Here is a 72,089-nt window from a genome sequence, read left to right as displayed (position 1 = left end):
TCCGAGGCGATTCTGTTTGAGATGTTCATAGCGATGACTAGGGCTATTTACTTTTATATTTGCATCGATTATATATACGATTATATCAAGGTTGTAAAATTGTATGTTAGATGCAATTGTTATGTTATCATTGTCGAATGGTGAAGTTCTCAAAGAGAGATTTAGCCTATATGCTCGAATTCTCTATATTCTAATCTAAATCTGTATTCGAAGCAGTTGCTTGAAGTTCTAATTCCATATATGATAATATATCAGAATTCAGAACATGAGTCAATTAATTTTCTAAATAATTCCTAAGATTTAGATGATCCTTTTGTTGGGTTTTGCAACAGCAAAACTATGAATCTTCTTCAAAATCAAACCTGTAACAAATCAGTTTCCAAATCGTCTATGACGACAAACAGATTACGAAGACTGAAATAGCACAAAGCAATAAACGACAACACAACATACGTGGTTTGGTCAAAATCGACCTACGTCCACGGGAGGGATAAGTTTCAATAAATCAAAGAAATGTCAATAGTAGAAACTTACATGCCCTACTCTCAAATGAAAGAAGTGATTACACTAGGAATGATTGGACTACTCCACAATCAAAAGCTTCCCCAATCTTTCTCTCTAGATCAGCCAAAGAACAAGAAGAAGAAGGAAACCAGAAAACCCTAGATCTATAATTCACTCTCTCTCAACTTTGCTCTGTTATGAAAAAAATACCCAAAAAAATATTTATACTCTAACCCGTTTACCCGGAATTTAAAACCCGCCCACAATGGCAAGGAACACATCAACAATTCTTCCTCTTCCGAGCCATGGGAGAATGTTGCTATAAACATTCATCATCGTGACGCTTCTGCCAGAACCATTTCGGCTTTGGCACAACATATCTCATGCTTGCCTCTTGGCAAGCCCTTTGTCATCATATCTGACCCGTTCTCATCTGTATGCACTTTCTCCAAGTATAACTCCTTCTTCTCGAGCACTTCACGGATCCAATGGTACCTTCTTTGGATGTGTTTTGAACGTGAATGGAAACATGGATTCTTGCTCACATGTATAGCACTTTGTGAGTCACTAAACACCACAAACCTGTCTTGTGCAATGCTTATTTCTTTCAACAATTCTTTCATCCATCTCATTTCCTTATAACATTCAGTAATGGCAATATACTCAGTTTTTGTAGTAGACAAAGCAACACATTTTTGTAGACGAGACTGCCATGATACAGCTCCTCCTCCAAAGGTAAACAAATACCCTGAAGTTGATCTCATAGTGTCAATATCACCACTCATATCTGAATCAGAAAACCCTTCAATATATGGCTTTCCAGTACCATAACACAAAGCGTATTTGGAGGTCCCTCGAAGATATCTCATTAGCCACTTAACCGCTTCCTAGTGTGTCTTACCAGGATTTGAAAGGAAACGACTAAGTACTCCAACCGCATGAGCTATATCCGGTCTTGTACAGACCATTGCATACATCAGACTGCCTATTGCTGAAGCATATGGAACACTGCACATTTCTTGTCTTTCCTCTTCATCCTTGGGAGACATTGTCTTGTTTATTTTCAAGTGTGTAGCCAATGGACAAGCAACTGGTTTTGCCTTGTCCATACAGAATCGTTTTAAAATCTTCTCAATATATCTCTCTTGAGACAACCATAGCATTTTCTTCACCCGATCACGAATGACCTGCATTCCAAGAATTTGTCTTGCTTGACCCAAGTCTTTCATCTCAAACGACTTAGCTAAATCCTTTTTCAACTTAGCAATCTTGAGTTTGTCTCTCCCAACAATCAGCATGTCATCAACATATAGGAGAAGTATAATAAAATCATTAGAAGCAAACTTTTGCACAAAAACACAGTGATCTATAGACGTCTTAATGTATCCATGGATGGTCATGAACGACTCAAACTTAAGATACCACTGCCTTGGTGCTTGCTTCAAACCGTACAGACTTTTGACAAGTTTGCACACCTTGTTTTCCTCACCTTTCGTATTATAACCTTCAGGTTGCTCCATATAAACATCTTCATCCAAATCACCATGGAGAAATGCAGTCTTGACATCAAGCTGTTCAACCTCAAGATCCATACAAGCAGCTAGACTTAACACCACCCGGATAGAAGTCATCTTCACTACCGTTGAGAAAATCTCATCATAATCGATTCCATGTCTCTGGCCAAAACCTTTGACAACCAGTCTAGCCTTGTATTTTGTCTTGTTATCATCACCTTCTTGCTTGATCTTGTATACCCATTTATTTTGTAATACTTTTCTGTTCTTTGGTCTTTGAACCAGTTCATATATGCCATTTTTCAGCAATGACTTCATCTCTTCATCCATGGCAGCAATCCATTCTTCCTTATGAGCATCCTCAAGAGACTCCTTATAGCATATAGGCTCCCCACAATCAGTTAGAAGGACATACTCTGTAGGTACTTAGAACTTGATCTTTTCTCCTTAGTAGACCTCCTAAGTACCTCTGTTTGTTGATTCTGTTGATTTTCATCTTCTTGTTGAACTTCAAAATCAGCCTCAATATTATCACCAAGATCAGTTGTTGTATCATTTTAATGGCCTATAGCTTGACCCTGGGGAATATCATCATCACTATCTGAGTCTGAAGCTACATGTAGCCTTGTCTCCTCAACATCATGTGACAGCTCAAGACTAGAAAGGTCACGTATGTATGCATCAAGCTTTTCACCATCTTCAAAATTCTCAATAGTCAGATCTTCAAAAAGTACCACATCTCGGCTTCTCAAAACCTTCTTATCAACTGGGTCATAACACTTGTATCCCCACTTTTCATCACCATACCCCAAAAATATGCATTGTCTGGTTTTGCATCTAGCTTAGACCTCTCATCTTTTGGAACATGCACAAAAGCTCTGCAACCAAAAACACGTAAATAGTCATAATTAACATCTTTACCTGACCAGGTGCTTTCTGCACACTTATTATTCAATGGCTTGGAGGGAGAACGGTTGATCACATACATTGTAGTGCTCATGGCTTCAGCCCAGAAATGCTTAGCCAAAACTGGCATGGGAGAGCATACTCCTCATCCGTTCTAACATTGTTCTGTTCATCCTCTCTGCCACACCATTTTGTTGTGGAGTCTTGGGCACAGTCTGTTCATGTCGAATACCATGCTCTTTGCAATAATCATAAAATGAGCCTATGTACTCTCCCCCATTATCTGACTGCACCCTCATCAGTTTTCTTCCTGTCTCTCTTTCAACCAGCTTGTGAAAGAACTCAAACCTTGCTGCAACCTCATCCTTGGACTTTATAGCATAAGCCCAAACCTTCCTTGATGTATCGTCTATGAAGGTTACAAAATAGGAAGCACCGCCTATAGATTTAATCTTCATAGGACCACAAGCATCTGTATGGACCAGTTCAAGGACATTCTTTTTCAGTTCAATTTTTGACTTACTGAAGGAGACTCTGTTCTGCTTACCCTTCAAGCAATGCTCACAATTTTCAAGATGAGCATCCTTGAGATTTAGCAACTCATTCCTCTTGATCAAAACATTCAGCCCATTTTCACTAATGTGACCTAGTCTCTTGTGCCACAACTCAGAGGATGACTCCATCAAAACAGAATATGCCGCATCATAGACAATTTTCAAATTTATCTTGTATAAGGAACAAAATTTCTTACCTCGTGCAATAACTAATGAACCCTTGCTTAGCTTCCATGTTCCACCACTGAAAACATTATGGTAGCTTCCATCATCGAGCTTACCTGCTGAAATCAAATTCATTCTCAAATCAGGAACATGTCTTACATCTCTCAATGTCAGGAAACAACCCATGTTTGTCTCGATTCTAACATCACCAAGACCAACTATCTTGGACACACCACTGTTACCCATGCGAACCTCACCATAATCACCAACTTTGTAGGACTGGAAGTAACCTTTGTGTGGACTAATATGGAATGAGGCACCTGTGTTAACAATTCATGCTCTTTCATTTGAAGATGTGCTAAGACAGGAGTCTTGACATTTAGAAGCATATGTCAGTTCACCATCTGAAGCATAAGCAAATGTATCTGCACTCTATTCTTTCTTTTCTCTGGGCTTCACTGTACCCTTTGCTTTATCATTTTTAAATTTCCATGTTGACTTACCATTTGGTGCTGAGTTGCTGAGAGTGATAATAAGTGTCTCCCAACTTGCAGGCAAAGATCCAAGGACTAAAAGTGCTTGCACCTCATCATCAAAGTTTATCTTCATACTACTCAGCTGATTCAAAATATTTTGAAATTCATTCAAGTGCTCAGCAATTGATTTATTATCAATGTACTTCAGATTCATCAGCCTTCGTACTAGTGCTGCTTTATTCCCTGCTGACCTCCTAGCATAGAGAGCTTCAAGTTTGCTCCATACACCATACGCCATAGTCTCGTTCTCAACATGGTGCACAACATTTACACCAACCCATGAACGAATAAAGCTGTAGGTCTTTCTATCTGTCTTTTTCCAATCAGCCTCTTTTGTAGTCTCAGGTCTAACACCCTCATTTTCAATTGCTTCATTCAAATCATCTGAAACTAACAGATCACTAATCATTAGTTTCCATTGCCTGTAGTTTGTACCATTCAGACTCACCATATCAGGTCTAGATTTTCCCATTATACTGCTTTAACAACCGACAAAAACCCCAGCAAAGAAACCAGTTGATCTCTTCTATGAATTTCGCCAAATAATCAGCAGAGCACTCTGCTCCAATGTTAAAACAGATAACCAATCAATACTGCTCTGATACCACTGTTGGGTTTTGCAACAGCAAAACTATGGATCTTCTTCAAAATCAAACCTGTAACAAATCAGTTTCCAAATCGTCTATGACGACAAACAGATTACGAAGACTGAAATAGCACAAAGCAATAAACGACAACACAACATACGTGGTTCGGTCAAAATCGACTTACGTCCACGGGAGGGATAAGTTTCACTAAATCAAAGAAATGTCAATAGTAGAAACTTACATGCCCTGCTCTCAAATGAAAGAAGTGATTACACTAGGAATGATTGGACTACTCCACAATCAAAAGTTTCCCCAATCTGTCTCTCTGAATCAGCCAAAGAATAAGAAGAAGAAGGAAACCAGAAAACCCTAGATCTGTAATTCACTCTCTCTCAACTTTGCTCTGTTATGAAAAAAATACCTAAAAAAATATTTATACTCTAACCCGTTTTCATAAAAGAAAACTCTGACCCGTTTACCCGGAATTTAAAACCCGCCCACAATGGCAAGGAACACGTCAACCCCTTTTATTCATATTGAGATAGAGACACTATCATATGATCTAGGACCAATATCATGATCTTGCAACATAAGTATGATTCAAATCAGTCTCAATTTTCCTAAAGTAATTGATGTGACATAAATAATCTGGAGCATTTTAAAGCATAATGGTTGGAATTCTGCATTTGTTTTCTTTGTTCTTCTGTTGGGTTATGTGATGTCAATTGTTCATGACTATTGGAAAACTATATATGGTTACTTTTGCAGATTGTGTATCCCCGTATTGATTGTGCTCAAATTCATGGCAACGAGAAGGAGGTATATTTCTCATCTTTTTCAACTTGACTAACTTATGAACATGTATGCTAGCAGCTTCCTACTCTCTTTTAGTCAATACATGGGGAATGCATTTGCACATCACATGGGTTGTTGTCTTGGTCACAGCAAAAAAGTGGCTTCTTTTCTTTTTATTGAAATGATAAAGCAATTTTGATTGATAATGATCCCAAAGATTTGGTCCAATATATCAAAAACAGTAAACAATAAAGTTAAGTTAGGTCAAACATTTTCATAAGTTATCCTAGTTATCACTCAACTCAGATAAAAAAGATCTCGAACACTTGTGATCACCACAAATCAATGTGATCAACTCACATCATAATAAACATCAGTTTGCCTTTTCCGAGCATAATTTATATTGTTACTAAGTGTATAAGATTTCCTTCGAGCGGGCAATTTTCTGACTTTATTCTCTTTGTCATAGGTTTTTACTATCTTTTAGATATGTTTTACTTATCTATTGAGCTTTTTTTTTTTGTAAGGTATTCAAATTATGGGTGTAAGCAAAATCGAATCGATAAAAATAGGTTATTAATTGTTTCTTGTACTGAGCCTGACTGTCAACGGATTTAAATAAAAAAAAAATTAACTTGACTTGTATTATATATATTTGTTAGGAGTTTTAACACACATATTTATTGGTTTTATGTTTGATTAATTATTATTATTTTTTTTTATTAAACTCATTTAATTTGATAAATAGTTTAACTTGTTTTTTTATTTATTTTGTGAATTAAATAGATGTTTTATTTTAAATTTAATTTTTTAGAAGATAGTTTAGACAATTTATTAGATTTTAATGTAAGAGAATGTTCATGGATTAACTTTCCATGTTTTATATTTCCTTTTCTTTTTTATTTTATTTTTAAAATCAATGATTAAAACCTAACATCCATGAAATTAATTTTATATGGGACTTAATTGAGACATGAAGATTTTTGAAAATCAACACCTACAGTTGGGTTGAATCTAGGGCTGTACAAAAAAACTGGAAAACCGATAATCCAACCGAACCGATAGTTAACCGGTTTCATTTTAACGGTTTATTGGTTAATTGGTTCTAACGGTTCTGGTTAATCGGGCTTTTTCCGGTTAAACGGTTCGGTTTTCGGTTTTCCTATATTTTTAACGGTTTAACCTGTAAACCAGTAATAATTTAATTATATATTTTATAATTTATATTAGTTATTTTATAGATAATTTTTATAAAATAATTTTAAAAAACATTATAATCTATATAAAATTTTACAAAAATAAATTAAAAACAAATTAAAATAATTTCATTAAAATATGTAAAATTGTTTTTATAACGATACGATAACGTGGAATTATAAATTAACAAAATCAAAATAGTTAAGCAAATTAAAACTTGATGTCTTCAAAGTTCGACATTCACTTCAGTATTTAACTTTCTCTTCAACACGTCCAACACGGAAACACCTAAAATCAAAGTTATAAATTATAATTTACCGATTCTACTTCCCGTTCTATCGGTTGAGAAAGGGGATTCAATCATATTCTACTTAGTTGGTCAAAGACTAATCGACCTAATGAATTTGAATTTTCTCAAGAAACATATAAAAACCTAACAGAATAGCTATAAAATATATTATATTGTGTTACGGTCTGCTCATCAAAAACCTCGGTCCTAAAATATTTTATGCACCCGTCTCTCGGCCCAAGTGAGCATATAGGCCAGTTTATGTTTTTTTATGGAATAATTCTGTTTTGTTTCCTTTCTCTCTTATTTCTCTTGAAACCGAATTCTGTTATGTTAGAAGTAGTTGTAACTGAATACTTTTGGGTAAACCAACCTCTTTAAATGGTGATGCCCACCCCACTTTTTGGGGCTATGAATTGAATATTTTGGAACTTGGTGCTCTAAGTTATCTCTCGGCCCTCATCACCTTTTCTTGGACCGCTAGGTGTATTCTAGTGGTATTTTCTTCTCACTCCGGTTTCTTCTCTCTTAACCTCGAATTCTTTTCTCATTCTATGTCCGCTGCGCTTGAGTATTGAATTCCACCATCGGTCCCGATCATCAAGAACCCATTTCTTGAATTAAAGAACTTGAAAGACTCAATTATAGTTTAAAGCTTAACATATTGGTATAAGAGCTGGCCGATTCTCAACATGGTAGAAACTCGTCAGCAATCAGAAATGGATGCGCTCAAGGCCCTTTTTGAAAACTTGTCCCAACAAACAGCTACGATGCAATCTGCCATAGACCGAAGATTTGATGCGGCTGAAGAACGTATGCCAGCCTTTGAGAGCGGGGCATCTGGAAACGTGCAAGAACCCCGCCACAGACCCTATGATGATAATTCTTACCACGGTCTTTCACCATTTAGACCCCAGCACCCTGGCCAGAACCGCGACCAATACTATGCTCCTCCCACTCGACTAACCAAGGTCGATTTTCCTCGGTTTGATAGGTCGGATGTCGAGGGCTGGCTAATATCTACCGAGCAATTTTTCAGGGTGGACAAAACTAAGGATGCCACTAAATTAGAAATCGCACTCATTCACTTTTTTGGCAAAGCAAGAATGTGGTACAGGTCATATCTTCAAAACCGAAATCATATGGAAGCCTTATCTTGGGACGTATTCAAGAGAGACCTTATGACTCAATTCGGGCCCTCTATACATGATACACCAATGAGACAGCTGATGAATTTAAAACAGGTTGGATCGGTTCAAAAATATATAATCTCCGGTACATGTCGATCTCTCAAAAGTTATTACATATGCCAAGGGACTACGTCATAGATTGATACTTGTCCGGTCTAAGGGAAGAGATTGCGAACTGCATCAGGTTGTGATTCCCGGATTCTTTAAACGAAGCCATGGCCATGGCTAAAGTCCAAGAAGCAACATATCGGTCCTTAATGAGCAGTGGTAACTTGTACAGCGCTGAAGCATCGTTGCTGCCCACGCCATCCAACATCAACACAGCCGGGCCGAGCACTAATACCGATTTCAAGAATCCATCATATGGGTCCTCTTAAAATGAAAACCAGGGTCATGTTAAGCAATTAGACCCAGCCTCAATGGATGAAAAGCAAAAGAAGGGCCTATGCTACTCTTGCAATGAAAAATGGCAACCAAACCATAGGTGTAAATCAAAATTATTCATGGTCTCAGCCAATCAAGAAGACCAAGAACCCGATCAAGAACCTGTTTTTGATGATTTACCTTCGTTGCTCGGCCCAAGGAATGAACCAGCCATATCCTTACATGCTTTGATCGGGTTTAAAGCTTTTCAAACGCTCCAGATTCTTGGCAAAATTGGGAACCTGCCGGTGGTGATCTTGATCGATACAGGCAACACCCATAATTTTATCAATAGCAGGATTTTGGAGAAAATAGACCACAAAAGCATAGCAACCCAGGTGCAATCGGTTAGAGTGGTCGATGGGTCTAATGTGTTATGTTCTAGTGTTTGCAAAGACTTGAAGTGGTCGATGGAAGGCAATGAATACCAAACAGAAATGAAGGTAATTTCCATGGACGAATATGATATTGTGTTGGGAATTGAATGACTGATTACTCTAGGCCCATCTTCTTGGGACTTTTAAAAGATGACCCTATCCTATGAGAAGAAGGACAGAACCACGGTCCTAAAGGGGATTCCTCGGTCGCATGCTAGTTTGATGCATGGAAACCAGCTGGAAAAGACCTTAGATGAATATATTGTTGCTGTCAAAATGCAAGTAAAGAGTAAGCCCGAAGGCCAAACTGTTTCACTCGCGGCAATGACCTTGGAAGATATTCCTAACGATCTAATTAGAAGCTATGGCTCCTTCGATGCTGCTGTTATGCTGGTTCGGGAAAAAGACTTGGCCTGGAGTTTTGAGCCAAGTATGGAGTTTAATCGAAGTTGGAAGAAATTATTTTTGCACCAGGCGTTGGGGACATTGCAGCAACAAAGGCCAGCTCTAAACACTGAAAAACTCGACATTGGGTGCACAGAAATTCCTCACGTGGGCGGAGTGGCAAGCGACCCGGCAGCGCAAAAGACCGCGAGGACCCGACCAGCTCCACTACTGAAACGATTCTGCCGAAAGATTTTTAAGAAGACCGGTCCTTTGCGGCGAAGCTTGCTGAATATTCTGAAGCCCGACCGAAGCAATAGTTTTGAAGTTGGAGATGCGTATTAGAGGCTGACCAGTCCACGTTCTTTTCGTCGAGGGCGACGAACCTCGAAGGGGGAGATTATGTTACGGTCTGCTCATCAAAAACCTCGGTCCTAAAATATTTTATGCACCCGTCTCTCGGCCCAAGTGTGCATATGGGCCAGTTTATGTTTTTTTATGGAAAAATTCTGTTTTGCTTCCTTTCTCTCTTATTTCTCTTGAAACCGAATTCTGTTATGTTAGAAGTAGTTGTAACCGAATACTTTTGGATAAACCAGCCTCTTTAAATGGTGATGCCCACCCCAATTTTTGGGGCTATGAATTGAATATTTTGGAACTTGGTGCTCTAAGTTATCTCTCGGCCCTCATCACCTTTTCTTGGACCGCTAGGTGTATTCTAGTGGTATTTTCTTCTCACTCCGGTTTCTTCTCTCTTAACCTCGAATTCTTTCCTCATTCTATGTCCGCTGCGCTTGAGTATTGAATTCCACCATCGGTCCCGATCATCAAGAACCCGTTTCTTGAATTAAAGAACTTGAAAGGCTCGGTTATAGTTTAAAGCTTAACATATTGTTATAATTAAATTATATATTATAACATATTTCTAAATATATCAATAAAAGATATTATTATAATATAATATAATATATTTATATTATATTATAATAATAATATAATATATTATAATAGAGATAAAAAGGATGAAGAATAGTATAATAGAAAAGTGCAAACAATAATTTTTTTTACAAATATTTTATAAATTTATTACTTAATTTAAAAAAATTGAATTATCAGTTTCTGGTTAAACCCGGTTAACCGGCCAGAACCGACCAAAACCGGTAGAACTAGAACCGGTAAAACCGATACCATTAACGGCCGGTTAACTGGTTTGTAAAATAAAAGTCAAAATCGGTATTGATCGGAACCGTTTAACCAGTTAACCGGTTAACCAGCCGATTGAACACCCCTAGTTGAATCTTTGGTGGAAAAATCGATTAATTCGAATTTTATATGGTTATAACTTCTACTATATATATAACAATCATAAGGTTCAACCCCATAGTCGGCGTTGGTTTAAATGATTTTTATGAAAAAAAATTATTCGGTGATGACCGGGTCTTTAGGTAATTGATGCGGAAATTTGGATTGATTCGGCTAATATGGCATGGCTACATAATTGGATTATCATCCCATTTTTTTTTGATAGAATATCTGGTTGAAAAAAAAACGTCGAACTTTTACTGATCATATAGTTGTCCAAAGCGTATTATTCATAATGTTATTATGATTATTTCTTAGATTTATTCTGGAAAATCGGTAGAGTTCGTAGAGGAGTTAATCGTTATTCTCGATAACTTATGAACTCGATAATCTATTGAGTAACATTTTATTTATTTATTTATTTTATTCGTGTTGTCATGCTATTGTTGTTATGCTAAAATGATTATTTTTTTTTATCAATTTTAATATACATGCATATTAAAAAAAAAACTATATATAACAATCATGTGTGTTTCATTTCTAAAGTTCTGCTTCACCTTTGCATCTGATGATCTCCCTTCCCATTGTGACAATGTCCTCGATAGTTAAACAAATCAATGACTTGTTTTCATTAGTAGATATAAATTATTATTTTTATCTTTTATATGATTGAATTCTTAAAGAATAAATTAGAAAAGTATTGTTTTGAGAGGTTAAGATTTATTTAGCCTATTAGATTTACTAGTTTCTTTTAGATTGACTGCCCTAAAGTTGGTTTACCTTAGCCCATGGGCTTTGAGAGTAGGCGAAACCTGGACAAATCAATAAAGTATTATTTTTATCCTTATATTATATGATTGAATTCTTAAAGATAAAAATTAAAAAATATTGTTTTGGGCTCATTGGGTTAGATTTGGCCTATTAGATTTACTTACTTTTTTTAGATGGGCTACCTTAGAGTTGGTCTTCCTTTAGCTCATGGGCTTTGTGGGTTTATCCTATGTCAGACCTGGACAGTGGTCCTAGCCCGAGTCTCCAAACTAATCTATAAGACTGTTTAGTGTTTAAAAAAAATATCAGCATAACTAATTTTATTTTTTTCTGCCTTAATTGTCTTCATAGAAAGGAGACAAATACAGAATTAACCAATAGCAATATTTTCTTTTAAAATCTATATAAATGAACGTTTGTTGCATTCATTTATGAAATTTGGAATAAAAGGGACTAAAGAATTTTTTTTTGTAACATAATAGAAGCAATGGTGAAATATGAAAAAGGATTCAAGACTCAAGATAGCATAATCAAGTATTGTTCAAAGCGAAATTGGTGTAAAATAGCATAATCATTCCAAAGTAAGTTAATATACCAGGAATGCATGGTATATGATCCATCTTTTCTACCATTTTCATCGGTGTAAAAGTCAAAGATTGAGTTTCATCTGTGATGTTGGTTATAGTAAGGGCTCGCTTTTCACACGTACTCACCTTTTTCAGCTCCCTTGCCTTTGCTCTACCTCTATTTACTACGAACTAGGTCTGGTTCCGTTCCAAACCTTCTTTCTCATTCATCCTTTCCTCATCCAGTTAGTTGGATTAGAAGCCTCAGTTGGTACTGGCGATTGATGCCTTCATTTGCTTGCCTCCTTCTAGCTCAGAATGCCTAATGCCTATTATCTAGTCTTAGAAGCGCCTCTAGCTCACCCTTCGGGCCTCGCTTCCAGGAGCATTCTGCTAGACGTCCCGACCTGGGAGCCCCATTCGCCTTTGGTACTTCATTAGATCGGATGTTATCATCCTATCATTTTTCGAGCCTTTACGGGATATGAAACATCACTCATTATTTAGGTTTGAAACAGGTACTACAACAATAAAGACCTCTGGCAACCCTTAAAAAGACTTCTGTCAAACCTTAAAAGCGTCGCCAAAAATATCACTGACACTTATTTTTGCGTCGCCGTAAGCAGGGTCGACGCAAGTTATAACAACACTTATTTAAGCGTCGGTAATACGGATTTAAGCGTCGCCAAAACCAATTTTAATTTTTAATTTTGTTTGTATTTTTATTTTAAATTAAATAATCATTAAAAACATTTTTTTAAATCACTTTTAATTCATTAAAAAAAAATTAAATAATAACAAAAGAAACATAAATTTTCTCAAAACATAATATCATAATCAAATAAATAAATATTAATTACCATAATACATGTTCTTAATAATGTTCTAATGTTCAAAGAAAAAAAAAATTAGTTTCCTGTTTATTTTCAACTTCGAATGTACTCTGGCTATTTATGAAGAGAACATGTTTGTGATGATCACTATTCTTTCCAGAAGGCTGTTCACCAACAAAAACCATTAAATATTAATGCAGTGATATAATAAACAAAGATGAATCATTAATCACCCAACAAATATTTAACAAGCTCAAATAAATCTATCTAAATATTGCACTTTCAGTTGTGATGTTCATAAGCTTCATAGGGTTTGATGCAATAGAATTTGTTCTAATCTGCAACCAACCATAGTCTAAACGTGTTCAAATGAGAAAGAAGAGAAGGGATGCTAATGTTCAATGTTATTCCATAATCGTAACCAAACTCTTACACAGGTATGACCCAATAAGTGTTTCTAAATAGGGCTTTTGTTGAAATTCTATAGGATTAGATTTGTGACATAAAATACATTATGATATGGTTGATGACTTTACCTAAAAGGTGGAGGAGGCCTCAAGTTCGATGTTAATTAAGAACACCCTCATTTAAATGAGGATCATAGATGTGGGTTATCATTTAAATAAGGTAGAGATACTGTTATTTTTCAATCACTTGTGAGTGTTGTTGCTAGTAAACAAGCATAAGATAACAATAGAACAAAACAGGAACTGAGCAAACATAAACTAGAAGCTACTCTAGTAAATGTCAAAAATATAGACTCTTACATTGGATCAAAGAAATTAGTAATGACATGCTTGAATTCCAAAATACATCTAATTCTAAGAGTGAAAGATGATGAGTGTTTACCAGTTCTTTACATCTGATATCTTCGAAGACTGTGTTAATGCATCATACAGATGTTAATAGACTTACTAAAAATCAGGTCACGACACCATAAATACAGTCCATCCAAATGGGATTAATTGATACATGGTTCCTTGATGGAAAATAAAAATTAGCGCCTTCATCTAAAAAAACAGTTGTAGTAATGTTTCTAGTGAAGTTTGAGAAAAGCTATTCACCAAAACATTTGAATCAGGGACGAGAAAATTTTTAAAGAAAATCTATTGCCAGCCAACAGTCATTTTGTGTCAAATGACTTACAAGGCAAAGTTGCATTCTATCAAAACTGTAACTGTCTACAACAACAAAATTATTTTTCCCAATAGAAATCATCATCAGCTGTGTCCCATGAACAATAAAATAAGAACTGAATAGCATTGAACATTCATTATTTCCCTTGAGAAGTATGTTTAATGTGTTAGGTATCTAAATGCTTCAAATAACATACCTAAAAAGATTCCAAAGATACATATATCCAGGGAGTTTGAGGATGGTTGTTCTTTTAATCATTGAGGAAAGGATACACATATTCCACTATTTATTTTCTTCCCAAGTTCCATCAATAACTAAAACTAAACAACATACTTTAAACATACTTCTATCCAAGCATAGTTCTTCCTTTTTGCCTTGTTGAATTTCAGGAGTGATCAAGTCAAAACCATGACTTTTTGTCCTTAGCTAATAAACTATTTAGATGATGAAGAACGACTGCACTGAAATGTAAGCTCAATCATAATATAAATAACTACACTGATTGGATAACTTACTCTTGTTATTAATAATTCTCAAAAACCCCTTCATCTAACACATGTTCTAATGCAGAATAAATTCCACAATCCTTCAACAAGATCAGCTTGTGAAGGCCATCTTCTGCTTTAAATGGATCAGGGAAGAGTGAAGAGATTCTGCAAAAGATGGCATCAGTTCTTATCTTTGATTTTTTAGAGCCATTTCTCAAATTTCCCGATGAGAGTCTGGTAAGGTTTTAAGATAGAAAAGAAATTGGGTTAGTGGTTTCTTATTTTAAAAATTTATAGGTTAATTTTTATTCATAAATTTAATTTAACATTTAATTTGTATTATTTTTTACTTTTTATTTAATTAAAGATGAAATGTTTATAAAATAACTTATAATGAAATTTAATAATTATTTTAAATTTTAATGTTAATAAAATTAATTATTAAATTTTAATATTAATAAAATTATAAGTCAAATTTAATTTAAAAGATTAAAATAATAAAATAAAATATTTATAAAGTTAAAAAAAAAACATAAAAATATTAAAATTTATAATAGTTAAAATATGAAATTCTCAACAAGTATTTTTATATAAAAAAATTAATAAAGATTGGTGTAAGTATATTGTTAGGCAACTTTGATTTTTTTTTTTTTTTTGGATTGTTTTGGTTATTATTCGGTTCCTTGAAGTTATACATTTTGTGTAGTTTAATTAGGTAGCTTTTGAAGAAAAGAATAACAAACAAAATTTAAATGTTTAGATAGATAAAAAGAAAAGTATATTGTCTTTTGTAAAAGTTGAATGTTTAGATAAAAAGAAAAGCACATTGACTTTTGTAAAAGTTTATATATCCACACTGTTCTTAATTAGTTTTACAAAGTATAGGAAAAATCAAATTTTCTTTTAGGAAGAATTATACACTGTTAATTAAATAATTTCAAAATTAAAAATATAGAATAAAATAAGTTCTACAAAAATATATCTCAAAATAAAATTCTAAAAAATTTGCATAAATTATTTCTAACATCAAATATAAGAAATATATATATAAATATAAAAATAAAGAAATAATTTATAAAAGTATTAAAATTGAGCATATTTATCATCCTTTTATCAAGTAATTTTATTATATAATGAAACCTCTTTAATTTTTAAATAATTGCATGATATATTTATTGGAATTTTAGTTTAAAAAATAATTAACAACTATTAACAGTCCAAAATATTATAATTATGACAAATGTTTCGTGTATCATCAATGATAGCACATTTAAAAAGATTATCTAACAAAAATTTATTTTTCAATTTATTATTTTTAGAATTTATTTTATTAATTAAAATATTAAAATACCATTTATTTTAAATTATTATTTTTTATTTTATTTATATATAAAAATACTGTTTTTAATTTTTTTAATAATTATTACCTTCTTCAAATTATCTCTAATCATTATTTCATTCTCCCTTTAAATTAAAAAAAACAATTTCAACAAAAACTAATTCGAATTAAGTTGGTAAAATATGATATTTTTATGTTTACTAACTAAAAACAAATATTTACATTAATTTTTCTTTCATTATTGTCTATTTCCTCTCCCTATCTCACTTTAACTAATATTTTTTTTAGATTTATAAAAATTTAAAGGTAAAAAAAAAAAGAATGATAGTTGATAATTTTAAGAAAATGATAATTATTTTTTATAAAAATACTTAAAATATTTTAGTATTTTAATTATTAAAATAAGTGATTTAATTGTTATAGAGTGATTTATATAATTATTTGGAATAAGATAATAAAATTAGTAAGTAGAATACACTCAACTCTACATACTAGGATAGCTGGATCTGCTCTGTCTTTTCTCTTTATTTATTTTTATTTTCTATAGGCTATTCGCTTTAAGTATTCAATTAATTAATTAATCTTTTATTTATTATTATTATTATTTTATTTTTTTATTTTTATTTTTTTTATCTACACAATCCCATGCCATGCTGCACATCCAAGCTGATGTCTGCTTTCATTTCATTACTTTTTCGACTTTAATAAAATTTACAATGTTATTAAGTTTTCGGACATGTAATTTTTATAAAATTTAGAGGGATAAAAAAAATTATTGATAATTTTGATGAGTTAATAATTATTTTTGATAAAAAGAAATTATTTATATATATAAATAAAATAAAAAATTGAGAAATAATTTAAGAAATTTGATTAGCTGAAAATATAACCAATTTTTTTTTATTTTGTCTATATCCTCACTCTTTATTCTTTTTTTCAGTTAGTGATGTGATGACACTTCATTTCCTTCTTATTCTCTCTCAACTTCATTCCACTGTCACTCCTTTAAAAAATAATAATTTAAAACTGAAAATATTTTAATGTTTTAATTAGTGATTTGATAAATAAATAAATAAAATGAAATAATATTTAATTTTGTTTGTGTTTTTTAAAAATCCCAAACAGAATAAAGTTTTAAATAAAAATATTAATAATTTATCTTAAAAATATAAAATATATTATTTTTGTTTTTATTTTAGTAATTTATTTTTAATAGTTAAAATTTATAATTTAGTGGTAAAGTAGCCTCTTGTCCTCTTGAATGAGTTTATGTTTGTCTTCAGAATCATTAGTTTAAGTCTTCACACTTCCGTCATTTGTAAAGTAATTTATTTTTAATAAATTTTAAATAATATAATTTTTTTAGGCTTATAAAATTTAAATAGAAGTCTCTCAAGCTATCCCTAAGACTTCATTTTTATTTTAAGACTATGAACAATGAAACAAAATAAAGGCAATTAATAGCAAATGAAAAATAAACTAAAACCAAAACTACATAAGTATTATTGATAATATGATTAATAATGTGGTAAGAATGAAGTTATTTGATTCTATTAATATTCAAATAAAATACTTTGATAAAATAAAAATATTTAAAAGTTTATAGATAGTTTCCCTTTAACCCCCATGTCCAAAACTCAATGTAAATCTAAATATTTTCAAATATGCTAGAATGAGATTAAAATAATTACAATTAATTCATTGAGATAATTCAAATATTAAGAGTAATGTCTAAAATATTAAAAGTTAGGTTTGATTAACACCTTAAATTGAAGTTAACCCTTGCTTACCTTAAATTGAAGTTAGCCCTTGCTTAGATTGTGGTTTTTTAAAACCTATAAGAATAAAAAATAATAATTTGTTGATTATTTTAAGTATATGATGATTATTTTTAGTAAAAATATTAAAAAGATATTAATATATATATAAATAAAATAAAAAATTATAATTTAAAATAGAGAGTATTTTAGTATTTTAATTAATAAATGAGTAATTAAATTGTTAAGAAATGATTGATTAAAATTTTTTATTTTTTTTAACTTAAAAGAACATGACTTTGGTGGAGTTCGTGATTATGAGTTTTCATAAGAAGAGTGATTTTATTTTTTATTTTTGAATTAAATTAATTTTTGTAGATGAACAGTGGATATAAATATGATTTTTCTTTATAATATTTAAAACACGTTAAAAATAATCTTTTTGATTACTTATTTTTTATACATCAAATAGATTTTATTTTGCTTTTTTTAAAAAAAAAAAAAAACATTAGCATAATCAAACTATATTTGCTAAAACAATATATCATTGCTCTTTCAAAATATTAATTTAGAATTCAATTTCAACTAATAAAGTAGTGGGCCCACAATCAATTTAATTAAAATTCTATCAAAGATTTTATAAGTAAGCAAGAAAGGAGTAATAATCAACACCAAAACATTACAAGAAAACTGTATTTTAACATTTAAGTTGATTTCAAAAACCTTAATAATATATATATTTTTAAATGTAAATTCTCTTTTCCTTAATAATATGCTTTATTGAAATTTGGAAATAAAAACTCAATAATTTAAGGTTTAAGAGTCTTATCTGCTAGACATGTTTGCTTTGTCTTAAAATAAGCAAAATTTCGGGTTAATTTCCTAAAATAAAATAAAAATAAAAAACTTTTAAATGGTTGAGATTTTGATAAATTTAAAATTATAAATTAAAAGTGTTCTTAAATCATGTATATTTATTCATGCCATAGACAAGTAATTAGATGAAATTGTAATAAACTCATATTTACTCGTAAAGTAATACTTTTTTTAAATAGTCATGTATAGAATTCATTAGTAAGTTAAACTAAAATAGATACATTATTTCTAGTAAATTTATAAAGAGATACTTAAGAAGAAGTTTGCCAAAATTTTATATTTCACTTTTGTTCTCGGTCATTCAACAAAATATTAACAATATTTAACTAATGATAAATATAAAGCATGAAATTTCCTCTTTTCTAGCTTAGCGACAATAAGAGCTGGATATCCCCAGCTTCCTTGAGAACTTATAGGTTCGAGCCCGTCAAACGGCAATTTGTGCGTTTGATTAAGTGTGTTTGTGGGCTATTTATTTAACTCCATTGTGTCCACATTTTTAGAATAGTCACCAACAAAATTAGATTCAAAACGTTTGAGGCAGTTTTTGTTTATTGTAATTATCTTTGTTGTTTGTAATTTTGGTTTGTTGTTTGTTTCTTTGTCAAAATACGAGCTTGTATAGGTTTGATTTTACCTCTCGAACTATTATTTTAATTTTAATTTTTTTTAAATAAATTACACTAAATTATTTATAAAAAAAAACATGAAACTTTTTTGCAATAATATATGTTAACATTATGAGTTGTTTTAGTGAGGTGTAAGTGCATAATTATGGGTATAAGATTATAGTTCAAGTCTTTATTTGACAAAATGTATGGATTCATATCTTTAAATAAGTTTTGAAATAAAAATAATTCTTGTGTCATTTTTAAAAGAATAAATTGTCACTCAAACACATTAAGTTAAAGTTAAATTGTCATTTTTTAAATTATTAAGTTTAAAAAAAATAAAACTTTAATATCAGTAATAATGCATGCTAGAAGTAGAATTTGTTATGTTTGGATCAAATTTAAGATTCAAACTAATGCTTTATGACATCCTAGTTATGTGTCAAAACCCTAGTTAGTTTAGCATGTCTATCCCAACACTTCTAGCACTTTAATTTGGCTGATGAATTAGTAGCGGCCTCAAATCACTAAAAATGTAAGCCTAACTCTTAAGATTAGTTGATCATTATTTTTTATTTACACATATTTCTAATTCTCATTAAGTTATTTATTCGGATTAAATATTTAAATAATTTATTGTTTTTTTCTTTTAATTTATAAAACTAACATAATTTTATTACCACGACTTTCACTCTCATTTAAAAGAATTATAAGTAGAATCAAACTCGAAGTAATTTATAATCTTTTCATTAATAACTTAGTTAATGAATTGATAGAAAATATTAATAAAATTACTCTATTTTCTTTTTTATTAAATGTTAAAGTAATTCGTCCAACTTATTTAGTTAATACTCTCTTTACTAATTAAATAATCCAAACAAAATCTTAGTTTGTTGCTATTATCCAAGGATTACTCATAGATGTGTCAAGGGCATATTTGTTTGAACATTCACCTTAATATATTTGGTATATTAATTATGAGAGGCACATATATATGATTCTTTCACGTATAATTTAACTATTTGAAGAAGTTAATTACATTTCATAAAAAAATAATAAGAATAAACTTCTTGAGAAAATGCAAAAGAAACCTAATTTATTATACATATGAAATAAATTAGTGCTTAGTTATGTTTTTATCTAATACAAAACAATCCGATCACTTTAGTGAAGTTGTAGGTATGAGGGTTGCTCCCAAATTTGAGATAGGATCCATTTATTTTGATCATATGAATTAATAAAATCCTATTATTATGAGATGGAAACAACCTCAATTTATGTTGATTTATAAAGTGAAAATATGGAACAACAACCTGAAAAAAGGATAGCGAATAATATTGTTTTTCCAATATTTTTGTATGCTTATTAAGGCTATGTATTTTGGTGATATCTTTGTTGAGAAACAATCCATTAAATTAAAAGTTTGTGATTTTTTTTTATCTCTCATAGCTTAATTTTACATTTTAATCAACTAACTAATCAATATATAGTTCTTTTTATTTATTGTATATTAAAAACACACTTTTTAAGCATTTCATTTATCATTCATATTTCCATATTTTATTGAACTAAATAAAATGTTAATTTTGGATAGTCTTAAATTTTTTATTGTTTTCATAAATAATATTTGGTACTTATTATTTTAATTTGTTTTGCACAATATATATAATATATATGACTTGTTAATCTACTTAATTATGTCGAATAATAATAATAACTAAATATAAAGAATATTTTTTTATTTATTTATATAATATATTTATATGTATTTCTCATAAAAAAAAAATAGACTAATTCACATACATATATAAAGTAAGGTAGAAAATTACAACCATTGCATTGCAGTATCAAAAGATTGACAGATATAGGCTCATTTATTACTCTCTTCCTCTTCCATCTAAACAAACAATCACTTAAGCTTAATACTACACTATTTCAGTTTTTTTTTTATCAATATCTATCAATAATAAACAAATAAATGAATCAAAATGTCCATCTTTAATTTAACATAGATGATGATGCTGCTGCTTTATTATGTTTTTTATTTAAATTTTGTATTAAAACTCAACATTTTTTGTACTTTAAATCAATTAATCATATATTTTTTTAAATATCAATTAATGCAGATCATTCAATGATTATCCAAAAATTAGATAGGATGATCGATATAGAGTATTACGATGTGATAATTAATTTTATTAAGTTATTTAAAAACCCATAACGAACATGAGTGGTCTTGGAAGTTTTATCTAAAATCTCAATTATAATTTTAATCCACTTCATCAATTTTATTACTCTTTTTATTCTTTAATATCAAAATTATTTTTCAAATAGAGAGAGAAAAAATAAAAGGTATTTTTTTCTTTTAATAAAAAAAAATAATTATTTTAAAATTTCATCAAACTAGTTTAGTTTTTTTTTTTTTTTACATAAAACCCACTAAAAAACAAAGATTAAACTAGCCTTTTAAGGTAAGTTTGATTCAGAAGCTGATTGGATCTAGCTTATTCACACGTATATGTTTCGAAAACAATGAGTAATTTGAATTTGGGCTTATGACTTATTTTTTTTTATATTTAAAATGTTATATATATTTAAAATATTTATTAACTTAATTTTATATATTTATAAATTATTTAAATTAAAAAATAACATATTTTAAAATAAATTATATGAATATATTAATTTTTTATTAATATATAATTTTAAAAATGTTTGATTATAATTTATTGTGTTAAATCAAACAAGGCTTTAGTTTATGTTTGTACAATTTTTATATTACTTTTCTTAAAAGTATGAAAAGACTCTCCCTTGCCTTGTCCCTTTCACCTGCATGCTACTCCTCCCAAGAAGATAAGATCTCGCCATTCAATAGTGAAGATAAGATTGCCTTGTTCCTGCTCCCCTTTTTATAAGAATCATTTTCTGTCCTACCCACCTTTCAAACAATTTTTCCCAAACTACCCACCTTTTTATTCACATTCCCAAACTACCCACCCTTCTCTCTCTAAATCATTAATCAACCCATTAATTAACTCACTCTCTATCTTAACCCACTAATTAACTTCCCCTCTCTCTAAACTCATTAATTAACTTTCTCTCTCTTTCAACTATTAATTAATATCCTCACTTTTAAACTATTAATTAATTCAATTGAAATATATTATATAAATATTAAAATAAAATAACACATATTTTTATTTTTATTTAAATCTATAAATATAATATATATAGTTCAAATTAAATACACTAAATTAAATAATTTAAATAGCTATTATAAAATAAAATAAAATAAAATAGAATACATTAAAATATATTACATAAACATTAAAATAAAATACATTACATCACAATAAAATACATAACATAAACATTACAATAAAATAAAATACATAATAAATATTAATCACGTTCAATATACAATAAAATGCATATTTTATCTTTATAATTCAATTTTATGATATCTACTCCATTTTCCACTAGAGCAAAAACCTCTATATAAATCCACATTATGTTTGTTACCACCCTTTCAATATCCATTTATGGTTCTGTATTGTGCAGTAACGATTTCGAAGACTCCTCTTTGTTCATTGTATGGAATAACCTTGTGTGATGATGTTTTTTTCTCAACAGTTTCAAATAATTCTCTTGACCTTTGACAATAAATTTGACCATTTTGAAGGTCATTAAACGTCGCAATTTCAAATATATAAAAAATTGAATTATAAAGATAAAATATGCATTTTATTATTTTATTGTATATTGACGTGATTAATATTTATTATGTATTTTATTTTATTGTAATGTTTATGTTATGTATTTTATTGTGATGTAATGTATTTTATTTTAATGTTTATGTAATATATTTTATTTCAAGTTCCCGTTTATGTAATGTATTTTATTTTATTTTAATTTATAATAGTTATTTAAATTATTTAATTTAGTGTATTTAATTTGAACTATATATATTATATTTATAGATTTAAATAAAAATAAAACATATGTTATTTTATTTTAATATTTATATAATATATTTCAATTGAATTAATTAATAGTTTAAAAGTGAGGATATTAATTAATAGTTGAAAGGGAGAGAGGAGCTAATTAATAGATTTAGAGAGAGAGAGTTAATTAGTGGGTTAAGATAGAGATTGAGTTAATTAATAGGTTGATTAATGATTTAGAGAGAGAAAGGTGGGTAGTTTGGGAATGTGAATGAAAAGGTGGGTAGTTTGGGAAAAATTATTTGAAAGGTGGGTAGGACAGGAAATGGTTCCTTTTTATAATGTAAAATAAGATTGCCATGTTATTTAAATGTAAAGAAAAAAGAGTTTATATATATTATATTTATAAATTTAAATAAAATTTAAATATATTTTATTTTATTTTAATATTTATATAATATATTTAATTAATTAATTGATAGAGAGTAGTTAATTAATAGTTAAGAGAGAGAAGAATAATTAAAGAGTTATTTAATATTTTTGAAAGAGAAGATAAGTAATTTAAAAAAAAGAATAAAAAAGTGGGTAGTTTAGAAAAAAGATTATTTAAAACATGAATAGAGAGATGATTTGAAATTCCATGTTAGGTTTTGCTATGTCCCAATTCTAATAAATGAATATCAACCAAAACCAAACCAAAACAAGAGTTTTAATAAATGAATACCAACCAAAACCAAACCAAACAGGCCTGACATATTAAAGAGAAAGAAGGACATCACGGGTGTACATGAATGACCCTTAGTGTTGTCAAATCAACAAATTATTAGTCCAAAATCAAACAAGGCCTTGTTCTCTTTGGGTTTTTTAAAAAACCAATTCCAAATCAATTTTTCAATTAATCACTTCTCAACAATCACATCACTCATTTCACTAACCAAAATACTAAAATACCATCTATTTTAAATTATTATTTTTTATTTTATTCATATATATCAATACTTTTTAAGTCTTTTTACCAAAAATAATCATCACCTCCTCAAAATCATCACCAATCATTAAATTTTTCCCTCTATAAAAACCCGAATCCGAACAAGGCCCAAGGTTCCAAAATTCAAAATTATCAGTATACATATTATATATATATAATCTTATAAATAAAAAATAATTAAGCTGAGCCGAATTCAAATTAACCATTGTGAGCGAGTTAATCAAATTTACCAATTGAATTTTTCTGAAACATACATACATACATACATGTAATAAGAATCAAACTTACCCTTATAATTTATCTTGTACAATACACTCCCTGCCTGCCTGCCTGCCTTGTCACTTTCGCAATCCAAAAAGAAAAAGAAAGATAAGATAACATCTCGCAATCTCCTCCACGAAATCAAACCGTCCATCTAAATCAATCTATGGCTATAAATAAACAACCATTCTCCACACAGATCAACAATATCCACCATTGATTCCTCTCGAAATCCAACGGTTCCACCTTTCCTCACTAATATATATATAAACCCACTTCCACCTGCTTCGGAGAATTAATTTAAACACCAGCGCAAAAAGAGATTCTGTTTACCCTACTTCTTCCTTTTGAAGACATGAAAGAGTAATAAAATTTTATTCGATTTTTTTGTGTTTATCATCTTCGATTCAGCTCATTTTCTTCATCACTCATCTCTGTTTACCATCTTCCATTCATCTCATTTTCTTCATCACTCATTTGTGTTTACCATCTAAATCAGTCTATTTTAATTGATTGAGAGAGAATCTAAAATTTATACGCAAATTCTTCATTTTTCTTTGGCTTTTCGGACAGTGAGTGGCCCATCCTATAATGGTTTGGTTTGGTTTGGTTGGATTGCGTTTTTAATGCTTCTTTGGAAGCCGGAGCTGGTAGCGCAAGAGGACAACCAACCAATAACCAACCATTGGGTGCTCGGCTCTATAACAACGTAAAAGGAAGAAGAAATCGCATTTAAGAAGAGACAACATTTTTCATGAATTCGGACCAAACAATCATTCTCCCGACCATCTTTGTTTGCTTTGTTCACTTCACTTTACCTTTTGCCGATTTTTCTTTCATATTATTATTTAATATTACTAATTATTTTAATAATAATCACTTTAAATATACAATTTTCATGCTTTTTTTTTAATTTTGTTTTATGTTACCATTTACTAAATTAAATAATTAGCTTTGAATTTTTTTCCATATTTGATTGTGTTAATTTTGTTTTAATCTTTTTTGCAGGAAGAATGAACTGAAGAAAAAATTTTATTTTCTATGTAATATAGATGATATGATATTCAAAAAAATATTATTAAATGACTTGTTCTATTATTCCAGATTTCAAAACACCCCAGTCAGATTTTTTGGATGATTTACGGTGTTTTGATTTTGGTTTAAGGAGAGTACGAATCATTTCAATATTGTTTGGAAAGATACGTGGTATAAGATGGTTAGCTGTTCAAAGCATATTAGATATTTTTGAATGATTATTTACTTTAAATTTTGCCTCGAAATGATTATTAAATATTGCTTGAAAAGATATGTGGCATATGATGGTTAGCTGTTCAAAGTATATCAGATATTTTTGAAATGGTTGTTTACTTTAAATTTTGCCTTTCAATCGAAATGAATATAATCGGAATGAAAAAAGTTTTAAAGCCAGAGAAAAAATAGATTAGTTACAGTCTAATTTATTTAAATTGAATTTGTGTAAAACTTATTTAAATTAAATTTGTGTAAGGTCAAAATTTAAATTGTAATTATTTTATAAAAATGATTTTAGTATTGAAACATCATACTAGAATTAATAATTAACTAATGTTATAATTGTATAATAAATTATTGTGATTATTTTTAGTTTTATAGATTATATAGAATATTTTTAATTTTTAATTCGGATTTATAATAATTGAATAAATTATTTTAAAAAAAGTTGAAATAAAAATTTATTTTATTTTCATTTAGTAAACACAATTGAATTTCTCTTTTAATTGTATATCTAAAAAATAAAAATAAAATTTTTTAAAATTCGTTAAAGTAAAAAGTGAGGTTATTTTTTTTTTATTTCATAAAAAAAAATGGGATTAAATTGAATAAAATATTTGTAAGTGAATAATGAATAGAAAATTCATTTTTTTATAATTTTATTTAGATAAAATTAGCTAATTATTATATAGTTAATTTTATTTTAATAAAATAAAACTGTAGAAATACTATTTATTTAATTAACATACATAATAATATTAATATTAAGTTAACAAATAAAACATTCAATTAGCAACGTGTTAAATGGTGATGATATTTGAATTTTTTTATAATTTATTCTTAATATTCAGATTTTGTTTAGCTACATTTTTATTTTAAAATAAAATATTATTATTTTATTTTACAATTTTTATCAGATTTTTATGATATATTATTCTATTTTAAAATAAAAAAATATTATTATTTTATTTTACAGCACTTTTATTCAAACAGTTTTTTATTAACTTTTCAGTTTTTCTTAATTTTTTTTCTGTTTTAAAATATAAATAATAATTATTACATTTTACATAACTTAAATTGCAAATACTTTCAAAGTAGCCCATTATTTTTATTTTTTGTTCGTTATAATTATTACACTTAAATAGTTTGTCATTTATCTATTATTCTAGTACCTTAGCATTTTTACATGTCACACTACTAAAAAAAGAGATTATTATTTTTTTATTTTATATGTCAATATCAAAATAGGATCATAATAAGTTATTTCTTTTTCTTTCATTTTATTATTATTAAATTATTTAATATTTTAATTAAAAAATATAACTTTAAATGGTTATTTTTTATATATATTTTTTTATTTTAATATTTATTTTGAAGGTAGAAAGCCATCATTATTTATTTTAATTTAAAAGGTTTTAAATTTGGTGATTGGTCTTTTTTTTATGGGTTTGAAATTATTGATGGAGTGGTTTATACGATTTTTTTTTGTTCTGTTTTTGTTTGATGGGTTTCATCAATTGATTTGTACTTTAATACGTTATTACGTGGAGTTGTGGAATTGTTTTAATTTTTATCTTTTAAGGGAAGGGTAAGTGTATTTGTAAGATTGCTATCACTATTGAATCTATTCATAGAAAAATGGAATTGAAAACATTCAGTCATAAACCAAACCAATTTCTGTTCTACCTTTCTTTCAAATAATATTTTTCAAACTATCCACTTTTTCATTCACATTCCTAAATTACCCACATTTTTCTCTCTAAATCATTAATCGACTTTTTAATTACATATTTTTCACATTAAATTCACTAATTACAAAAATTACTTGAAAAGTGGGTAAAACAGGAAATGGTTCGTCATAAACCCGTGACAGTAGTAGTCTTTGTCTCATCATTTGTTCATTTATTCATGCAAAAATGGCAATAAATGAAGCTCACTTGGCAATAAGAAATCATTCTCTTATTCCTCAACAAGATGTATATTTTCCCTATGATGAACACTTAAGTAAGAGAGGGCTCATTTCTTTGATATTTTATTTCAGCATGCTTCCACGATTCATTTCTTTGATATTTTATCTCATGATGAACACTTAAGAGAGGGAAAACAAGGGTCAAAGTTACATTGGTTTAAGAATGTAATTTACCTTATAATGTCATTTTCTATTTTTTATATTATTTACCTTAAATTAATAAGATCTGACTAAATAAATTAAAAAATAAAATGATGATTCCTAAATATTCAGGATAAAAATAAGATTCTTATTTATTTATTAATCCAATTAACACAAATCAACGTAATTAGTGGTTCAGTTTAATTAGATCCATGATATATCCATCTCATTTAAAAATAAAATACATTTTTCAATCTTATAAATTTAACTATAATTTTACTAACAAACTATAGTTTAAAAAATTTAAAATAAAAATAATAATTAAATATCTAACTTCTTAATTATTAATCAAATCATTAAATTAATTAATTAAAATATTTTCTAACTTAAAATAAATAAATAAATTTATCATTATACATTACTATTCTTTAAATCATTTTATTTTCCTACCAAAAAATAAAATTCAAATTTTCAAAATTCTCTAATAATTTTTATTGTGTTAAAAAAAATTTCAACAAAGAAACCCAAATCATAATTTCATCGTACATCCTAATATTTGATATTTATTATAATCAATGAATCTTTATTAATTAATAAGACGTTATAATAATATTTATAAATAAATTATCCTAAATAAATAAAATGATAAATAACTTGAATTTTTACTGGAAACACTATAGAGTTATTTTGATTGGAACTAATGCAAATAAAAAAGAATAAGACAAGTTTAAATAAACTTTATTTGAGGGTTTCAAAAATAAGTTGGAAAGATCTATTTTCTAATTTAATAATTTCTTTTGTCTCCCAAGTCATAATCTCAATTTAATTTGAATGAAAATAAAATTAAATGAGTGATAGGTAAGAATTTGGAAAGATAGATTTCACATAATTGTTGAAAAAAAAAATTAATTTTTTAACTAATTAAATTATGTTATGTTATTGCCACTAGTCAACGTAAATAAAATAATAGACTAGTTTTATTTATTTTATTATAAAACTAAGATTATTTTACATTTATTAAAATTTATATAAATTTTATTTTATCCTTTTTTATAAACATATTCTTTTGAACTTTCTTTATTTTATTTGATTGAAAATCAAATTATCAATTATTTATATTTTTTTTATCATTAATTTTAATAAAATAGATAAGTCAATTTATTTTATACAATAAGCACATTCAAATTTTAAATTTTAATTTGGCATATGTGTTTTTATATCAAATCAAATTTATTTGATTGTTTCTTACATGGTTTAATTCTAATTCTTAGATTTTATAAAATATTTAAGATTATTAAATATAAATATAAATATAATTAAAATTATAATTATAATTTCTATTGAATTCAAATCGATTTGTTTTACTGTTTTTTTAATTTGGAATTGTAACTTTAATATATATTCTTTTTTTTGATTACCAAATAAAATTTTATTATTAGTGTTGTGTAAAAGCAAAACCTGAATCGAAAAAACTTATAAACATTCATTGAGGGGCAGTTTAACTCCAAAACTAACCGAACAAAGCTTACTTATTTAATAAATCTATATATATATATATATATAATTTATTAAAAAACATTATCCCGGATCAGTTTATTCAAATTAGGGAAGAAATAAGGGTTTAATTAATGTATGGGCCCAGAAAATTAAGTTTGTTATTGGATCAGTCAATTTTTAATATTCAATTATACTCCAGTATATTATAATATTTAATTACTTAGAAGTGGTATATCCTAATTATTTGGATGATATTGGGAGATAAATTAATATAAATAATTTGTTCGCTAGTTATATTAAGTAATATATCTATATATAAAATTTGAGAAATAATAAACTCAACGAAATGTTAGCGAAAGCAATGAAGGTCTTGCCAGTGGGTAGGAGAGGGAGACAAAAAAAATAAAATAAATTAAAACGTTTCATTTCTCCCCAAAACCAAAACCCTCTTTTTCTTTCGTTTCATTTACCCAAAACCTACCGGCGATTCTCTTCTTTCATTTTATCGACATCTCTTTTGATCGATCGAAATGGTAAGTCTTCTTCCGTTTATTTATCGTTCGTTATCTTCCGTTTATCTTCCGTTTCATACTTCTTCTCGTCTTCAGGTTGGTGCAGATGCAGGTTTATCATCCGACAAAATAACACCAACTCCAAAGTAAAAACACCATGTATTGATCTTTTTATAATCGAATATGTTTAGCATTGATGGTTTAGTGCATGGGATTAAGGTTAAGATGATTAGGATTTATATGATTGGTTTAGGGTTTATGATTTAGTTATTAGGGTTTAATTACATTTTGGGTTTAGCTGCAGAAACAATATCAATTAGGGTTGTAAAAAAGAGCCATTTTTGGTCCCGAAACCAGCTTTTCTGGTCCAGAAACTAGCTTTTCTAATCTCGAAACCAGCATTTCTGGTCCCAAAACCACCTTTTATGGTCCCAAAACCAGCTTTTATGGTCCAAAAACCAGTATTTCTAGTCCCGAAATCAGCTTTTCTAGTCTCGAAACTAGTTTTTCTAGTCCCGAAACCAGCATTTCTGGTCCCAAAACCAGTATTTCTAGTTTCGAAACCAGTATTTCTGGTTCCGAAACCAGCTTTTCTGGTCCCGAAACCAGCTTTTCTGGTCCCGAAACCAGCTTTTCTGGTCTTAAAACCAGCTTTTCTAGTCCCGAAACCAGCATTTCTAGTCCCGAAATTAGCTTTTCTAGTCCCGAAACTAGTATTTCTAGTCCTGAAATCAGCTTTTCTAGTCTCGAAAACAACATTTTTGGTCCTAAAATCACATTTTCTAATCCCGAAACCAGCTTTTCTAGTCCCGAAATTACATTTTCTAGTCCCAAAAACCACCATTTCTAGTCCCGAAACTAGCTCTTTTAGTCCCGAAATAGCCTTTCTAGTACCGAAACCAGCATTTTTGGTTCCGAAACTAGTATTTCTGGTCCCAAAACCAGCTTTTCTGGTCCTGAAACTAGCTCTTTTGGTCTCGAAACCAGCTTTTCTAGTCCCGAAACCAGCTTTTCTAGTCTCAAAACCAGCCTTTCTGGTCCCGAAATTAGCATTTCTAGTCCCGAAATCAGCTTTTCTAGTTCCAAAACCAACATTTTTGGTCCTGAAATCACATTTTCTACTCCCAAAATTACATTTTTTGGTCCCGAAATTACATTTTTTGGTCCCGAAACTACCATTTTTGGTCCCGAAACTAGCATTTCTGATCCCCAATCCGGCATTTCTGGTTATGAAACCAACAATTTTGGTCCCAAAACTAGTTTTTTTGGTCCCGAAACCAGCTTTTCTGGTCCTAAAATCAACTTTTCTGGTCCCGAAACTATCATTTCTCCATATAATTATTAAAGAAAATCAATCATCATAAGGAATTTATTTGCTAAAATCTTCATAGTTCAAAATAAAAAACGAAATATTTAGAAGAAATTATAATTGTTTTTATAAAATACAGTGATTTTTTTTTTTTATCTAAAACTAATATTTTACCTCAATTCATTTATTTCATTACTCATCTTATTTACTAAAATATCAAAATATATTTTATTTAATATATTTTTCTCATATATTTAGAAGGTAAAATAGTCATTAAACTTTAAAAAATATTCATTTTTAAATAAATCAAACAAAATTTTATCTAAAACCCATAAAACCAAAAAAAGAAAAACTAAGATCAAACAACTTTTTTAAGTCTTCACTATTTTGCTTACTTGTAAAGTTTTAATCCCATTTTAATGTATAAAGCATTGACATGTGTATTTTGATTAATAGTATCTGACAATTACATTTATTTATAGGAGGTCGATGATTGCATAAATACAAAAGGAGCAACCCAATCAAAAAGTTCACCTTTAATTTGCTTATTTTAGAATTTTGATACTAAACATTGATTTTCATTTGTTTTTTAAGTGTCTCCTTTGAAAATAAGTTTTAGAGTTAGATTTGAATTTTCGTGAGAATTTTTTTATTTAAAAATATTATATCATTTAAATTAATAGTTTGATAGATTACTCAAAAAAAAAAAAAATACTATTTGTAAGAAAAAAATATTTTATTAAAATCATTAAACTTTTCATCCATCATAATTTGTTTTGAATCACAAAATGCTAAACTATATCCACTTACAACAACACACTTCAATTTTAGAAATCCAGCTAATCAAATATGCCCAAGTCTAGGGTCCATTCATTATCTAATATTTTTATTTTTATTATTTATGTTTTTCTTTATTATCTCTTTGTTTTTAATGATATTTTGTTTTAAAATAATTTAATACCGTTTATATTTAAATTCATAAGAGAATTTTAAGGATAATTTGATAATTTCAATATACTTGAGGGATGAGTAATAGAGATTTTTTTTTGATGAATTCGAAATTTTATTTGAAACAATATTTTAATTAATTTCTTTTACTTACTTTTCAAATAAAATAAATAAATATTAAATAGTTAAGTGACAAGAAATTATTAGAATAATGGTTTCTAGCTAAGGTATGATAAATTGAGAAAAAACGTGAATATTTCCAATTTTTGGTCACTTGTTTACTCAATATTTAATTATTTTTTATTTGACAATTGAGATCATATAAAAATTATATATATATATATATATATATATATTAATTATAAATCATTAATAACTAAAGTTCTTATATTCATTTTTCAATTAAATATAGGCTGAGTTTAAAAAATTCATTGATCAAATAATATTGTAATGACTAGTGATAACACTATAAAAAGCATACTATAAGTCAAATTTGAATTTTTCATATTTTTATTGAAGTAAATTTGATCGATGCCAAAGCCCCAAATTGACGAGCCACTATGACCCAAGAAAAAACATTTGATGGTTTTTCTTATCCTTTTGTTTGTTTCTGGCAATAATAAATTATTAAAATATAAATTTAAACTTTTCAGAAATCAAGTATTTATCTACTTAAAAAATACTAATATAAAAAAAGCTTAAGTTTATAAGTGGTATATAACCCCCAAATTTAAGTGTCGTTCTCTCTAAGAAAATAGACTAAAAATACACTCGAATAATCCATTAGGTCACCATAACCTAAACTCAAAAGATACTCTTGAAATAAAAAAATACATATAATTTATTAGTATACCAAATATATTTAATGGATTTCGCAATGTTAGACTTCAAAACTATAATATGAATTAAATTGAATATTGAAACTGTTTTGATTCAGTTGAATTGTATACTGAAATATACAAACAAATCATCTTAGTCGGTATTAAATTCTCAAACCAATTTTATTTATTAATTGATTTGGTTTGTTTTATTAGAAAGTCAGTTTAGTCGGTAAAATTTATTGCTACATAAAATAAATATACTTATTTTTTTAAAATCAAAATAAACAAATAAAGAATTGCATATAAATTTGTTAAGTAAAGATTTCATAATTATATATTATTATTATTTATATTTCTCAAATATCTATAATAGTTTTTTTTATAAACATTAACTTTCATACATAAGAAAATATCACAACAAAATATTATAGTCCAAACACAAACCCAAATTTAATAAGAACTGAGGATGAAATCCAAATATTAGTTAAAACATCAAAAATATTGTGATGACATTTAAATAAACAAAAATAAAAAAGTAAGCTGAACAGGCAAACAAAAAAACAATAAATTATATATATCAACAACGAAGAAGCCGGATCTTGAAATAGATATTAAGAAAAACAGTGACATCTTGAAATAGATATTAAGAAAAACAGTGACACGACTCTTCAATCAACCCTAAGATCCTCTGCTACCAATGTAGCGTGCTCCCTCTTGCCAAACAGAGGGATCCTCTGCTACCAATTAGGGGTGGCCAAACTTACGGATCGGATATGATCCGGTATTTCGGATCGGATATCCGCTTTTATTTTTTTCAAAAATTGCGATCCGTATCCGATCCGGTATCCGACCACTATCCGATCCGAAAATACCGGATCGGATCGGATCGGCCAGCCGGATACCCGCTGATCCGATTTTTTTTCATATTTTAATTTTTTTCATATGCTAGAAAATTGAAATTGTTCTATTATGGATTTCAATTATGAATAATGACGATTTGAGAACCGATCTAAAGGGAAATGGGAAGAAAAACAAATGAAAGAGACATATTTTTGTTTGGGTTTGTAAAGAAAAATGGGAGAAAACATAAGAAAGAGAGAGATTTTATATTTTTGTTTGGGTTTGTAAAGAGAAGAAAGGAAGAGATAGATTTTTGTTTAGTTTGTAATTGTTTAATAATATTTTTATTTGGGTTTGTAAAGAGAAACATGAAGGAAAATATAGGAAGAGAGAGATTTTTGGTTGGATTTGTATTTATTTAATTATATTTTTGTTTGGGTTTATTTATTTAATAAATTTTAAAAATGACCGGATCGGCTTCGGATATCCGAAATCTTTTTTGCCCGATCCGTATCCGATCCGGAAATCCGGTAAAAATATCGGATCGGATCGATATCCGAATCCGATCCATCGGATACGGATTTTTTCGGATCGGATCGGCCGGATCAACGGATCGGGTCTTTCGGATCGGATTTTTTGGCCACCCCTACTACCAATGTAGCGTGCTCCCTCTTGCCAAACAGAGGGGCAGTATTGTAAATAAAAGAGAATCTTTTCCCCTCAATCAACAACATGGCAACAATAAACAACATGGCAACAATAACTTAATGGATCACACCTAATACCACAAAATAAAAGTCTAACAACTAGTAAATCGATCAAAACAGAAAAAATCTTTAAAAAGAGAAAGAATATATATATATATATATGATACTTAATTTTCATGTCCGGATGGCCGGATCGAGAATATGGTTAATTTGAATATAAATGTGAGAGTAAATGAATACTTGAGTCGGATTGTGAGTTGACTCACTTATAAACTTAAAATGGTTAAAAATAAAATTAAAAATGTTTTAAACATGTTTCGAACTTGCAAACTAAGTATCTATCAAAAACAAATAAATCATTTAACCAACTAAACTAATAACAATTTATATTTTACATTCAACATCAAATTTGATTAACGCATAACATTATAACAATATAAATTCAATTTTTTAACTAACTAATTTATATATATATATAATGCTGCTTAATTTTCAAAATGTTCAAATTGTTGTTGTGGTTAATTTGAATATATATGTGAGAATAAATTAAAAATGCTATCATATTTTAACGCATAATTTTATTTTCTCAATTTTTATATCAATACTTGTTCAAATATACATGCTATAGGTTAGTTTCTATAATGAGGAAAATAATGCAAAAACATAAGGCTTGTTTGATTCAGCTTATTTACGACAGCTTATCTAGCTTATCCAGCCTATTCTTAGGTATATATGTTTGATATGATTTCAGCTTATTTAATTGTTAAGCTCGTGTATTGTTTGATTCAGCTTATACTTCCAGTTTATTTATTTTTTATATTTATAATATTTTATAATAATTAATATTATATATATTTATTAATTTAATTTTAAATATTAATAAATGATTTAAATTAAAAAATAGTATATATTTGAAAATAAATTAAATTAATATATTAATTTTTATAAATATTTATTAATATATAATTTTAAATATTAATAAATAACTTAAATTAAAAAATAATATATTTTTAATAATGATATGAATTAAGAAAGTAATTTATTATTATTATATATATTTTTCATCTTTCAACACTCCCTCTCTCACATAATTTTTCAATTGTCAATTCATATTTGAGCTCTCTCACTCTTCTAGTATTATCCACTTAATTTTTCAATTGTCAATTCATATTCTTCTCGTATTATATTCATTTTGCATTCCGGTTAAGTTTGATTCATCTCAATTGTAATACATACTATTAAATAATTAGTTTGATTTCTAAAATTATAATTATAAATAAAAAAAATTACAATATATTTATATTTCATATTTTGTTTAACTATTTTATATATTAATATGCACATATTATAAATAATAAATAAAAATATATTTAAATGTGTGTTTTTTTATATAAATATATAAAAAAAAAAGAAATGATTATGTGAGGGAATTTGATGAGGGAATGACGTGGCATAATGAAAAAATCAAATAATTTCTCTATTTTCTCTCTTTCCTCCCACTTTTACATTTTTCAACCAATGAAGGTGATGTCACGTCATTCCCTCACTAAATTCTCTCACTAAATTCCCTCCCTCTATCACTCATCTAAAAAAATTATAAATATATTGAATAAATAAAATAATTAGAAATAGATTAAATAAATGAGAAAGAATGAATAAAATAATTATAAATGAATGAAATAGATGAAAGAATGAATAAAAAATATTTAAAAATAATGAGAGAGAAAAACGTTGAGATCATAATTTTAAAGGCTGAATAGAGAAATAAAGAAAAAATTGAACTTAAAAGTAAAATTGTGTTTGATTATAATTTTTTATGTGCTTTATTAGGTAAACGCCCAACTTATAATTGTATAAGCGAAAAAAAAAAAACAAATAAATGAGCGCAAAACAATCATAAAAGAGTGGGGAAAAAGAAACATATTTTTAATTTTGTTTAACAAACCCTAAACCGATTAATCGAAAAATTAGATTGATTTTACCTTGTGTGTGTGTGTGTTTTTTTTTTTTAATCTGTTTTTAAATTTGAAAGAAACTTATCCTTAAATTTGACAACATTCTGCCAAAAATACTGTTTTTATTATTTTATTACTTTACATGAAATCGAAGAAATAAAGCAAACAAATCATAACCCATAAGCAAAGACAAACCCCCATTTAGGAAAAGAACAGAGTCTTACCGATTCACGTCTCGTTGATCTGTTTAGCTCCATATGTGCAGATGGGTGATTAAAGCTAGGTTCTTTCATCCATAAATTTGCAAGAAAGGTTCTTCCTTTGATTCGATCATGGCACAATCTGACAAGGGTGAGAAGAGGATTGTAGGAGATTATGTGGTGGAGAAACAGATTGGGTCTGGTTCGTTTTCGGTCGTGTGGCTAGCTCGACATAGGGTTCATCAAAAGGAGGTCGCGATTAAGGAAGTTATAACTGGGAGGTTGAATAAGAAGTTGCAGGAAAGTCTTATGTCCGAGATTGTTATCTTGAAGAAGATTAATCATCCTAACATTATTCGATTACTCGACATCATTGAGGTTATCTTCTTTTTTCTTTTTAATTTCCCAATTCAATTGATTGATAGTTGAACAATAAGATGCCTTAAATTGATGAACTGATTGCTCTTAGTTAGCTGACTTTTAGTGAAAATTGAGTAAAATTAAGCTTAAGGCTGCCAATTTGTTTATTGAGGCCGATCCAAGCCATGTTACTTAATTAGCCTACATTACATTTCCATCTAAACTGATTATGTTTCAAGGAATTGATTGAATTAGTAAGATTGACATCTATTTCGAATTCCTTTTTCGAGATTTGACCATCAACAGCGTTTCTAGCTTTCTTGAGGTTCAATTTCTGTTCAAGTTAACGGAATTTTTATTTTATTTGCGGGTGTAATTCAGGAAACTGGAAGGATATATTTTGTATTAGAGTACTGCAGGGGAGGTGATTTGTCCATCTTTATTCAACGACGCCATGGAAGAGTGTCGGAAGCTACAGCTAAACATTTTATGCAGCAGCTAGGTAAATTTTCAAGGTTTACCCTTTGCAATTTAATTTAATGATAATAATGTAAAAAGAATTGAGTTTGTGCCATTCTCATGGGCTTGCAGCTGCTGGTCTACAAATCTTGCGTGATAATAACCTCATACATCGAGATCTGAAGCCACAAGTATGTTTCTACACCTCCTCAGTTCAAATAGACTGTAATTTGATTGTATTTCATTTGGTGAAAATCTAAATAAAAATTGGTGAAAAAATCTGCTTAATAAGTGAACTGATGTTGGTAACTAAAAGGAAGACGGTTTCAGAGTTTCGTTGGTGTGGTTGGTTATCTGATATTATGTTCTCCTGTGAATCTCATTTACATAATTTTATTGCCTTAACATTTATGGTAATCATGTGCTATTTTCCTCTTTACTGAAAAACTGTATTTGCGGACAGAATCTTCTGCTTTCTGCAAATGATGACAATGCCACCCTCAAGATTGCGGATTTTGGATTTGCAAGGTAAAGGATTTACCCTGTTACTGGACTTTCAGAAATTGCATTTTCCTTGTATTCAAATTTTGCTCATGATTGATTTACTGAATTGTTCTTCTGACATGATTTTATTGTTATAGACCTCTTCAACCTAAAGGCCTTGCTGAAACATTGTGTGGTTCTCCACTTTACATGGCTCCAGAAATAATGCAACTTCAGAAATATGATGCAAAGGTGACATTAAGTTTTCCATGTAGGCCTATTTGGAAACACTTTATGTTTCTAGATGTGGATCTGAATTTGGATAAAAATGAGAAACCGTCAATAAATCCGTGAATTTGTGTGAACAAGTTCTGTTTTCTGACGTGATTTTATCTGAATCCACTCCGAGATGAGATATATGACAGAAAAAAAAATGTAGTGTTTCCAAATGGGGCCTCTCGTATATCCTTTTACTTAACAGTTAGCTGGAAATACAGGCAGATCTATGGAGTGTTGGTGCCATCTTATTTCAGCTTGTAACTGGAAAACCTCCATTTACTGGAAACAACCAGATACAGGTCGCATTCACCTTTCTCATTTCATCTTACAATTTATCACTTTTACTCATCTACTACTTTTTTTCTTTGTTTTTCTGATGGTTTCTGGCTACCTCATATTTTTAATCTTTATGCATCCTGCAGTTATTTGACAATATCATGAAATCAACAGACTTACATTTTCCGCCAGATAAGAAGAAGGATTTGAGTCCTGAGAGCATGGATTTGTGCAGAAAATTGCTTCGCCGTAATCCAGGTACTAAAATATTATGTCAGATTTCTCATCCGAATGTAGATCCAGATGGGATCACATTTGGAAATTAAAATTAGTCTGCCACGGATTCCTAAATTTGGTGGTGGTTTCTCATTCGGTTTGAAATCCCAATGCATGAAACATAAGTGTTGTCCAAATAGGTCCATTCAATAACTTGATGGAAAGTTTTTGTATTCAAGCATCAAACTTGTAATGTCTTACAAATCATTGGAACTGAAAGAATTTAGACAAGTTTCTAGTATTTTCACAACTACAATGTGACATGGTAATAGGTTCTTGGGTATCTTTTTCATACCGTGACCTTTCTAGTATTTTATACATTGAAGACACTATAAGAAACTAATAAAAAGGACAATTCTTTCATGTATGATTCTGCTTCAGTTTTCTTTTATTCACTTGGTGTCTGCAGTGGAACGGTTGACATTTGAAGAGTTCTTTAATCATCCTTTTTTATCGTTAAGACACAAAGACGATATTTTAAGGTAAAATTGTTGTTTACTTGATTTTTTGAGTTATATAAGGCTTCTCCACTTTGATGTGAAGTAGAAAATGGTGTTTGCAGGAGTAGAGTGGCACCCAGAAGAATAGGTACTGTTTCTCTTTATGAGCGCAATACTTTAAATAGCGCAGAAGAAGATAGGTCTGAAGAAGATGCTTTGCCTTTCAGTCTTGAAGATGAATCTAATGCATCTCCTACCTTAAGGCTTCCATCCATGAAGTCTTCGTCTCTTGACAAGAAAGTAGAGTTTAACACTTTGGTGAATATGGACTTCACCCCCAATTATAGGAATAGTTTATATAAGCAAAAAAGTGCTGGCCTTAACAGTTGGAAATATCCGGAGCAAAAACCAAGAGCCTCTTTGAAATCGACTGATCAAAGACCACAACCGGCTTCATGTCAGATAGGTAACAACTTCTTTGCTGGAAATATCTTCTTTGTTTTTTGGGAAAACGGCTTATGTCATTTTATTAAAACCCAAAGAAGCATAACAAAACAAGAATGTTTCGGGAATCAAAACATGCTTTGACCCTACATTACAAACATAAGCAGAAACAAAAACAAATTCAAATAAGTATTCATTTGAATACAAAACACATCATAAAGAAAAAAGATTATCTTGTCAGCTCACATGATGATTATGGGTCTTCATAATTTCATCACTCTCAATCCCCCATTCTTTACAGAAGAGCCAATTCTGGTGAGTAATTGTAATCCCACTAAAATTGATCTTTCCAAACTTCCTCCTCATTTCGCCTTGACTTCTGAAAAACTCTAGAATTCCTTTCTCCATTTGAACAATCAGAGTAGAATCTTTTCTTTCCATGTCATCTTGTTGGGAATATCTTATTATGACTTCATCTTTTTATCAAATCGCGTTTTTTGACTTGTTTTGCGGGTTGCATTGATTTTTGCAGTTCCTGATTCATTCGACTTCGTTGATCAGGAGTATGTTCTTGTACCTGATATCCCATTAGATGTGTCTTCTTCTCCTACAAGTGCTTCCAAGCCATGTAAATTGGGGAGTCTACAACAGCCACAGCCATCCATGAGAATGAACTCTGGCTCTATTGAACGGAGCTTTAATAGTCATGACTCGGCTCCATCAACTGATTGCACAGCCAGGATGAAGTCATTGCAACATTTCGCATCTGCTATTACTGAATTAGTAACTGAAAAGGTAATTCTTGGTTGAGAAATAAGCCAAGGGCAAGAAGTAAAATTAACTGTGGAATCATTTTTCTACAGCTTATGCAAATATTTCTTGTTCTATGTTCTTTTGAAAGGTTGAGAAGGGAAGACATTTAGAAGCATTCTCCCTTCAGCTTGTAATCCTTGCAATATGGAAGCAAGCGCTTAATATTTGCCATACAGAAGCTGCTGCATCAACCGTTGATAAGAGACACAAGCAGAAGGATAATCATCCAGGTGTTTGCTCTCGTATTGAGGGGACATTTCTTCTTGAACTCGGGAATGCTGAGAATCTTGCAAAGATGGTCGAGAATGGTATGTATTTGAGCTTTAAATGTTGTACATACACACAATACCACCATTTGGTAAAAATAATGAGTTTCTCCTATCTGTATTATCAGGAAATGAAGAGATGCCAGATGCAATGGAAACAATTTACCAATCTGCACTTGCTTTTGGCAGACATGGTGCAGTAAGTAGTCATTCAGTCTTCTTACTCACCATTAACATATAATTTGATCAAAATGAAACAATGTATGACAGGTGGATGAATGCATGGGCGATATGCAAAATGCAGCGATTCTCTATTCGAAAGCGACATGTTTGTTGGCCTTCCTTCTAGTCGACGCACAATCACTTATTCTTAACCCACCATTCTCACTCACCAGCACAGAACGATATAGGCTTCAAAATTACATGGATATAATCAACAATAGGGAAAGTTATTCCAAGTCTCAGTTTACGACCCTTCTCAATTGCGACGATCAGCTGCGTTCGTCTTGATTTTTAAAGATATTTGTTGTCTTGTGAATTGAAACTGTACAGTTATTCATTTGATTGCCTTTGTTTGATATTATCATTGAATTTGAACTTCTTTATATGCTCTTATACAACATGCCTTGTTATCAAACTGTATATCTATTGATTAATATAACTCATTTCTACCTTATGGTTTTTGTCATTGTTTGTTACAACATCAAATAATATCAGATGCTCTAGAAGTGTTATTTCATTCATTCATGGATTAGAAGACTAGACATATTCTTTGTAATTGGATCATTCATATCAGAAATTTTTGGTAACTGTCAATTCTCTGTTTCAACTTAAGGTGAACATGAAGGTAGCTGGCTTCATATGATCGAAATCCGCCTCTTTTGGAAGCATCCGCCTCTTTTGGAAGCAACCTTTATATTTGGATCAAGTTAATCGACACAAGAAAAATAACAAAAGTGTAAAAACTAGAGTTTTCTGAGTTTTCAACCAATTGATGCTAAAAGACTTGTTGAAACTGTTAATCAGATCTATCCACCCATATTCCATTTTGTAGGTCCAAACATAACTTACTTGAAAAGTAGACAAACATGTTTTTAAAAGTACATAGATTCATATATTAAATAAACTAATCAAATCTTGACCTTCTTAGGAATTTACAAAGTTCAAGAGATCGATATAATAAACAAATTAAAGTGCATGCATGGGCATTGCGCATGTTCTCTTCCCAAAATACCCCCCAAGAACACAAATATGCAGCCAACACTTTATTCTTTCATGCTAGCCACTTGTGTTTCATGCTTATAAATATATAATAAATAAATACTGCTGCCTCTCATCATAAAATTATCATTCAATTTCAGCCAACAAAATCATGCAGAAGCTGCCCACCCATGATCTCCCTAATAAATGGTCTATTCTGACCTTCAAATCCGCCAAACATGTACCCTTCGTTGTTGTTGTTATTGTTGTTCATGTTAACATCGAGTCCCAACCGACGAACAGTTGGATATGTCTGATCTGGTACTAGAGACATCCCGTTATTCTGATGATGTAGCCCTAGAGTTAACGAAACACTCCCACCACCATTGTTCGAGTTTCCCAGGAAACTACCTAGGTTGTCGTAAGGAACACTTACGGGTTGTTGTTGTTGTTCTTGATGATGGCCGATTGAAGAAGAATCAAAGTCATCTCGTCCTCGTTTGGATGGAAGTTCTAATTGATGACTCTTCTGAATGGAATTAAGGCGGTTTTGATCAAGGGAGGAAGTGGCAATTGGGAGATGATTGTTGTTGGGGTGGTGTTGATCCTTTTGACATTCGGTTTTCTGAGATTGTTGTCGAGTCTCCAACATGTGTATCTCTTCCACCATCGGTTTCCAAAGTCTCACTCGAGCATTGATGAACCAATTCGAGACCTGTTTAGTAAATATGGAAGATGCATAATAACATCAATTATGACTCTTGAAAGTATCAACCTAATCATTGATGGTTTAGGTTTCTAAAAACATATGAATTCATTCAACCATACTCACCTGGCTCCTTGATAAACCAGTCTTCTTAGCCAGCATAATCTTGTCTGTATCCGTGGGGTAACTGATAATATTATCATTCAAAAGAAAATATTAAAAATTAAAACATTGAATGTAAAACTTGTTTTCATTATCTCAATCGCGAATATCACTTACGGGTGCAAGAAGTGTTCAAACAACCATGCTCTTAGAACGGTGACAGCGCGCTCAGGAAGGCCTCTTTGTGGGCGCCAAACCGGTTGATGATCCATAAAACCATCACCATTATTATGAACAACAGACTTACGATATAGAGCTGGATTCGAGTTATTTCCCAAACTCGAACTAAGATCATCATCATTTTGATTATTATTATTATAAGAAGACTGTAATTGATCAGTTATTGCATCTTTTAAGCTCCTGAAATCTTTAGACATAGCTTTCAAAGCTAAATTGGCATAAGGGGCCGCATTTCCAAGACCAGCCACGGTTTCAAACGAGGCTACGACAGCATGCATCTGTTGGTAGTAGAATTTGTACATTCTGTAAACCTAAAAACAAAACACAAAGGTATTAAACTATATGATATAATATATATATATATATAGTTTATTTCATAATTAAAAGTTATATCTTGTCATTATTCACATGGGAGAATCAAATGGTGGCCACTCATAAAGAACATAACCAAAGGAAGATTGAAAATTGAAACCAAAGCAATATGTTATATAAGGAATGTGGATCTTTCCAAAGGATTTTTTTATAATAAAATTCACTTCAAATTAGGAAGTTCTTAATGGAATAGATCATAAAACCATTAATTCTTTTTAGACAGAATTTTTTTATTTAAAATTAAATTAAAAAAATCAAATTCACACTCATTATACAACTCTTTTTTGTGCTGTCAGACACTTTAGTATAGCAATCTTTATGCATATATTCCTCACACTCTTATTAACTTTCCAAAAAAGATGATTTCACACACTCCAACATCTCTCTCTCTAAGTAGCATCTAGTTCTTCATCAAGAATCCAGATCAATGAATTATTGAATTCATATGGATTTAGTTAAAAATAATGAAAACCCATTTATTAGATACTTTTCAAATAATCAAATACCCATTTCAAAATTTACTGAGGTAAAAAACTTGTACCAAACAACTTTATCTAGGGTTTTACAGCAATTTTGTTATCTTCCTTCATAAAAAAACAAAGTAAATCAGTATGATGCAGATCAGACTGACAACAGTCTACAATGGCTATCATGTTTGAGTTCTCCAATGAACTTGTTTTTTTAAAGGGTTTTTACTGAAATTTGATGTTCTTGGTAAAAAGATTGACTAAATAGAATGTTTTATCTAATAAAAAATTACCTCATGGAGCATGGAAACAAGTGTAGATTTCTTCCTCTGACGATTAGTTCCTTCATTAGAACAAAGGGTATCATCAATAAGTCCATCTCCATTGAAATCATCGGACGAAGGATCTGGTAAACCGACATCATTCTCAAACTTATCGGCTGTGTAAATTCCATTACCAACATCGCAAAGCTCGTCTAACAAAAGCTGGGCAGGCCTTAAAAACCTCGACCCTTTAAGAATCGAAGCGTATCCCGTAAAGGGTCCAAGTGGAACGGAGCTTCTAGATGACAGTAGTAACAAATTATCTTCATTGTTAGTATTGAAAATCCTCTGAAAATGATTAATACTGTTGTTTGTTTGCTTTGAAGATAGAGAAAGCGACAAGCCTTGGCCGTTTGAAACCTGGTCTGTCGTTGTTCTATAGACAACGTCGTGATCCTGCGACTGCTGCGGTTGAATCTGGTGGTGATTGTGTTGAGTAGTTTGAGGATAAAGTGGAAGTGGGAGTGGGAGTGGAAGTGATGATAGAAATGGGTTGTTTGTGGTAGTAATATCTTGGTTTTGTGGATCTAAAATGAAATTGTGGGAATTGTAAACGAAACCCATGAAATTGTTGGTTTCTTGTTTGATGGAATTGTGAAAATCAGGATGATGAAAGGGAGATGGAGGAGGAAGAAGAGGAGGAGGAGAAGGAAGAAGATTGGATTGGGAAATTAGTCTGAGCTTATCTCTTCTGCTTTGTTGTGGGACATGGTAGGGTTCGAAACCACAATGGTCCATGACTCTCCTCCTAACAACACAAAGGACCGTGACTTTTAAAAATGAGATGAGGGCAATGGCGATTCTATCAAGTGAAAACAGGGGTCTGCTGTTGTTTTTGTTTGAAGATGTAGATGTTGCTGTTGCTGGTGGTGTTGTGGGTTAGAAAACAAAAACTCCATACTTTGATCACCAAGATTCAAGCTTTCTCTCTCTATTTGGTTTGGATCTTTCTTCACGCATATCTCTTCTTCTTCTTCTTTCTTCTACTCACTCTACTGTGTATCCTTTAAAAGTCACTACGCACTCGCATCAAAGTCTCACCTTGCCCGAGTGAATTCTCAAGACCTTGTTTGATCTTTCATTATTTGGTGTTTTGGATTTTAATTGATTTTTTTTTATATATTTAGAATTTAAATTTAATATAAATAAAATAGAGATATCTAAGGTTGATTATTTTATTTTTTAAAATTAATATTAAAATATAATAATAAAAAATTAATAAAAAATGATTTTAAATATAAAGTATTTTAGGATTTTGATAAATGAATTGAGTGAATGATTAATGAGAAGTGGAGGGAAAGAATGTTTGATTAGAATGAGGTATTTAAATAATCTGTTGAACATGTTTTTCGTATACTTTGGATTTTATTTTCCGTTTGTATTTAGAGTGCGATTAATTAATGCAAGTTAAATACCTAATTTATAAATGTATTTAGCCAATTTATGTAGATAGACTCGAATCCAAGACTTTATAGTAGGATAGTATTATGATATATGAAGAATTTAAAAAAAAAGTAAATAAGTAAAAGCAATGTATTTCTTTGTTGGATAACCTAAATTAAAAAAAAAAATGTGAATTATATTAACAATGAGAATTTGTTTGATTTTTTTGTTTTTAGAGTAATTAAATGATAATTTTTATTTAAAATTTAATCATCACTTTATTTATTTATTTATTTAATTAATTTTTTAATTTATTAAAATATCAAAAATACACTCTATTTAATTATTTATATTTAATTTATCACATATTTTACATTTAAGAGAGAAAAAATAAATTAAAAGCATTTTAGTCTTTAATCAACAAAATCAAACTGATTTTTAAAAAATTTATTCAAATAATTTTTTTTAGGAACTTCCACAATAACCGAGGTAAAACACTCTATTTCGTTAAAAATAGACTTTAAGTGTATTGATATATATAAAAATAAAATAATAATAATAATTTAATATTTTAATTAATAATTTGAACAATAGAGGAGAGAAGTGAAATATTATTTAAATTATTTTAATAATTCAAATCTAATTCAGTTTTAATTTAAAAAATAAATAAAAATAAGTAGTAAATAAAAAAATATATATTTATATATTTTAATTAATAAATTAAATAATAAAAAAGAAAATAATGTTAGATTTAGTTAAAATTATTTTAGATGTGGAATTAAATTTTCAGTAAATAATATTAATTAAGTTTATTTGTTTGATTTAGTATTATTTTTTATAAATTGTATTAACTAAAATCATTTAAATTATTTATACAATTATATTTTAAATATAAAATATTCATTTAATAAATTAATTCAAATAACTAATTTTTCTATTTGAATGTTTAACTTAAATTTTTTTTTATAAAGTTTGACTTAAAGTTTATAAATAATTATATATGAAGGAAGTTTCATTGATTATTAACTAAAGTGAGATTAGATCCAAATAATCTCAATAAACAAAATTATAATCTCATATAGGATAATCTTAACATTCAAATCAGAAGGAAAATGATATTTTATTGTCTTTCAATTTGAGTTTTATTTTCATTTTTTAATATCTAATTAATTCTTGATAAATGATAATATAATTTTGTTTTAAAATATTATTTTATTTAATTCAAATTTTCTAAACAATTTATTATTCAAATAAATGAAAAAATCTTGCCAAAATAAATCAATAAATTGTTTCAATTAGTACCCATTTCCTTTCACTTCTACTGTGTATACAAATATCTCCCATGCTCTTCCGCCAGAAACCTTTTTTATGAGTATATTGTCGGTCTGTTTGATTTTGTGGTTATCATTCCTCTATTTCAAAATTTATTTCTATTTATGTCTTTCTCACCTATATTAACATTAAATGTTAAAAAGAATACAGTTTTGTAAAAATTTAAATAATAAAATATATCAATAATAAACCTATTTGATAGGCCTTGTTCTCTTTGGGTTTTTTAAAAAACCCATTCCAAGTCAATTTTCCAATCAATCACTTCTCAACAATCACATCACTCATTTCATTAACCAAAATACTAAAACACCCTCTATTTTAAATTATTATTTTTTATTTTATTCATATATAACAATACCTTTTAAGTCTTTTTACCAAAAATAATCATCACTTCCTCAAAATCATCACCAATCATTACCTTTTTCCCTCTATAGGTTTTTAAAAAAACCCCAATCCGAACAAGGCCATAATGTAGTTGTATTATTATTTTTTTTTCATTTTTTTTCTGATTATATATATATATAAACTTTTATCATTTAAAGAAAACAAGTCACCTAAAAAAGTATGCAGCACAGTAAGTCATTTGTATTTATTTGGGACAAGTGGGGCCTTCTTTGTCTTTTCACGCTTTGAATTTTCATTGTTGTTCTTTATTATTATTATTATTATTATTTAATTTAAACTTAAATAAAAATATTTGATTTAGACATCCTTTATCTCAAATAAAACTTTTTTTTATTGTTGATCATTAATTTATTTTAGTTTGTGTGTAACCTCAGCTATATTTTATAAATTATTGTTTTTAAAATATATACATTTAATAAAATGATGAATAAATATATTAATATATATTTGTTTGTTTGTTTATGATTCATGGAGTTTGGCATTTTACTATTGATCAATCAATCATCTTAAATATCAACATATATAAAATTGCATGTCATATAGTCACATTATTAAATGTTTGGTCATCAAAAATTAATTATATATTTTTCTTTGTCTGAGCTGGTATAACCTCTTATCATATTTTATTACTTTTTAATTATCTAATTATTAATTAAATATTTTTATTTGATTTTTGTAAAATTTAAAACAACATTAACTAATTAAAAACTCAAAAAAAAATAAATTATAAAAAATTCAAATAACCCAACATTCCAACATCAAACAAGCTTTTAAATAATTATAAAAGTTTTCTTTTTATTATTGGAAGTTTGTGTGGATATGACAAGTCATTTCTTTCTTTTAGCTTTGATGGGTTATGATTGTATTTTATATATTTTTTAAATCCACTTAGAATAATAATATTTTATACAAATTACACCCCCAATACAATCACTAGAATCAAATTTAGACATTCGATAATAGAAGACGTGAAGAACTTCACTTGCTTCAATGGTTTGTGGAAGTGAGAAAAATTGGACAGAGGAGAAATTAAATACAATATTTATAACATATTTCAAATTTTAATAACAAAAAATTGACACATGTCTTAATGACCATTGTCTTTATCCATTAAATTAGTTCATTTAATAATAACTTTAATTTTATTTTACAAAAAAAATAACAAACTTTAAACTAGGACCTTCTTTTAATTTTATTTTATTGTTTTTCAGGAGGTACAAGACTAGCACAAGTACATACATGCATAATATATAATCCACACTTTCTATTTCAATTAATAAAAATTGAATTGAGATAATTCAGTTCTTAAACTCTTTAGCAATTTATATGGGTTCAATTTTAGATTATAAATGTCAATATAGAAAATGAAGTATTTAATATATTTTTTTAAAAATTTTTGTTATTAAAAATAAACATTAAATAAATTATCTCTTTTCAATTTTTTATATTAAATTATATATATATTATATATATATATATATATTAACTTTTTTTATTTATATATACGACTCAAACCACAAACTTCAAATATAACGCCAAATATTAGGCCTTATTCGGATTTTTTAAATAACTCCATACAAATCAAACATAATTTCACCTTCTCTCATTAATCACATCACTCAATTCATTAACTAAAATATTAAAATACTCTCTATTTTAAATTATTATTTATATATATCAATATTTTTTAAGTTTTTTACCAAAAAAAATTATTACCTCCTCAAAATTATCACACATCATTCATTATTTTCTCACACTTAATTTTTTAAATAAATATTAACTATGATTGGATAATATAGTAAAGGGAGAAAACTAACTTGATATTCTAGTTGAGAAAAGATGAATCCACATGAGAAGAAAAAAAAGAAAGAATATTTTTTAGGAATTATAGGAGAAGTGCACGACACCCCATAATCATAGTCCTCACTTAAACTTAAAACGCTTTTAAATATAATTGAACCCGTGACATTTTGGTCTTTTAAACCGACTTTTACTACTAGACTACATTGGTGGAATAAAAAAAAGACGGATGAAAGATAAAAACTAATGTAGAGTACAAAATAATACACAAATAATTGTAGAAAATAAAATTAATAGTTTTAATATTTAAATTATTATTATTATATATATAAAATTTAAAAATATCCATTTATATTAAAATATAATAAATATCGTATGATAAAATTAATAAAGCATGATATAAAAAAATGTTACTCTTAGGTTATCGAGCTCGTAAGTGCACAAGACAATTAACTTTATGACAGACTTTACTAATTTTTTGAAACGAAATTAAAAAAAAATGTCATTATAATAGCATTAAATGTTTGTACTGTACTAGTTGAATAAAAAATAATATCATTTAATTTAAGTTTCACCTTAAATGACTTCTCAAACAAATCTATCTTTATAGAATTTGACAATACTCGCAAAGATTTATAGTTCACTATAACTTTTTTTTCCTCGATCGAGATCAAATTAATTATATTATTTATTGGTTGCACGATAGAGATCCCATGAAAATATTTAGTGTTTCTATCTCTGACTCTTAACCATGTAGTTCTACTAGGGATGACAATGAGTACTCGTATGTTCGATACCCATAGGTGTCTGATGTCTGAGTTCGGGTATTTAAATTCGGTTTGGGGAAGGGGAGAATGTACCCGATTGAGTACGGGGTCGAGGATAAGGAGTGTGCAAAGCTCAAACCTGATACCCGACTATATTAATATATATATATATATATTAATTATTTTTTTTGCTATAAGTATTAATATGATATTTCACATCCCTGTCATTATCTTCATCATAATAATTACATAATTTATTTTGTTCTTATTCATAGTCACTTCTACTCACATTTCACTCTCACTCACACTTTACTCATTCTCAAACTTTTTTTTTTTATTATAAAAAACTTATTTCTCCTTAATCTCTATTTTTATTTTCATCTCTTTATCTTCAACTATAAAAAATTATCTCTCCTATCAAATTTTCAACTTCATCTCTTAATTTTTATTCTTCAATTATAATAACAACATTGTTTTATGTTCTTTCACATTTATAATATTATATAGGTAAACAATGCTTCTATTTATTTATATTTCGATATTACTTTAAAATTATTTATTGCTTAGTTATCTTTCATTATTTTTTTAACTTCATTTTAGTAAAATGTATAAATTTATATTTTAATCGGGTAATGAGGTACCTTTCGGGGATCGAGTACCCAACGAATCGGAGATGAGGAATAAATAGAGATACTTATCGAGTTTGAGGTTGGGTAATAAAATAAAAATCGGGTACGGGGATGAATATTTTAATATCCGGCGAGTAGGGTACCCATTGTCATCCCTAAGCTCTCCTTCGTTGATGTATCCCAATTTATTTTTCCTTACACATATCGAACAACTTATTAACAATGTGGATCTCCTCTTCTAGCCTAGCGGCAATAAGAGGTTGATACTAACCCTAAGTTCCTGGGTTCGAGCCCGTCAGACGACAAGTTCTGCTAGTTACATGGTTAAGTGTGTTTAATATGTTGTCCCATTTTTGTTTTCCCAAAAAACTTATTAACAATGTGAATCCGAAAAATAACTTCCACAATAGAGAGTTTACGGATCTTCTCACATAGTCAATGACATTTATTTCATTACACAAGTAATTGATTTTAGCACAAAATATAGCACGATCTCTTACGAATAAACTTTTGAGAAGCTTACACAGATTTCTTAATTTCACAAAAAAGTTACTCGACGGAGAACCAACCAATGTTTAATTCACTGCCATTATTGCACACGCGGTATAAAGTCTTCATTGATCAACAATTTAATTTCGAAGATAAATGGCGATATGTTATCTCCATCATTCGACGTTCCATCAAGATCGACCAGTGATCTGAACAACTTCATTGAAAAACTTTTTGAAATATATTAGAAACCCCCGAATAATTGATTCACTAATTAGAAATTTGTCAATACAATAATGAACGTGATTCCATTGTCATTACCTCTCCTAAAAGTGAATTGACCACCTTTAAAAGACAAGTCAATAAGTTCAAGTTCCTCAATTATTTTGAGAACTTGTGAATTAAGCAACTAGGTCTATTGACTACTCTTTCATACGAGGATAACTTCGTTTTTGTCGCCCGCAAAAATAATTAGTAAGTCCCATAGACTACCACGTTTTTTTATCTCATCAAAGAACTTTGTTTAAAAATGTGACATAATTGGTCCATACACAGCATAAATTACCCATTAGAAATTATCCTCCATATTTTTAATTGAATGTTAATTGAGTATTTACTAAATTAACATCTATTTTCTCATACATGTCTGCACTCAATGTCACAAGAATTCTACCCGACACCCTATAAAATTAATATTCTCCCAATCACACAACTGTCAATTACATAAATCCCTAACGATCCACCAATTTATCTCCAAATTTTTCCACGACTAAGAATTTCAATTAGTGACTTAATGAGAAATCTTTTCACACAATATTTAACTGAAAAACGTTTCAAGCAATAATTTTTCCATTTTTCATAAATTTAACTAGTTGGAATAACATTATTCTCAGTTTTGAGACACATATTCCTATTTGTATATAACACACCAATAGATATTTAACTTTCCTATTTATTTCTACCTTCCAATATATTTATAGTTTTAATGACTCATTTATATTAACATAATAATATGGACCAAATTTTATTTAATTTCATTAAAAAATCATTAGAATATTGTAATCATGTAATTTAATTATAAAAAATCAAAATATATTAAATATAAAAAATAATTACCCTCTCTAATTTAATTTGTAATTCCAAATATTTGATTGTAAATTAATTTATACACACTATTAAATAAAATAGTTTATAAACATATAGGTTAATTAACAAATATATATATATATATATATATATATATATAAATATTTTATTTCAATGATAAAAATATAACTTAACTATATATTAACAAATTTAAAATTCAATAATCTTTTTTTCAAACAAATTCTTATAATCTCAAAAAAACAATTTATTTTATTCATATTTTTTTTATAAATTGTATAATGATACAAAGAGTTTTTAAAGAATTTGGAGTTGTGAATTTTAAATTTCATAAAAATCAATTAAATAGGTTTCATGTTCTTTTGTTAAGTCCATTTTTTTTAAATAATAATATTTTGACATGAATATTGAAATTACCGAAAAACAACAAAAAGTTACATGTTTGTTTCTCCTCTCAATCACATCATAAGTACTAGTGTACAGAAGCCATGGACGGACGTCATAAGTTATTTTCTCTCTCTAGATTTAGGGGAAGGGAATAAGGAGACGACAGACATGCAGTCATCGATGATGGTGAAGAAGATCTTTTGCTTGATAACTCAGAGATTATAAATATGCCCTAGATTGCCGTCGATCCATCCATGATCATCATCATGCGTGAAATGGGGAAGATATATATTTAAGGCCGGTTTGATTCAACTTTTTTTAATTTATTTTCCTATAAATATGGGCAACCCTAGGTAAAACCCAGTTTCAGTTGTCCCTTTCATGAGCTTTACAAAGATAGTGAAAGCTAGTATTATATATATTACTATTTACTATTACTAACTACTGTAGTAACCCACGGTTCACACGTCATAAATATTTACTAAACTGACACAAAATTCAATCTTTACTTCAACCTCGTTTTTAAGACTTCCCCACAACTTTATTTCAAATTGAAGTTCAAACAATTCAAATAAATAAGATTGTTTGAGTTGAGTTATCTAGGTGATATTTTGAATACTTGAGTTTTTTTTTTAAGAATTAATTTAAGTATTAATATTTCATGATAAAAAAAATAAAAGATATTTTAATATATTGATTATGATATTGAGGAATGTAATTGATGAGAGAATAAATAATTGATGTTTTAAAAAATTAAATAAAAAAAGTGTTATTTAAATTTGGAAATGAATTGAAGTATTATAATATTTTTTTATTATTTAAAATTAATTAAAAATATTTAATATTTTAATAGATTAATTGAGATATTGAATGGTTAAAAAAAGTATAATATGTATTTTATTTATTTATAAAAAACCAACATCAAACTATCTCAAACTAAATCTCATATATATTTAACTAGGATATATTTTATAATATTTAAAAAAAAATAATAATTGGAAGAGATAATTTGAAAAAGAGAATTTAGAAGAAAGAATAATAAGGGAATGACGTGGTGCAATGACCCGAAAAACAATAAAATTTATCTTTTTTTTCTCTCTCTCCAAACTATATATCATTTTTTCAAAACCAGTGATATAGTAACATATCATTCACTCGTTTTATCACTCCTTAATTTAAAATTAAAATTTGAATATTAACATATTTTAATTTTAAGAATTTATTATTTATATATTTATATGTAAAAAAAATTAACCAAATAAAAATATATAAACTTCAAATATATAGTATTTAAATTAGTTTAATAATATTTAAAATTAATATCTCAAAATTATATCAAAATTATCATTATATAAATTAATAAAAATAATATATTAAATTATATAATTATATAATTAAATATATTAAATAAAAAATATTTAACATAAATATTAATATATTTTTTAAACTTATATATTAAATATTAATTTATAATTTATTAATTATATATATATATATATATATATATATATATATATATATATATATATGAATGGAAGATATTTATTAATTTATAATGTGTATATTCTATTTTTTTATAATATATTTTTATCTTTTAAAAGTAAAAAAAATTGTAACGAACTAATAATAGATATTAGTAACGACTTTATATGAGTAACGATTTTATAAGACTGTTACAGATATCTGTTGTCTGTAACGGCTCTAAGAAAAACGTTACTGATACCTTAGTTTGTCGTTTTGATTTTTATAATAGGGGTATCTGTAATGGCTCTAGAGAGCCGTTGCAAAAACGATAGCAATATCAATAACGACATTGTTATAAACTCGTTATTGATACGCTAGTTTGTCGCTTCGACTTCCACAATAAAGTATCTGTAACGACTTTCTAAAGAGTCTTTATAAAAATGACAACAATATTAATAACGACATTGTCATAAAGTCATTACTGATACTCATTAAATGAGCATATGTAGCGGCCATAATAGAGCCATTAATGATACTTCTATAATTGATATCAAGAGTCTTTCTTCTTTTTTCTTCCTCCCTTCGCTCCGCTACCGTCTGTCGCTGCTTTCCTTCCTCGTCGTCTCTTTCGTTGTCGCGCTCCTCGATCTCACAATCTTTTACTCGATCTCATGTTAGTCGACATTAACCTTCCTCGCTGTTTTTTATTTTATTTTAGATAGATCATGGTCTAGGAAAATATAGATTTAGTATGAATGATTAGGAGGATATTCTTAAAAAATTGTGTAATTTCTTGATGTTTTCCTACTGCCTTATGTAGTATATTTAGATTGTGATGTTCCATTTGAAAAGAAAACTTGATTATTGCTTGTGTGAGGTTATAAGTTGTATAATTTGAAAGTATGATGATATTAAATTGTTTTGTTTAAGTTATAGTTATAAATTAGGACTGTGTAGAAGTTGTCTACTATAGTGAATCATGCTTATAAATTGATTGTAAATTTTTTGATTCAATATTAGATTATTGGCCTAGGTATATGAATGAATTAGAAAGGATATGCTTTTTTTTGACATAGTAGTATTTTTTCTAGTCCTAATGGAATTTCTTGACAAAGCATGAATGATCCTACGTTGGATTGATCCAAAATATATCGAGGGGTTGACAATTTCATAGAATTTGCAGAAAAGTCTACGAGTAGATCTTCGATTGCATGTTCTTGTGTGAAATGTGCAAATCGAGTACATGAGAATAAAATAGTCGTTAGAACTCATCTAAATGTATTCGGTATAAGACATAATTTTTTTAGTATTTTCACGGGAAAAGGAGAATTGAACGTGATAGTGTAAATGTTGTTAGTGAGAGTGGGGAAGATGAATCAGATGATGAGCTTGTAGATGAACCGATCAATGTACAACAAAATAACGAGCGTAAAACCATCGATAAACTTATTGACGTTTGTGATGATCACCTAATGGAAGATATTATTGATGATTTCAAGTACCCTAATGTAAACAATGACAATGAACATTCTGGTGAAAATGAACATCTCATTAATGATGTTAAGACATTTTATCAATTGTTGGATTATTCGAAACTACCTTTGTATGAAGGTTCTCGAATTTCCAAGGCCTCGTCTCTACTTAAACTTCTTCACATAGAGAATGTAGGTCATTTGACAAACACGTCATTTGATTTGTTATTGAGATTATTGAAGGAAGAAATACTACTAGTTCATAATTAGTTTCCAAATTCATATTATGAATGTAAGAAATTCATTACAAACATGGGTCTATCGTACGAAAAAATTGATGATTGTAAGAATGATTGTATGCTTTTTCGTAAAGAACATAAGGATTTTCAAAATTGCAAAGTCTGTGGGCTTTCTAGATGGAATGTCAATCAATCTAATGGTGCACCTAAAAAAAGGTGAATGACAAGTTTATTCCCAATAAGGTGTTGCAGTATTTTCCATTAAAATAGAGGCTGCAAAGACTTTACATGTGTTCCAAAATCGCTTCACGGATGACTTGACATAAATATAGCAATCCCGATGATGATTTGTTGAGACATTCTAATAATTCAATGACATGGGTGAATTTTAATAACTTATTTCTAGATTTCGCAACATACCTTTGAAATGTGCGACTTTCTTTGGAAAGTGATAGTTTCCAACATTTTTCTAATGATAAAACATCGTATAACATTTGGATAGTAATTCCCATACCTTATAATGTCTCTCTCACAATACATATGGACGCAAAAAACTTCATTCTGTCCATGTTAATTCCAGGACCAAAAGGTCCTAAAGATTCCTTTAACGTGTTTCTTGAGCCACTTATTAAAGTGATGATTGAGTTATGGAATACCGGTGTGATGACATACGATACAATAAGCTCAAAATATTAAATTTGCGGGAATCTCTTATATGGAATATCAATGATTTCCCGGTATATGTAAATCTGTCTAGATGGAGTACAAATGAGAAACTTGCATGTCCGTCTTGTAATAAGAACACTACATCATTGAGGTTAACAAATTGCCAGAAAGAGTGTTACATGAGTCATTAGTGCTTCCTCCCGCCTAATCATCGTTGTCACAAAGAGAGTGATATGTTTGATGAGTGTACTGAGCATAGAGCGTCTCCTGTACTACTATAGGGAACCGAAATTCAGATGCAAGCACGAGATCTAAAAGACATTTTCTTGACAAAGTACTGTCCCAATATAACAAAAATTTCTCATGAATCTCGGAGTGATAACTGGAACAAACTTAGTATATTTTTCCAATTGCCTTATTGGAAATCGTTGTTGAGACATAATTTGGATGTCATGCATATTGAGAAGAATAGCTATGATAGTGTGTTGGGAACTTTAATAAATTTCAAAGAAAATAGCAATGATGAGATTAAAGCTCAAAAAGATTTGTTGTTATAGAACATAAAGCATTCCTTACATCCCGCTGAGGTTGACGATGTTCTTCGGTGTCCAGCATCCCCATATGCACTATCATCGAAACACAAGAAACGATTATGCCAGTTTTAGAAATATGTTAAAATGTCGGAGGATTTTTGTTCAAATATTGGCGTGTGTGTAAATATAGAGGAGAAAAATTATTCAGTATTGAAGAGTCACGATTGTCACATTTTATTATAGTATTTCATTCCACTAGCTACATGTGACATACTTCCCGATGATGTGTACGATGTTGTAGTGAATTTGTCAAGGTTCTTTCGGTTGCTTTGTCAAAAAAATTTACAACGCGAGCAATTGGAAAAACTATAGGACGACATTATCTTGGCACTTTGTAAACTAGAGAAGATCTTGTCACCTTCTTTTGTTATATAATGGTACACTTGCCAGTTCATTTAGCCTTTGAGGCTTGCCTTAGAGGGCATATCTAGTATCGATGAATGTATCTAGTTGAACAATATATGAGCATACTAAAGAAATACCTTAGAAACAAGAACTTTTCAGAAGGTTCAATTAGCGAGAGTTACATTGTGAATGAGAGTTTGAGTTTGTGTGCCCCCTATTTGGAGGATCAAGAGTCACAAGACACCTCGATACACACTAGTACAACATTGTCCATATTCTTTGCTATGGAAGAGTTATCAAATGGAATGGCCTACACATACGAACCGGGGGATCGTGAGCATGCTCATTCGTACATCTTAAGAAATTGTCGTAAGGCTGAAGAATATTTTAAGTAAGTGCATCGATTTCATTGTGTTGTTCATTACTAACTACGATTTTAGTACTTTTAGCAATAATTTAATTGAACACATGTGCAGCGATTTCATTCAATTATGCGAACCCCATATTTTCAATGAAGAACATGATAAACAATACGTTAGTTATTTCAAAGAAAAAGTAAGTCATTTCAACAATTTTTTTTTAGTAGTTAGACAATGTGTTTAATAACAATTTCTACTAAATAGATGGAGAAATTAACTAATGACTCTGATAGAACAATGAATCTTAAAATTTCAGGAGGTAGGCCTACAATATATGCTAAAAAGTATAACTCGTGCAAAATAAATGGGTACAAGTTCAACACTGAGAAATACGATGAGAGCTTAACAACCCAAAATAGCACTGTATTAGTTTTGGAAATAATGGGGCCAAGACAATTAACTAATTTGGAGTCCTCAATGAAATTATAGAAGTAGCATTCTTTAGTGGAAGACGAGTGGTTATCTTCAAGTGTAGATGGTTCGATGTTCTTATAAATATTGGGGCATTAAGGTTGTTAAGTATAATTATGTTAGTATAAATATGAATAGAACTTTACAAACTCATATGCATTAACCATTCATAATGGCAAGCCAGTCACAACAAGTTTTTTACTTTATAGATATTACATCAAGGCATGGATGGAAAATTGTGACACCAATAAATCCCCGTTACCCTAATTAAGGTTTCAACATTTTATTAACGCTTGGGATCAAATTATATATATTTCTAATAAATATTACATTCTATATTTGCATCGATCATTGCACCTAAGGGTATAGTAAAAGGTAAGGGCTTTGGCCGCCGATTAGAGGACCTCGTATAGAAGAACAAGGAGTAGTCTAAGGACCCTTTAATATTACTTGACTCTATCAGTGACATCGATTTGGACGGGATATTAGAGAGTGATGATGATATGACCGTTGATAGTGTACATAACACTAACTTCGATGATGATAAGATATAACCCCCGTCTCAGCTTGATGCATGTACCAGTGTTTGATTATGTATTTTCTTATGATTCTATATAATTTTGTGTTCATTTTTAGGATCTTCTTCGAGGAGGAGATGGGGTAAGAACAAGAACACGACAGTTGGTTAGTTGTTGGTGGGGAAGAAGATGCCTCTGGAGTTCAACCCGATAGATGGTAAGCCCATGTGCAATAATAGGACAACATGGTCGAGGTATATAGGCAGTATCATTTGAGACCCCACTACATTTCCGCACAAGACCCTATGTTATGTTGGACTGACTTGAGCTCCACATAGTTGGATCATATTTGGTGGGCTATCATGGTAAGTTCTTCGTTTTGGGGTATTAACCACCATTTATAAAAAGCTAAGTGATAATTTATTATGAAGTTGTTGACTTTTCAGGATCCTTTCTAGTATGTGGGAAGCACATTGATACATATCGCTGCCAAGGGATATATCACGCAAAACAACTTTGGGATATGTGGAGATGTTAGTTAAACATGCGGTACATTAGGGCTTGAGCAGGTGACGAGGCATCGATTTAGGTCAATCCTCCTCCCGAGATTGCCCTTAGTGATTGACATTATCTTCTGGATCGTCGTTTCATCACTCCGGAGTTTAGAGTAAGTTATTTTTTTTAATGAACACTTACTTTAATAATCTATTAAACTAACAAAATTTTCTTAATTACAGAAAACAAGTACGTCTAATTCAAGTAATATGCCGCATGTTGTGTACAAGAACCATGCGGGCAACATCTCATTTTCACAAGTCGAGAGGTAGTTGATGCATCATTTAATATGAAGTTTCTAATGTTTTCCGTTCTTATTATAATGTTCGTTATTGAATTTTTATAGGATAGAACTACCGGATAAAACTTTAATTTCGCTGACCTATTTCTCCACATGTATACAAAGAAACCATCTCTATAGGATCCAACTTCGGAGATCCCTGCTATTGTTTTTGAGAAAGTAGTAAGTCATGTTTATAGGTTTAACATGAAACCTATTTACATATGTACTAATCAAAATTTAATTTGTGTTTATATTCTAAGTTGCGCATTACCATAGAAGAAGGTCCGAGTCGGAATGAGCTATAGTTGACGAAGCACGCGTTCGGGTCTCATCGACATGGTATAGTTATGGGTATGGGATCAGACGTATAACCTACATCTTTTAGAGCAAATGATCGACAAAGTTTATCAAGTAGTCAGCGCACTGACACACAATAATTACGCGATGAGAACCGGGCTTTACAGGAGGAGATGTAGATGATGCGGGAGGAGAGTGAATCCGAGAGACAATAGTCACGTGAAGAGTGTGAGTAGATGCAGACTAAGATGAAGGAGATGAGGGAGCGAATGTGCAACGAGTCGATGGAGCTGCACAGACAGATGGCCACAATATTATCTATGTTACCCCCTCCCCCTCCGACTTGAGATTGATGTATTTTGTATATTATTTGTAAATATTATTGGGATTGGTGTTTTTATTTATGATTTTTTTTTTGCAAAAAAAAAATATTCATTATTGTTTACAAGGATAAATAATATTATGAAACAAAAATATAACAGAAAATATTTACTGTCATTAATGACAGTTGATATATATCAGTAACGACATTGCCTTGAGAGAGTCGTTACTAATACATATATCAATAATTTCATTGCCTTTGGAGAGTCGTTACTGATATATATCAATAACGACATTACCTTTAGAAGTGTATTAGTAACGACATTATCATAAGAGTGTCGTTATTGATACATATATCAGTAACGACATTGCATTTGAAGAGTCGTTACTGATATTAATATGAGTAACGACATTACCTTTAGAGAGTCGTTACTGATATTAATATATGTAACGACTGTCTTATATCGTTACTAATACTTTTATATATCAGTGTTGTCATTGAATGTTGTCATTTTCAATGACGAATGGTGACGACTTGTAGAGTCATTACTAAAATAAGTAATAAGTTGGTGTTTTTTAGGATAACTCTTCGTTTGTTTTTTGTTTAGAAAATAAGTTATATATTTTTTAAATATAATATTATTTAAGTCTTTTAAAAATAAGTGATTATAAATATATGTAACAAATAAATTTTTTAAATTTTTTTTTAATATATTAAATTAAGTAATAAATATTAGCCGACCTAAAAATTAAGTTAACTTGAGAAAATAAAAGTTAAATTTATTATTATTTTTCATACCTTTGTTATATTTTATATTTTATTAAATAAATATAACATATTTGTGTTAATTTAAAAAAAACTAAATTTGTAAAGTTTTATTTTAACTTATAAACTGACATTATTTTATTTTTTTGGCAATAGGTATAATGATCAAGTATATTTAATTATGTTTTAAATATTTTTATTTGTTTTAAATTTTTTATTATACATTTATTTTATTTAAAATTGTTCATTATACATTTATTTTTAAGAATCTAACTTCAATTATGAACCATTTTTATTATACCGTCAAAATTTGAATATCTAGATAATTAATTTAAAATTATCGATCCCTTAATATATTTAACTAGGTTTTGTTTCTAATATTTGAATTAAAGTTTATTTTGACTAATATATTTATTTCATCTTTAAATAAAATTATATTTATTCTCATTAAGAGGATAGTCATCATTTTGGTGTAAATCCTTTATAGTAGGCCGATTCAAATATATTATGAATTTTGTATTACAATATAATAATATTATTGATATATCTTCGTCTCTTCAACATCAATATTATTTATTTCTTAGTGATAATTTTTTGAAAAAATACAAACGCATATCCCATTTGGAAATGTCTCTAGTTTTGAAGTTGGAGCAAGTAGGAGTGTAACAGAGAAATCGATAAATAATTTATATTTTAAAAATACATTTATATTAATTATTAAAAAATATTAATTTTTCATTTAGCCGTGATAAGGCAACAAAGTTAAAAATGAAAATAAGGTCACAAATCTTTCACTTGTACAGGATAGAAATAAAAAAATCATACATAAAAAAATAATAAATAAATAAATGATCATGTTAGTGGATATTTGACCATTTTATCAGAGATTTTGTCCATGATAAAAAAAATTCATAAAAAAAAAAAAATGGGTTGAACATAAAAATGGCGGTACCTTTTGGTCATGTTCGGGAATAAAAAAATGTACCGAACATAATTAGTTTCAATTTTTCTCTCTTCCAGGCCACGATTACCTATTTATAAATGAGTAATGATAGAGAGCGGGAAAAAATGACAAGAAAGTTTAGAGAAATGATGTGTCATTTTCTGAGTGGTTTGAAAATTTAATATGAGAGAATTTTCAGATTTTCACACCACTCAAAAAATAACACATCATTTCTCTAGACTTTCTTGTCATTTTTTTCTAGCTCTTTATCATTACTCTTTCTAAATTATGTCAATAACTAAATACGTAGGAATGGAATGAGTAATAACATCGTCATCACCTTAATATGTAATATTGTTATCTAAAAATAAAACAGGGTAAATACGTTATCGTTTGAGAATAAAATTTAAAAAGTCATCTTAAGATTAAGATAAAATCTTTCTGGTAGTAAAACTTGAAAAATAAAATAAATAAATTCACCACGTATAAAAGGAATTAAATAATATTTTCAACATAAATTTATAATTTTATATCATTTTAAATGGTTTTAAATCTTTAAGATGTAATTTTTTTTATTTTTTTTTGTATAAGTAGCATTTTTTAAAATAAATTTAAAATGAGCAATTTCAAATAAATTTAAATGTATGCCAATTCAATAAGATTATTTTTAAATAAATTTGTCGGGTTTTTAAACAATCTTTACTATTGATGTAGTCATATTTCATATTTCTATCTATTTTGTTTTTTCCCTTATTATAAATGTAATTAATATTTTAAAAAATAAATATAAAAAAAAAATATTATAAAAATATTACTTGGGTGTTACTTTAGAAAACACGAATTTAAAGGAAACCATTTTTTCGATGAAAAAAAAAAAGTTAAAAAAGGGAGAAAAAGAGTGGAGCTTTTAACCGGGAAGGGTGAATTAAATGAGAAATAATAATAATAATAATAATAATAATAATATATAAAATCGAGGAAAAGTACTTTTATAATTACCTTTGAATAGTCTGATTCGTCTTCCTAGAAAATCGTGTTCCACTCTGATCCCTATTTATATCTTTTGGGAGCTTGTTTCATGTTTTATTATTTAGAAAATTATAAATAAAATGACTTTATATTTTTATTTTCTTAATATATTAATACTTTTTTTTTGTTTTTTATGAGAAATGATTAGGTAAGGGAATTTGGTTAGAAAATTTGGTGAGGGAATGACTGGCATAATCTTATTTTCTTTCGCTGAAAAAATTAAATAATTTATTTCTTTCCTCCCATTCATTCCCTCACCAAATTCTCATTCTCTTTCTATCACTCCTCTTTTTTTATTCAAATAATATAAGAGAAATGTTGGGAAATGAAATTTGGGAAGGAGGATGAAGAAGGAATGATGTTTGATTAGTCGAAACAATAATAAAATTTATCTCTTTTCACTCTTTATTATTTTTTCAACAAGTGATATAGAGACACATCATTTATTCCTCTCAATTTACTCTCTCAAACTCTCTCTTCTCCCTCTTTATAAACTAATAATTTAGATATGTGATTTTTGTTTTTATTTTAGTATTTATATGAACAAAATAAATTATTTAATAAAAATATTGGTTATTAGAGACTATACCAAAATATTATTTTATATTTAAAATTTAAATAAAATAAGAGCTCCTTCTTTTAATTAAACTTTAATAAAAAGACATTTCATTATTTTTTCACTAATTATATTATTCAATTTATTAAAAAAATATATATATATATTAAAATATTTTTTATTTAAAATAAATTTTTTTTTATTATATATTAATACATTTTAATTTTTTACTAAATTTTATTTTTTTTCAAAATCAGTATAACAAATCTTGAATTATTTATTACAATGCCTTTTATGATAAGTTTTTAATCTAAATTTGAATTTTTTTTATCAACAATACATATTCTTAAATTATGTCTCTAAATTTTTTTATTTAAAGTAATATTATAAAAGAATAAATGTTTTAATTACCCTACCATAGTGTATTATTAAGTACTATTAATTTTGAAATGTGACTCATATAAGTAAAATATAAACAAAAATTCATCCATTGGCCACATCACTACATCACTCTCAGCATTTGGGCTTGCTTATGGTTGTTGATTGTATGGTTTTGACATCTTCCCCATATCAATAAAATTCACTCCATAGAATAAATATCACGCTTAAGAATTTAAGAATGACAACTATAATTCGTCACATTTAATATATTTTTCATTTTCAAAAAATTATAATTTTCAATCAAAATTGACCTATTATTAGGTTTTTCCGATTTAACATGTATTTGATCGTAGTGAGTTTGAGACAATATTTGTGTCTTTGTCTGAAGGGTGGACTCTCCCAATCTTATTCTGATTTAAATTGAAATATTAATAAGCATAATCAAATAAATAATATGATTAATATATTTATTTATAATTCACATTTTATAAGAGTTTTAATTTTTTTTAAATAATATAAAATTTCAACATATTATAATATATAATATTAAAAATATATTTATATAATTTTATGATTTTTTTAAAAGACAGGTGTAACGATGCATTGCGAAAAATTCTCAAAACCGAACTAGAAAGAGTGTTAGTAAAAAAAAAGTATAAAGTGGAAGGAATGAGAATGATAAACGCATTCTAAGTCACAATCTGCCCATTCATAACATTCCTGGCTATGATTTAGATAAGATTATGATTGTAAAGTTATAATAGTTTCAACCTAATAAAATATTTATTTTATAATTACAATTATGAAATTATTATCATTAACATCTTTTCATTTCTTAATTTAATCTTCTTATAAATTAACATGTTCAATAATATTATAATATATATTTTTTGATTTGAAGAAATTATCATGATTATATTTGGACTTAAGGTTAGATTCTTATTATTTGAGTTATTTTATTAATTTCATTTTATTGATTATATTGTATGACCTATAATGAGAAAACAAAAATAATAGAGAAAGAGAAGCTTGGCCTGCTTTTATTTTATTTAATTTTATTTATGCTGAAAGTTATCTTTTAATTAGTTGTTGATATTATTATACTATAGGTTTTGTGGCTGAAATTAATTGAATAAATGAGATTATTCAAATAATTTCTTTAAAGTCATCACATAATCATGATCACGTCGTATCATCCATTAATAATATAAATATTAAACACAAATACCCTTCTTTATTTACAAATTTACTAATATATAATTATATATATAAAAATAAGAATAAAATAATTTTTAAATAGACTTAGATTTTTTTTAAGTCAAACAAAAGATCTTAAAAGACAGAGCGTGTGATCCCATTAATTAATTAATTAAAAGGGTTGCCAGGTAAGATGAAATTAGTGAATTTTTATTTATTTATTTTTATATTTATTTGATCATTAATTAATAGCTGGCTCCAACTGCTGCCCGCAAACCAACAGCAGACAACCAGGTGCCACATATCTTAGCGGTTGAAACCCTAATTAAGTAATGAAATTAATACATTGGACTTTTTTTTAATCATTTATTTCAAATAAAAAGGTACAATCAAAACAATAAATAGAAATATAAATAATCAAACATAGATAACAAATTTAGATACTATAACAATATTTGAAAACACAAGATAAAAAAAAATAATTTTTTAATTATTACCATTTGATTTTAAAAATAGCGAAGGTTTAAGTAAAATAATGATTCTTATAACAAAGAATTCGTTTCCAAACATATAAGGTTGAAAGGCAAAGAATGACTAAACAATACAAAGTTTAAAATGTTTATATGGGTTTGGTGCAATGAATATCTATATTATAGGGTAAGGAGATATAAATTATAATAAATTATAAAATGATATAAATTGTAATGAAGTATAAAATGGAATAAACTATATTATTACTATTATTATTGTTGAAAGTAGAAGATATTGTATATACTTATATTTTTTATTTGGTAGATATAATAAATTTATATATAAGAATAAAATAATATATATATATATATTTTTATTTTTGTTAATTATTTTTAGTTAACTTTATTGATATTTTAATGCTATTTAAAATTTATTTTAATTAGTTTAAATATTATTAATATTATTATTTTAAATTAATAATAATATATAAAAATAAATAATTAGTATTATTTTATAATTTTTTTTTAAAATATGAAAGATAATATATATTTTTTAAATTATTGAACTAACTTGTAATTAATAAGAGATGCAATTATTATAATAATTATACTACTAATTATAAAATAAACATTAACTTTCTTTTGTAAAATTACAAATTTTAAATTATTTAAAATTTTAAATAATAAAATTTATAAAATAAGTTTATTTTAAAAATAAATAATATATATTAAAATTAAAAAAATTATAAAAACTTAATAATTAAACTTAATAAATAAATAAATAAATAAATAAATAAATGTTTATATTAAAGATATGGGATAAAAAATAATAAAATAAATCAAGAATTTAATACCTTCTTGTTAACATACGTGTAAGATGTTAATAATTTATAGTTTTTTTTAAAAGATATAAGTTATACCATTAATTAATTTTATTATGTATAAAACTATTCTAACTAAACACTTTTATAATTTTACTATGCTAATTGTTTATTGTTTGTTTTGCAACACAATTGATTAATATATAAAAAACTTAAGTTGGTCCTAGAAGACAAAGTCCAATATAAAAATAAGAAAGAGAAAATCTAGTTGGATTTGGGTTCAAATAATGTTCAATGAATAAAAGATTAGTTTTCTAAAATATATATAAAAGAATTCTGGTATAATATCCTTTTATAAAATAAAATATTGAGCAATCTATTAAAAAAATACTTTAAAATTAGGAAAACATTTTATTGGTTTCTATTTTTTTAAATTTTTTTTTTGGGATTTATCTTAAAAATAAAATTTGTTCTTATTTATTATTATTTTTATATTATATTATATTATAATAATTAATAATTTTATATAATTACATATTTTAGTTGATTAAATGATATAATACTTTGTGAGAATATTTAAACTTTTTTAATATATAAATATATATATATATATATATATATATATATTATAAAATTGTAGACCCTAATATTGAAGGGCATATGTGTCCTAGACATACTATATGATTTAACATTATACTATTTATTTATTTAAAAACATGTAAATTTAGTCTATTTTTTTTTAATGTGTAACTTCGTCGCTCACTCAAATTTGAACATTTTTGGAATCATATTTTCCAAAGACGATGAGAGAGTGAGATAATCAAATAAAAAAAAAGTAAGATAAGATAAAAGGTGAGACTCACTTGCTTTATTTATTTTGCTTTCATTTATTTGTTTTAATTTTACTATTTTAATTATATATATTAAATCAAATCAAATTTTACTATATACTAAGAAGACTCACTTGCTTAATTTATCTTGCTTTCATTAATTTGTTCTAATTTTACTATTTTAATTATACATATATATTAATAATTAAAATCAAATTTTAATAGTATAAAAAATGTATAACAATTTTTTTATTTTTTATTATTATTAAAGTTTTAGATTATGATAGTACTTTTAACAAAAACTAAATAACATTAATAATATTTATCAAGATAAAGTAATGACTAAATGGATTTTAGTTTTAATAAATATTGATCTCTATCTTATACAATATTTTATGCTATAAAATTTATTTAATATTTTGATATTATTAATAATGAATCAATTTATTTTAATAATCGAAAAACAAGAAAACAAACTCTTTTTCAGAAATGTTAAGTAAAAGGATTGTTGTTAGCTTGTTTGTTATTGTTCCAAAGATGTTATAATTAGTTTATCTTGATTAAGACATTCAAATGCGATTTAACCAAATGTGTAAAAACAGTTTGAATAAAAATTACACGTTTAATTAAACATACAACCTTTTCTTATTACAGATATTTTAAAAAATTAATATAAAACAATATTAATATATATATAAAAGAATGTTGTAGAAGTATTATCATTTTGTTACAAATTTATTGAATACAAAATAATTATTATTTTAAAAAAGTAATAATATGCAAAAATAAATTTATAAATAAATAAAATAAATTTTAAAGATATTCTCATCCAACTAGACTATTTTAATAAATTTAACCATAAACTCCTATTTTGAAAATATTTGTTCAATTTTTCAGCCATATCCAAACTCAGTTCAAACTTTTGGAACTAGGTTATTTTTAAGCAGGTTCAATATTACTTTAAACTAAAAGTTTAATTAAATTATTGATTTAGAAATTACTAACTATTTTAGTTAACCCATGCAATGGTCCAAATTTAGTACTTATGATTTCAATGATAATTAGACTTAATGGGAATTACTATGAAACATAAAACAATACAATTCAACAAGTAAGAAGATTGAATAATTCTTTTTATGAAAAAGATTATACAATACTACAACTAGAAATTAAACACCAACAATACATAACCTAACCGAAAACCACCTCGGTCTTAACTATTCGTCGCAATCAGCCACAGCCATAGCCACGGTCCCAGACCTTCCCTGCACGCTCTTATAAATATATCGGTTCGCCAACGGAACGTAAATGCATAGATTCAATGCGCTCATTCCCGCCAATAGCCAAAAGAAATTATCCAAACGACTATTATTCAAATCTTTACCGAACCAACTCTTTCCTCCACTCTTCTTGCTCAAATTATCCACAACCGTTATTAGAATACTACTTAGAAAATTCCCCGCCCCGATCACACTTAGATAAAACGCGATTCCCAAGCTCCTCATCGAATCCGGAACTTGATCATAAAAGTACTCTTGAAGCCCTACTATAGTGAATCCATCTCCCAACCCCATTATGAGAAACTGAGGAGCCAACCACCATACACTCATGGAACTCGCTCCTTTCGCGCCATCTTTCTTAACTAGATTAAGTCTTTTCGACTCCACCAAAGCTGCCACAACCATCGATGCCATTGAGAATATCATTCCAACCCCGATTCTTTTAAGGATCTTGATCCCTCTTTCATTCCCCGTAACTCGTCTCATGATTGGTACTAGGATTCTATCGTAGATTACAACCGAAACAATCATTCCAATCGCCACGATCGCGTAGACCGACGCAGCAGGCATGACGAAGCCTCCGCCTCCAATCTTTCGGTCGAGAGTCGCGCCTTGTTTGACGAAGAACGTCGCTGTTTGCGCCACGCAAATACCGAAAGGTAGCGTCGCTAGCCAAATTGGGATCATGCTTAGAATTTGCTTTAACTCCTCAACCCTTGTAACTGTTGTTAATCTCCATGGATTCATTTGCTGTTGTTGATTGTCTTCTTCCATGATTGCTGCCTTATCAAGAAACCTGAAAAAAGAACATTAAGATGGATCATAGAATCAAAGTCATGGTTTGCAATTTTTTGAAAATAATCTTACTTACTTGAATCTGTGTGTATAACAGAGGAGTCTCCCCTGTTCTTTAGGCAACTTAGAGATTTCATAAAGTTGATTATGGTTTTCTGGGTATGGAAGCTTTCTCTTTTTATAAGCAGCCACAAGAACATGAAGCATGGGAATTAAAGGACTTCCCTTGGTCTTTCTATAACGGTAAAACGGTCTTCCAACAATGAAAATGACTAAACTAAAAGCCATAGTAGATGTAAGAATGATGTCGGCAAGAGCCCAACTGAAATGATCTTGCACATAAACAACAACCGTGACACCAAACAAAAGACCACAACAAAGACCAAAGTTCCACCAGTTGAAAAAAGACATCTTATGCCTTCTTTCAAGAGGGTGGTCATCATCAAATTGGTCTGCACCAAAGCTTTCAAGAGCTGGTTTATGTCCTCCTGTCCCAATAGAGATTAAGTAAATCGAAATGAAGAAAACTATCACATGAATCTTTGTAGAATGATCTTGGCAAGAAGAAGGATCAGTGTTTTCATTGCATGGCTTCAAACTCGGTACTACCCTTGATAATGTCAACAGAGTTAAACCCAAGAGATAAACAATGGAGGAAAGAAGAACAGTGTAGAATCGGCCAAGATATGAATCAGCCAAGAAACCACCCAAGAGTGGCATCAAAGTGGTGACACCAGACCAGTAATTGCAATTCTTTGCAGCTGTTTTGAGATCTTGATGGATAACTTTGGTAAGGTAAATTATGAGACTGGTCGCGATTCCAAAGTAACTCAACCGTTCACTGAACTCAATTACTGCATGAAGGCCCACACACCATTAAAGACCCAAAATAAAGCTTTTCAAATAATCTAGCTAGTCATTTAATGCTTTTTGTTAGTGCATTGTAAAAGAAAGAAAAAGTGAGATTTTCAACTTTTTGTTAATCTACTCTAGTTTTCTTTAATGATGGATCACTTGCATGCTTGAATTTGAGTTATTTTTTTTGTTTTTATTTTTATTTTTATTAAGATGAGGATTGAATATTAAATTATGTCATATGAACTTAGACTATCAAGATTTGTTAGTTTTTTTTTTTTTTTCAAATAGACAATACCCCAGTTAACTTATTTTAATGTATCAATTTTGTTTTTGATTGAATTACAATTATAAGTAAATTGAACATTATTTTCGAGATTTAAGCATTCTAATATGTTAAAATTAGTTTGGTGAAAAAAAATGTGTCATATGAAACAAAAATGAAAGTCTGTGATAGTTTGTTATTTATTTTTTTTCAAAAAGTTTCCTAACAACATAAATTTAGTTTAACAATTTGGATGTATTTTAATTTTAAATGAAGTATTTTTTCAAAATATATACGTTTAAAATTGTCAAAATGTCTTACCAAATGTGTAAATATCCAATAATAATTGAAAAAATTGGAAAAAATGCTATTTTAATTAAAAAAAAATAAGTAAAATGAGTTTGCAAAGTTAAATAGTGATAAGTTAAAAAGTTAAAACCTCATATGTCAAATTTCAAATTCAAACCCATCTTCTAAAACAACCCAAATTAACAAATCTCAAATTCTAACCACAAATATGATTATAAGTGGAGCTTTACAATACTATGGTCCCTAATTAACTAAGCAAAAGTATACCAATTTTTAGAAATCGAATTTAAGTAGGATAATATATAAAAGATTTGACAATAAAGTATGGATATTTTTTTATTATCAAGTGTCAGAATTAAAAAGTGGATATTACCGATGATGAATAACGCAGCCTTCCAGGTACCAGTAGAGTTTCTTGAAGGAAGTCTCCCTTTATGATCTAAAGAAGAATCATAAACCCATTTCTCTTCTTCCCTTTCCTCATCATCTTGAACCATATAATTCATCATCTCTTCTTTCTTCTTCCCTTTTTCCATTTTTTCAAATGATCACTGTGTTTCTCTATGTGTGTGAGAGAGAGAGGAAGAGGCAGAGAGAGGAAGAGTATCTTGATTTTCTGCGTGGGTGAGTTCTGTTTGGTTCTAATATATATAGAATTAGAAATGGAGAAGGAAGAAGAAGAGATAATTCTTCATTCCATTATTGGCTAGCCACCCCCACCACAAACCACAAACGCCACTAAAATGAAAACCTATTGACAATTGACAAAAATGCCATCAAAGATGCATGTCTCCCTTTTACACTTGGGGCAAACTAGGAAGTGGTTAATGAGGTTTTGTTTACAATTATTGGGGTAGATAATTTATATTCTTAATTATTATTTTTATTAAGAGAAACATCAATCATTAAATTTGGACAGAGAATAAGAGAGAAAAAATTTGGCAACTTTCTGAAAAACTTTTTATATTCTTTCTTCACATTTAGTTTAATGAAATGATATAACGTCATTTTTTATTCTATTTTTTTTCTCAAATTTCCTTTACCTATCATTTCTTGTATTAAATTATTACAATTGGGTTGTTATATAAAAATTATGAAAATAAAATCTTATTTGATTAAATTTTTACAATACTATTTATATTTTAATTTTAATACATGATGTGAAAGTTAAAAATAAACACACTAAACCCAAGAATTTAAACATCAAAATAAAAAATTAATTCATGTCTTCTATATAGGGATGACAATGGGGCGGTTCGGTTCGGTGAATGACAATACCATCACCGCCCCGAATTTACCCACCCCGCCCCGATCCCCGCCCCGATTCCCAATTTGGTTTTTAAATATAAACCATCCCCGCCCCGATCGGGTACGGGGTTTCCCCGCGGTGCACCGAAACCGAATAACAATTTAAATTTAAAATATAAATAATAAAATAAAATAAAATAATTCATATATTTAGAGTTATAAATTATCAAAATATTAAATACCAAACAAAAATAACATTCAATAATAATAATTTTAATGTATTATATACCGAAACAAATAAACTTCCAATAATAATAATGTTTCAAAATATAACAAAAATTCTAATTAGACTAAATCTCCATTTTTCATCTTCATTCTTCAATCAAATTAAATCTCCATTCTTCATCTTCATTCTTCATCTTCATTCTTCATCTTCATTCTTCAATGGTTATGGTTAGGATCACATTCTGTATTAATAAAAAATATATTAATAAATAAAATGAAGTATTATTATA

The 72,089-nt window shown here is 28.3% G+C and overlaps 4 protein-coding genes and 1 long non-coding RNA gene across 5 annotated transcripts; 2 read left to right on the top strand and 3 right to left on the bottom strand.

Moving 5' to 3' along the window:
* The first annotated feature begins 24,604 nt into the window (after window positions 1-24,604).
* LOC124914638 lies at window positions 24,605-25,574 on the top strand. The gene is made up of 2 exons (XR_007096823.1): window positions 24,605-24,657; window positions 24,868-25,574. It is a non-coding gene; the product is annotated as an uncharacterized LOC124914638 (long non-coding RNA).
* Window positions 25,575-29,980: 4,406 nt separating this feature from the next.
* LOC124910268 (ATP-dependent RNA helicase glh-4-like) lies at window positions 29,981-30,885 on the bottom strand. The gene is made up of 3 exons (XM_047450895.1): window positions 30,863-30,885; window positions 30,313-30,767; window positions 29,981-30,252 (listed from the first exon to the last, which is right to left on the bottom strand). The coding sequence occupies exons 1-3, from the start codon at window positions 30,883-30,885 to the stop codon at window positions 29,981-29,983; spliced, it is 750 nt and encodes a 249-aa protein (XP_047306851.1).
* A 5,544-nt stretch (window positions 30,886-36,429) lies between these two features.
* Window positions 36,430-41,145, top strand: LOC124920097 (serine/threonine-protein kinase ATG1c-like). The gene is made up of 13 exons (XM_047460503.1): window positions 36,430-36,822; window positions 37,186-37,306; window positions 37,396-37,454; window positions 37,727-37,791; window positions 37,905-37,998; window positions 38,244-38,324; window positions 38,448-38,559; window positions 38,987-39,059; window positions 39,140-39,483; window positions 39,994-40,256; window positions 40,363-40,582; window positions 40,669-40,739; window positions 40,811-41,145. Exons 1-13 carry the CDS (start codon window positions 36,577-36,579, stop codon window positions 41,048-41,050), a joined length of 1,989 nt encoding a protein of 662 aa, XP_047316459.1. The 5' UTR covers window positions 36,430-36,576; the 3' UTR covers window positions 41,051-41,145.
* A 486-nt stretch (window positions 41,146-41,631) lies between these two features.
* On the bottom strand, window positions 41,632-44,933 carry LOC124920096 (BEL1-like homeodomain protein 9). Its single transcript, XM_047460502.1, has 4 exons — window positions 43,921-44,933; window positions 42,726-43,099; window positions 42,573-42,633; window positions 41,632-42,455 (listed from the first exon to the last, which is right to left on the bottom strand). The coding sequence occupies exons 1-4, from the start codon at window positions 44,686-44,688 to the stop codon at window positions 41,898-41,900; spliced, it is 1,761 nt and encodes a 586-aa protein (XP_047316458.1). The 5' UTR covers window positions 44,689-44,933; the 3' UTR covers window positions 41,632-41,897.
* A 22,992-nt stretch (window positions 44,934-67,925) lies between these two features.
* LOC124914630 (protein NRT1/ PTR FAMILY 5.6-like) lies at window positions 67,926-70,926 on the bottom strand. Its single transcript, XM_047455224.1, has 3 exons — window positions 70,700-70,926; window positions 68,974-69,751; window positions 67,926-68,898 (listed from the first exon to the last, which is right to left on the bottom strand). The coding sequence occupies exons 1-3, from the start codon at window positions 70,860-70,862 to the stop codon at window positions 68,040-68,042; spliced, it is 1,800 nt and encodes a 599-aa protein (XP_047311180.1). The 5' UTR covers window positions 70,863-70,926; the 3' UTR covers window positions 67,926-68,039.
* Between the last annotated feature and the right edge of the window lie 1,163 nt (window positions 70,927-72,089).

The sequence above is a fragment of the Impatiens glandulifera genome, chromosome 1, assembly GCF_907164915.1.
Source record: "Impatiens glandulifera chromosome 1, dImpGla2.1, whole genome shotgun sequence".
NCBI classification, from domain to species: Eukaryota; Viridiplantae; Streptophyta; class Magnoliopsida; order Ericales; family Balsaminaceae; genus Impatiens; species Impatiens glandulifera.
The sequence above is the reverse complement of the archived record's forward strand: the minus strand, read 5'-3'. Positions and strand labels throughout refer to the sequence as shown.

Coding starts and splice junctions, on each gene's coding strand:
- LOC124914630 (XM_047455224.1), bottom strand. CDS start 70,862: ATGGAAAAAGGGAAGAAGAAAGAAGAGATGATGAATTATATGGTTCAA. Junction 69,752..70,699: donor GGCTGCGTTATTCATCATCG/GTAATATCCACT, acceptor GCCTTCATGCAG/TAATTGAGTTCAGTGAACGG. Junction 68,899..68,973: donor TGTTATACACACAGATTCAA/GTAAGTAAGATT, acceptor TTCTTTTTTCAG/GTTTCTTGATAAGGCAGCAA.
- LOC124920097 (XM_047460503.1), top strand. CDS start 36,577: ATGGCACAATCTGACAAGGGTGAGAAGAGGATTGTAGGAGATTATGTG. Junction 37,999..38,243: donor TTCAGAAATATGATGCAAAG/GTGACATTAAGT, acceptor CTGGAAATACAG/GCAGATCTATGGAGTGTTGG. Junction 40,740..40,810: donor CTTTTGGCAGACATGGTGCA/GTAAGTAGTCAT, acceptor AATGTATGACAG/GTGGATGAATGCATGGGCGA.
- LOC124910268 (XM_047450895.1), bottom strand. CDS start 30,885: ATGCCGGATTGGGGATCAGAAAT. Junction 30,768..30,862: donor CCGGATTGGGGATCAGAAAT/GCTAGTTTCGGG, acceptor ATGTGATTTCAG/GACCAAAAATGTTGGTTTTG. Junction 30,253..30,312: donor TTTCGGGACTAGAAAAGCTG/GTTTTAAGACCA, acceptor GGACCAGAAAAG/CTGGTTTCGGAACCAGAAAT.
- LOC124920096 (XM_047460502.1), bottom strand. CDS start 44,688: ATGGACCATTGTGGTTTCGAACCCTACCATGTCCCACAACAAAGCAGA. Junction 42,634..42,725: donor TTTGAACACTTCTTGCACCC/GTAAGTGATATT, acceptor TAATATTATCAG/TTACCCCACGGATACAGACA. Junction 42,456..42,572: donor CTGGTTTATCAAGGAGCCAG/GTGAGTATGGTT, acceptor TTTACTAAACAG/GTCTCGAATTGGTTCATCAA.